This window comes from Rhinopithecus roxellana, chromosome 6 (genome assembly GCF_007565055.1).
Source record: "Rhinopithecus roxellana isolate Shanxi Qingling chromosome 6, ASM756505v1, whole genome shotgun sequence".
NCBI classification, from domain to species: domain Eukaryota; kingdom Metazoa; phylum Chordata; class Mammalia; order Primates; family Cercopithecidae; genus Rhinopithecus; species Rhinopithecus roxellana.
Window position 1 is genome coordinate 64,896,053 of NC_044554.1, and position 71,420 is coordinate 64,967,472.

Consider the following 71,420-nt stretch of genomic DNA (forward strand, 5'->3'; position numbering starts at 1 on the left):
GCTCTCGGGTGGGGTGGGTCAATTCCAGACCCCAGGGACCTTCATACGAGACCAACGAGTCTTGTCCTGTTTCTGGGATGAGTGAGGTTTCTGGGAGCAGCCCCTCGAAGACTCTTCTGAATCGTTGGGAAGTGGCTTTTCACAGAGATGGGACATGGCCCTGGGAGGTGAGGCAGAAACTCTACCGTCATTGGTGGAAATGCCTGCATTCCTAGGAGTCTGGTCCTGGTAGACTATTGACTGGGGACTAGTTAGGAGTCAAGTCTTTCATGGAAATATTGAGACGCATGTAAAAGGTCCTGGTCACCTTGAGCTGGGATCCCCAGCAACCTTCCTGCCATATTCCCACAGTTTGGAATCCACAAAGAGGAAACTACCTTTCTACCTTGTAACCCACCAACAGGGGCTCTTCAACCCCCTCCTCCTTCTCCTGAAGAGCTCTCATCTCTAATAGGTGCAGATCCTCCCTGTCCAGCCCAGCCAGCTCCTGTAGCAAAAATTCACAGTGCAGAGACCCACAAACACATCTGACCACCAGGCACTCTGTAATCCCTCCCTTGCCTGGAGCGTTTGGCTCTGCGCTCTGTGGTTTGTGTTTGTCACTTGGCTAAAATGCAGTGGTTCCGAGTAGCACAAAAACAGGGTTGTGGATTAGGTTTGAAAACAAAAATCTGACAGTGTTTTGGCAGCTGTCCTGCATATCACAGGGAGACCTGCAGGAGCATACACACTAGGCTTAAAGTGGAAACACAGGAACCTTGTGATTTTTCTTCCAACTTTGCCCATCAGCTCCTGGGGACTGGAGAAGGGAGGCTTGGGAGCCAAGAGGGAAGCAGGCAGGGAAGCCAAGAGAGGGTAGAGCCCTCAGCCAGACCGGGTCCAATGCAGGAGTGGAAGAATTCAAGCACTACTCTCCTTGTAGATGAACATCTGTCTTGGCTGAAAGGAGCATCCAGGACTTGGGACCTCAGATGGAGGAGGAGAATCAATTGTTTGGAGGAGAGGGAGAATCATAGTGGGGAAGAGAAATGGGAGGGAGGTGGTGCCGGTGCGGTGGAGGGATGGGACTAGAATGGTTTTGATTGCGTCTCCTCCATCACCTGGCTCAGCTTGGCTCAGAAATTCTTGCTGCATCCTCACTCTGGGCTGAGGCCCAGAGAACTGCCAACCTCCTAATTACAGACATTTCTCACTGGTGTCGTAGTGGCTGCAGTGGGCCCAGTTTCTGAGTTGCTTTGTGTCATGTAAGGAGTGTTGCTGCTCTAAGAAACTGCTCCCTTTCTTTCAAACTCACACTTCCATCTGCCACTCATCTGCCTCTGCTCACACTCAGCTCCTCAATGCCATCTCTTCGTCACACTTGTCCTTGCCAGCTCCTCTCTCTCTTGCTCACTTTCCCCATCAAGGGTCCTTGGGTTCATGCACACATTTTCCAAAAGAGCAGTCCAGGTCCTAAATACCCCAGCCAGTCTCTCTATTGGCCTGTCTATTGGTCTCTCTCTCTCCACACACACACACACACACACACACACACACACACACACACACACACTCGTGCACATATGGTCCTTTCCTGTGTGGCAGCTCTAAATGGAGTTGGGGGGAGGCAGGAGGGAGTTTAGGGAATACAGCTCGGTGTTCACTAGCTCCAACACTTCTTTGATTTTCCTCAGCAAAGATAACCTCAGCCCTTGTACTTCATAAAGAGGCCAATACTTCGTTTAGAGGACCCTTTCCTTTTGTCTCATGCCTCATCTCTTACCCAGAGTGGGTTTCCCAGGAGGAATCCAGGTAGAACCTAATGGCTACACCCTTCAGTTCTAAGTCTTGGTATTGTGGGGACTGAAAGGCAAACTCACCTTCATTCATTTATTCATTCATTCAATCTCTTAAAGAACATTTACTGAATGCCTACGATGTACTAGGTTCTGGCAATAGAGAGGTGAACGAGGTAGACACCAGCCATGAATTTATGAAATTGAAAGCCTTTTGAGGGAAGGCAGATGTTAAACAACTAATGACATAAATAATCACAATAGCACAAGTAATTAATTATAGTTATGACAAGTGCTAAGGCCAAGAACTATTTTGTATTATAAGAAGGTTTGGCTTGCCAGGCGGAGTGGAGCTAGAGGGATGGGATATGGAAGAGAACAGCCCAACCCTCTCTTACTACCTTTCCCAGCTCCTGCACAGTGATGGATGAGGAGGAGGCCAGCAGTTTATTTCCCCTGGAAGCCACATTTCTGGTGTGATGCATGGTACCACAGCTCCTGCTATTTCATAAAGAATGCTGCTTGTGTCTTGGGTAGATGGATGAGCAAATATTCCTGAGGAAAGAACCATTGCCTGCCCTGATAGAAATGGATTGGAGGGGATGGGGCTGAGAGACAGATCGGGGAACCAGGTCTGAACCATGGGGAGGGTAGAAAGGGTCAGCTGCACTGTTGTCCTCCCAGAAGAGCACAGAATCCTGCACTGTGGGTGGCTGCTGCCCCCTGATGGGCATAGAGACGCAGTTTGGTTTGTCCTAAATTAAGGAAGAGTTGGATCAGAACTATTTAAAACTTAGCATTTGTGGAGGGTCTCGCAAAGGAATATTGCAACAGTCTTCTCAGGATTGTTTCCCTTGTGCAGACTGCAGCCAGGACAGGGAAGGCTTCCCCCTAGCTAGGGTTCTAAAGCTCACAATTTAATCTTTGGGGGTAGAATTTTAATTCCTAAGCTGATAGGAGTGGGCAGGAGGGAAGGAGAAGGAAGAGGGAGGATGTGGAGTTCCAAACCAACTTTGTTAGATGACCCATCCCCTTGCCTTTGTCTATTTGTTTCTCTTTATCCTGGATAGGATTAACACAGCAGCCTTAAAAATCTGGTTTGTATTTCAAAGTTTCCTTTCCTGCGCAATTTTTTAAAATGTATTTTTAAACTTTTATTGTTGTTTTGAGATGGGGTCTCACTCTGTCATCCAGGCTGCAGTTCAGTGGCACGATAGCTCATTGCAACCTCCGCCTCCCCAGGGTCAAGCGATCCTCCCACCTCAGCCTCAGAGTAGCTGGGACCACAGGCGCATGCCACCACACCCAGCTAATATTTTGTATTTTTGATAGAGACAGAGTTTCATCATGTTTCCCAAGCTGATCTCGAACTCCTGACCTCAGGTGATCTGCCTGCCTTGGTCTCCCAAAGTGCTGGGTTACAGGCATGAGCCACCACACTGGACCTACAAGGCATTTTTTTTTTTTTCTGACTTTCTGGAGGGCCAAAGAATGAGAACATCTGCTTATTGTGAGAGTGTTCTGAGAAAGCCAAACCTTTAGCAGAAAAATGCCTGGGGGAAAGCTTCAACAGACAGGGCCCTTCTCCATCGCAGTGCTCTTGCTCACTCCTCTCATCAAACAAGGGCAATTTTTCAAGAGTGTTAATGGGAAACCACTAGGCATCCACCTTAAGGTCCTATTTTGGCTCCTTCTGGCTTGGTTTTGTTTCCTAATCTTAAAAAAACTTTAAAGGGTTCACATTTTTCTTCAATTACTAATATATATATGTATGTGTGTGTGTATATATGTATATATGTGTGTGTATATATATGTGTGTGTGTGTGTATATATATATATATATATATATATATATATATATTTTTTTTTTTTTTTTTTTTCCGAGATGGAGTCTTCCTCTGTTACCCAGGCTGGAGTGCAGTGGCGCGATCTCAGCTCACTGAAACCTCTGCCTCCCAGGTTCAAGCAATTCTCCTGCCTCAGCCTCCTGAGTAGCTGGGATTACAGGCATGTGCTACCACACTTGGCTAATTTTTGTAGTTTTAGTAGAGACAGAGTTTCACCGTGTTGGTCAGACTGGTCTCAAACCCTTGATCTGGTGATCCACCCACCTTGGCCTCCCCAAGTGCTGGGATTACAGGCGTGAGCCACTGCGCCTGACCGTGAGTTGTTTTTAAAAAAATAACTGTGAAGTTTTATTTTAAGCATAGATTACTTACTTTGAACTAGAGCTTCATAAATCTGATGTTTAGTGTCCCCCAATCTCCACTCCCATCACTATCAACCAGTCATCTAGCCATCCAAAATGTGTTGAAAATGAATGGGGGTTGAGGAGATCATGAAACTTAATTTTCACTATAGTGCCTTATAAAACATACTAAACCTATAAAGTTTTTGAGTTTTCTATCTGCCATGTTACTACCATTTCAAAGTAATGATTTGGCTGGGCTCAGTGGCTCACTCCTATAATCCCAACACTTTGGGAGGCCGCGGTGGGAGGATTGGTTGATAGCAGGAGTTCAGGACTAGCCTGGGCAACATGGAAGAACTGTCTGTACAAAAAAATAAATAAATTAGCCAGGCATGGTGGTGCACACTTGTGGTCCTAGCTTCTCAGGAGGCTGAGGTGGCAGTATTGCTTGAGCCCAGGAGATCAAGGCTGCAGTGAGCCGTGATGGCACCACTGCACTCCAAGCTGGGTGACAGCGCAAGAGTCTGCTTAAAAAAAAAAAAAAAATTAAAAAATGGCCTTGGGTACTTTTTTTTGAGCTAGTTGTTCTGCAAGGTGTAGCTCTCTTGTACCTATTCAGGTCCTGAGTCCAGTGGCATGGCAAATGTTCTCTGTATTCCAGAACCAGGAGCACCCAGATCTCCTGGCCAATTAAGATCTCTCAGGCTTGGGTCTGTCTGATAAGCTGACTTGAGGCAAAGATCTTCTGTTTCTAGGAGGACCTGGGTTCCAGGTCTCTGTGTTTAAGTTGGATGTTATGTTTGCTTTGAGTATGTTCGATGTGGTCCTGCAGTGTGTACGCTGTGATGTATTTGTAAGAATTTTTGGACTAATAGTCTTCCCAGCCAGGTGTGGTGGTTCATGCCTATAATCCCAGCACTTTAGGAGGCTAAGGGGGGCGGGTTACTTGAGCTTAGGAGTTTGAGACCAGCCTGGGCAACATAGTGAAACCCTGTCTCTACAAAAAATACAAAAATTAGCTGGGTGTGGTGGTGCACCTGTAGTTCCAGCTACTCAGGAGGCTGAGGCAGGAGGACTGTTTGAAGCTGGGAGGTCGAGGCTGCAGTAAGCCGAGATCGTGCCAGTGCACTCCAGCCTGGTTGACAAAGTGAGGCCCTGCAAAAAAAAAAAAAAAAAAAAAAAAAATCTGTTTCCCCCACTAGACTGAAATCTCTACGAGGGCAGGGACTCTGTCTTTTCTTTGCTCACCAATTTTATCCCTAATGCTTGGCTCATTGTTGGAGCTCAGTATATATTTATTGAAAGAATAATTGTGTAGGATCTGTGTATTTTAGTAGCTACAATTTGTTTGTTTGAGGCTGAGGTGACAAACAACTGATGTTCTCTGAAAATGAGAATCGTCCAAATGATGTATATGATATATCTATGTCTACGTCTTTGTGTTCCGGTTGTGTTTTACGCATGTAATCTGGGAGTTTGTGGAGGCACTTCAGAAAATATTAAACACTCACTATATATCAGATCCTGAGTTAGGCCCGGGGCAAAAACGACTTCTCCTGCCTGTCCTGCTAACTTTGGGGAGGATCTGGAGGTGGGATTTTTAAACAGGGTAGAAATTGTATATTTTTATTTTTTATATTAAGAAAAAAATTACCTTTTGGAGGCTTTCTGGCAAAAACCAGAAAGCCTGCTAGGCAAATTCTGAAAAAGCTGTAACACTAGGGTAGAAATTATTGATGCCAAGTTTACATAAAGGTGGCGAGGGCGAGGCTAGGGCAGGGGGCGGAGCCCCGCTCATTCCGGAACCTTTTATCACCTTCCCGACCATGTTTTCCTCCGATCTCTTTTGAGCAACGAGCACTTCCGGAATCTCTCGTCACGTGAGCTTGGTTGTCCTACGAAAGGCAGGCTCTCGGCTCGCGCGCGCCGGCCTGGTGTGCTCGCGTCCTCACGCACTTTGGGTTTCCCGGTCTCATGGCCGGCCTGACCTTATTTGTGGGTCGCCTCCCGCCTTCGGCCCGCAGTGAGCAGCTGGAGGAACTGTTCAGTCAGGTGGGGCCGGTGAAGCAGTGCTTCGTGGTGACTGAAAAAGGTAGGGGGCGGGGCGGTCGAGAATAAGGCTGGGGTTTCCCGGGAGCGAGGGCACCTTCCCCAATTTCAGGGAGCCGTATCATCCTTTACCCGCCCGGAAGAGAAGGGACTGGGAACTGAGTTTCTTTTCCAAACTGATTCTGCCTTAGATGCGTTCATAGGGGTCGGTTTATGAAGGGCAAATCATTCCCGTACGTTTCTATAGCGCTTTCTGTTGATAATGCGCGCTAAGAATGAAAATAGTTAACTAGAGCATCAGTAAGGCTTATTGAGAGTCACCTGATTGGCAGGTACAGTGATCAGTTTGATACAGGTTATCTCATTTAATTTTCTTAGCAATCTTACCGGATGGAGAGTCTTAATCTCATTTTACAGACAGGAATTTGGGATTTAGGGGAATTTAGTAACTTTAAGTTTGTACAGCTATTAAGTAGTGGACTCCCAATTTGATCCTTAGACCTGGACATCCTAGCCAGGATGCTATCCACTCGTTCATTCATTTATTCAGCATATACTTAATACCCACTGTGTGCCAGTAAGTGTTGTAGGTCCTGGGGACGCAGCAGTGCACAACACCAAACAAAAAAAATCTTTGATCTTATGTCTTCAAGGTGGGGAAGACAGCCAATAAACAAATAAGCCAAGTGTGTAGTGAAAATGATGTCAAATGCTAAGGAGAAAAGCTAGGGAAAAGGGTTAGGAAGTCTATGTGCATGTGTGTAGTGGGGAGAAGGGGTGAAGAGTGGCAGTATAGATAGGGTGGCCAGAGAAGGACGGACTGAGGTGAGAGAGTGAACACATGCCTCTCTGGAGGAAGAGCAATTCAGGAAGAGAAAACAGCAAGCTCAAAGGTACTGAAGCAGAGGTGTGCCTGGTATATTGGAGGAGTAGTTAGGAGGACAGGGTGACTGGAGTGAAGTGAGTGAAGGGAAGAGAATTAGGAGACGAGATCTAGAGTAGCAGATCATGTAATTTTGTTTGTTTGTTTGTTTTTGTTTTTTTTTTTGAGACAAACTCTCGCTCTGCTGCCCTTTGCCCAGGTTGATCACTGCAAGCTCCGCCTCCCAGGTTCACACCATTCTCCTGCCTCAGCCTCCCTAGTAGCTAGGACTACAGGCGCCCACCACCTCGCCCAGCTCTTTTTTTGTATTTTTTAGTAGAGACGGGGTTTCACCGTGTTAGCCAGGATGGTCTCGATCTCCTGACCTCATGATCCGCCCCCTCTCGGCCTCCCAAAGTGCTAGGATTACAGGCTTGAGCCACCGCGCCTGGCCCGTTTGAAGTTCTTTTGTCAGGGCCTCAGGCATTTATTGCTGATCTATTTTGAGGAGTGACTACATTATTTTGCTCCAATTTTTGAAGCTACCATACTGTCTTAATCCATTTTCTGTTGCTTATAAGAGAATACCTGAAACTGGGTACTTTGTAAAGAAAAATTTATTTCTTAAGTTCTGGAGGCTGAGAAGTCCAAAGTCTAGTGGCTGTATCTGGTGAGAACCTTCTTGTTGGTGGGGACTCTGCAAAATCCCCAGACAGTGCAGGGTGTCATGCGAGGGGGCTGAGCATGCTAATGCGCTTGCTCAGGTCTCTCTTCCTCTTCTTATAAAGCCCCCAGCTCCACTCTCATGATAGCCCATTAATCCATTAACCCATTAATCCATAAATTGATTAATCCATTCCTGAAGACCGAGCCCTCTGATCAGTCACCTCTTAAAGACTCCACCTTTCAATACTGGTACATTGGGGATTCAGTTTCCAACACATGAAATTTGGGGGACACATTCAAGCCATAGCATATACTTAACTTTCCTGCCTTCTTTGGTGATGTTTTGTTCTTTATGATGTTGAGTTCTTTGAGGGCCTAATATGTCATGGATTCTCTGTGTTCTTGGGATTATCAAGAGAGGGGGAAGAAGAGGAGCTAACAGCAAAGACACCAAAGTAAAAGAGGAGGAAGGCTAACAGTTTCTAAGCAAAGTGGGGAGCTTATACCCACTGATACCACCCTTGTTTCTCTCCCTCCTGAGACTTTTGGCAAACTGATAGCCAGATGGGTTGGCAGTATATCCTCTAGCTTAGGCTTTGAGGATTTACTCATTTAGTGGTCTTGGCTTATGATTCTGTCCTTTTCACACTGCCCCTCCCCTCCCTACCCGCTCCATTATTCCAGGGAGTAAGGCATGTCGAGGCTTTGGCTATGTCACTTTTTCTATGCTGGAAGATGTTCAGAGGGCCCTCAAGGAGATTACCACCTTTGAAGGTTGCAAGATCAACGTGACTGTTGCTAAGAAAAAACTGAGGAACAAGACAAAGGAAAAGGGGAAAAATGGTGAGTTTCTAGTAATCCAAGGAAGTTTTTCTCCCAGGGTGAGGAGGAGCACTATGAAAATGAAAGAGGGAGGCATGGAGGTAGTTTCTAGAACTTAAAGCTTTTTGGATTTCTTTTTGATCTCCAAAATCATCCAGTGTATTATGATACTCATTTTAGTTCTTTTGTTGCATCTCAATCTGAAAAATCTGGTATTCCTTGGTATTGCCACACTTAACCCTGTGGTAAATGCCATCTGTCACCAGTAGCTTTTTTTCTGTGATATTCTGGTGTAGAAGTGGGTGATTTTCGAGCCTTTATTCTATTACCTCTTATTTTTTAGAAAACTCAGAGTGCCCAAAGAAGGAGCCGAAGGCTAAAAAAGCCAAAGTGGCAGATAAGAAAGCCAGATTAATTATTCGGAACCTGAGCTTTAAGGTAAGTGAGAGAGAAAATGAACATTGCATGTTTTGAAGGCTTTTAGAACCAAGATGTGATCATTAGTAGAACTCCTCACCAAGATGGTATAATTGGGCTTAATTCCTTCTGGGAATGAACCTTACGCCTGTTGAATTCAGAAAGTGGGCCTATGTAATAAGGGCACTAAGTGTGAAGCTGCTTTCCTTTTTGGGGAAACTACTACTGAAAAAGAAAAGGTAGAAAAAGCTCTCAGACATCTGTCTTTTTGCCTCTTAGATACAAAGTAAAATGTCTTCTATTTAGAAACATTTGATGTCCTGGTCTCAAAAGTAAAAAAAGAAGTAAACATATTTGTGTTTTTCATAATTAATGAATTTAGTAGTTGATGTTTTATGTTAATTGCTGAGATTGTATTTCTCTTTTTCTTTCTTCACTTTTGGCTTCAGTGTTCGGAAGATGATTTGAAGACAGTATTTGCTCAATTTGGAGCTATCCTAGAAGTAAATATTCCTAGGAAACCAGGTACTAATGAACCTTCACTTGGTGTGGATTATATTAGTTAACATATTACCCTTGAACAAATATGTATGATATATATGAAATATCTGGCACAGTGCTTGACAACTAATGAAAACCCAAATAATGCTTTTATTCCCCTGATGATATTTTCCATTGGATCACAATTAGTTTTTTTTTTTTTTTTTTGAGACGGAGTCTCGCTCTGTAGCCCAGGCTGGAGTACAGTGGCGCAATCTCGGCTCACTGCAAGCTCCGCCTCCCGGGTTCCCGCCATTCTCCTGTCTCAGCCTCCCGAGTAGCTGGGACTACAGGCGCCCGCCATCTCGCCCGGCTAGTTTTTTGTATTTTTTAGTAGAGACGGGGTTTCACCGTGTAGACCAGGATGGTCTCGATCTCCTGACCTCGTGATCCACCCGTCTCGGCCTCCCAAAGTGCTGGGATTACAGGCTTGAGCCACCGCGCCCGGCCCACAATTAGTTTTAGAAGGCGAGTTAGTTCGAGAAAGTGCATTGCTCTCCCCAAGTCCAAGTCAGAGTATACTCAGGAAGAAGATGTAAGCAATTGCTTTGGGGAAGGGGCTGGCCTGCTGGCAAGATTTGGACCGTCTTTTGGGCCTGAATTGCAGTAAATTTCCTTCTTAGTATTCTGGCTACCTCCTGCCGCCTCTCACTTCTTTGTACATTTGCACACAGATGGGAAGATGCGTGGTTTTGCTTTTGTTCAGTTCAAAAACCTCCTAGAAGCAGGTAAAGCTCTCAGAGCCATGAACATGAAAGAGATAAAAGGTAAGCTTTCTATACCCATATCATTGACCCAGATATTTCTGGTGTTTTGGTGAATTAGTATAGTAACCCATTTTCTGCACTTTCAGAAGATGTTTGCGTTATTGAGAGTCTCATTGCTAATATGGTAGCTGTTTAGGTGAAATATTCCTAGAACTTGATCTTAGGGTTAAACTTGAAAGAACCCTTACCAGTGTTCTTTCTTTTATTTGGTGAGAGTGTCCTGGGATTTAAAAATCCCTAGTGAAAAATGTCCCTGAGATAATTGCTGATAGATGCAGGTTGGTATCTAAGTTCCTCCTTGGTTATGATCACTGTTCAGCATCTGTGGGCTATTTATTAAACTGACTGTGACTTATATATTGACTTATAAAGTACTGTGCCTAAAGAAGTTATTGCCAACCAGGCGCGGTGGCTCACACCTGTAATCCCAGCACTTTGGGAGGCCATAGCATGTGGATCACCTGAGGTCAGGAGTTCAAGACCAGCCTGGCCAACATGGCGAAACCCTGTCTCTACTGAAAATACAAAAATTAGCCAGGTGTGGTAGTGCACGCTTGTAATCCCAGCTACTCGAGAGGCTGAGGCGGGAGAATCACTTGAACCTGGAGGTAGAGGTTGCAGTGAGCCAGGATGGCACCACTGCATTCCAGCCTGGGCGACAGAGCAAGACTCTGTCTCAAAAAAAAAAAAAAAAAAAAAAAGAAGACGTTATTGCCTTAGAGATGTCCTAGTTTCCAAGTAGGGTGCAGATTATTCCAGAATGCCTATTTTGATTCCTAATAGTCTAAGTGGGAACATAGTTCTAATTCTTTATTTTTTAACTCTATCTTATCCCAGGTGTGGTGGCTATGTAGAAAGGCAAAATTTCTGTTCATTGATTGAAAGGTTAAGGGTTAAAAGGAGTAGGCAGCGACTAGGAGCTTTGTTTAAAGACCAGCATTCCCTGCATTGGCAGTTTCTTTGTCGCCACTGGTTCCATTATTGTCTGTGATGACTAGGGGTCATTTACAAAGGTAGGGATGTTAAAAGGACAGCCTTTCTGATGCCACTTTTCTGTTTGACAGGGCGGACGGTGGCTGTGGATTGGGCTGTAGCAAAGGATAAATATAAAGATACACAGTCTGTTTCTGCTGTAGGTAAGATGTGATAGTGTCGGGTGAGTAGGGGTGTTGTATAACCTGGGCGAGAGTATTGAAACAACTCCTGTGTTCGTGATAAAAGTGTAAGAAAAAGGTCGGGTGCAGTGACTCATGCCTGTAATTCCAGCACTTTGGGTGGATCACTGGTGGTCAGGAGCTCGAGACCAGCCTGGCCAACATGGCAAAACCCCATGTCTACCAAAAATACAAAAATTAGCTGGGCATGCTGGTGGGCACCTGTCATCCCAGCTACTTGGGAGGCTGAGGCAGGAGAATCACTTGAACCTGGGAGGTGGAAGTTGCAGTGAGCTGAGATCACCCTACTGCACTCCAGCCTGGGCGACAAAGCGAGACTCCATCTCAAAAAAAAAAAAAAAAAAAATGTCGGAATGCTGAGGCAGGAGAATTGCTTGAACCTGGGAGGCAGAGGTTGCAATGAGCTGAGATCACACGATTGCACTCCAACCTGGGCAACAAGAGTGAAACTCTTTTTCAAAAAAAAAAAAAAACAAATGTAAGAGAACCTGCTTGTCAGAGTAAGACTATTGTGGAAGATTAACCAAAGGAATGAGACTGGGCTTTCAGGGAAAACTCTGAATTCCTGCTGGTTCAGAAGTGAGTCCAGGTCTGTCAATTCATATTGTACCGTTTGGTCCTCTAGTCCCAAAACCTAGGCTCTTTTGAGTCTAAGCCCCCTCCTGGGAGTGGCTGTGAGTGAGCCTGAGTTCATTGTCCCCTTTACTTGCTGTTCTTTCCAGGCTGTGCATAATAGGAGTGATGGAACGTGAAGAATAGAGAAACTTAAAACTTGAGGTTTATTTAGAAAACCTCAAGGGTCTCAGAGAATAGAATGTACTGTTAAGCCACCAGGGTCTCAGAGAATAGAATGCACTGAGATTAAAGTTCATGGCTTGGCTTTGCCCCCTAGTGAACGTTTTGCTGGCTGTGATGTACAAATGGTAGACTGTTTGGAGAGACTCAGTTGCCGCTTCTTTCAGTCTGGGCCAGATGAACCTTCAGGCTGATGAATGGGACAAACTCTAAAGGAACCTGGGTGATGACAGTTTTGTTTATTTCTGTTTTTGCTTTTTCTTTTATTTATACTTTCTCCTGTTATATACAGTAAAAAAACATACGAAGTTCTGTAAAACAGATGAAACCAGGAACTTGGAATATTGGTTACTTTGGTTAAAATAACATCGTTTTGGATATTAAATGAATTCCTACTTTTTTTACCTCCTTGCATAGGTGAGGAAAAGAGCCATGAATCTAAACATCAGGAATCAGTTAAAAAGAAGGGCAGGGAGGAAGAGGATGTGGAAGAGGAAGAAAACGATGATGATGGTGATGATGATGATGATGAAGAAGATGAGGTTGATGATGATGAAGATGAAGATGAAGAGGAGGAGAATATAGAATCAAAGATGACCAAGCCTGTGCAGATTCAGAAGAGGTAAGCAGCTCAGCCTATTCTGAGACGGCAGAGGAAGATTCAAGATTGTCTCCGAGCGGAAAAATTCTCCTATTTTTTCTGCCTGCATCATTGCAGAATTGACATGTGTAATGAAATTGAATAGGCCCTCTGTCAGCCCACATCCTTAGTTCTGATCTGTGCCATTGCAGAGCATTCAAGAGAGCAGCCCCTGCAAAAAGCAGTGAAGATCATTCTGAGGAGGACGGTGACCTGGAGGAAAGTGATAGTATTGGTGATGGAGAGGAACTGGCTCAGAGTGATACTACCACTGAGGAGCAAGAGGATAAAGGTTTGTTTGGATTTTCATAAATCTCTGTAGACTTTACAGAAAGTTATTGAAGTTACAGAAATGAGCATCAGTTCTGCTTAGACCTCTTTTTAAATAGGACTCTAAGGTGTTCTAGCAAATTTATGTTAAAATGCTGAAAAGGAAACCTTTATACTCCTTTCTCGCAAAGGTTTTTTTGTTGTTTCGTTTTTGTTTGTTTTGTTTTTTAAGTGAGTTTTGGAGTGGTGTTTGAGGGTTAAGATTCTTAGGGAATTGAAAACCTAGCTTGATGCTGAGATTCTGCCTCTCTCTCTGGATCATGTAACTTGATTGAATAACCAGATAAACAGCATCTTATACAGATAATATAGATGAAATAGATGATATAACCATCTCAACACCAAGGTAGATTTTAAACAACTCCTTTGAGTTGAGATGGGGATAAAGAACTGTTTCGTCAGTTCAGACTGCCATAACAAAATACCATAGACTAGGTGGCTTAAACAGCAGAAACTTGTTTTCTCACAGCTCTGGAGACTAGAAGTTCCAGGTGCCAGCTGATTCCATTTTGGGTGAAGCTCTCTTCCCAGCTTGCAGACTGCTGCCTTCTTGCTATGTCCTTGCATCATGGCCTTTTCTTTTTATGCTTGATGAGGGGAGAGAGAGAACAAGAAACAGTGAACTCTTGTCTTTCTTTTCTTAATAAGCACAGCAATCCTATCAGATTAGGGCCCAACCTTAAGACCTCTTTTAGCTAGCCTCAGTTACTTCCCTAAAGTCTCTGTCTCCAAATATAATTACATTTGGGGTTAGGGCTTCAGTGTATAAATTTTGGTGGAACACAGTGCATTCCATAACAAGGACCTCTTTGAACATGTTGTAAAACTTCTGCCAATCCTTATTGCTACCTTTATTGAGAATAAATTCAACTTGTTTATTGAGGAAGGCAGGTTATTACAGAATGAGAAATGGCTAATAACTGGTTCTTTGATTTGTCTGGGTGGAGATTTTTATTTCAGCTGTTTTTATTCTGATTCCATTTCAGTAAGTCTGGCATGTTGTTTTGACCACATAAGAAATCTAAGGAAATAAGCTTTTTCTGTGAGGAGAGAATGGTATACACCTTAGAATCAAAGAAGCTTTTACGCTGAAGGGATTCTGAGATCCTGTATTCTACAACTCACAGTTAGCTGTCTCATGCTGTTCTTTCACCTGAAAAACTTATAGGACAGATAAATGATAATGATAAAAAGTTAATAAAAAACACACCAATACCCAGAATTCCCCAAAGTAATCACTGTTGTTTCTTGTGTATTCTTCCAGATATTTTCTTTGTATATATAAGCATATATGTCTGCTCTTGAAAACAAACAGTGCGTCTCCCTTATACGCTGATCCTGAGCTTCTTAGGGAGCTTCCCCAGAGACAACCAAGGTTATTTGTTTCTTGTGTATCTAGAGATATTTTAATACATTTATAAGCAAAATGCACACATATACACACACATATACATTCAAAATATAGTGTATTTTATAATTTGTGTGTGACTGTATGTGTATGTTTTTTCCTCAAAGTTTCCCATGTCCTATACAGTATTTCCAGAAAGTTTACACTGTTATAGTAGTATATGGGAATGTCTTTTTCCCATACCCTTACCACATTGGATTCCATCGGTCTTTTTGATTTTGCAATCTGTTGGTGAAACATAGTATCTCATTTCTTGTGCTGTGTTTTCTTTTTTGAACATCTTTTCATGTACTTAACATGTCCTTTGTCTATTTTTATTTTTATTTATTTTTTTTGAGACTGAGTTTTGCTCTTGTCACCGTGGCTGGAGTGCAATGGCTCAATCTCAGCCCACTGCAACCTCCACCTCCCGTGTTGAAGGGATTCTCCTGCCTCAGCCTCCTGAGTAGCTGGGATTATAGGCGCCTGCCACCATGCCTGGCTAATTTTTGTATTTTTAGTAGAGACGGGGTTTTGTCATGTTGGCCAGGCTGGTCTCGAACTTCTGACCTCAGGTGATCAGCCCGCCTCGGCCTTTCAAAGTGCTGGGATTACAGGCATGAGCCACTGCACCAGGCCGATCTTTATAACTTAAGAAGTTAGCTCTTTGTCATGTGGCTTACACTAATCTCTTTCAGTTTATTGTTTTTCTTCTTACCTTAGCTGTGCAAGTCTCAAACAAAAAGAAGAGGAAATTACCCTCTGATGTGAATGAAGGGAAAACTGTTTTTATCAGGTATGTCTTTCTGTCTCCAGAATTGCTTTTGCATGGTCTTCATAAATCTCTCCTCCTTCTCCTTTTCCTTCTCTTTTTGGCACTAGTTCTGTTACCTAGCCCAGAAAATTAGATCAAGCACATCTGGTCCCAGGAACATACCAAACAATGAGAAATGTAGGACAATCAGAACTATAACACAGAAGACAGATAGCATGGTCCTGACATCATGTCTTCATTTAGATTTCATGCTTTGTAATTGGGTTGACATCATTTGGAAGAAATCAGTTCAACTGTTAGAAACATCTTGCTTCCAGCCTTTATTTTAGGGGAGTGCTGGGGAGGAGTGACACTGCTTGTCTCGAATGATTTCTCTCTTTATGCCTAAATTATCTTCTGATGCAGTGTCCAGAATAAAGTAAGGCATCTCATCTGTTTCCAGGAAAACTGGGTGGGAGTGGGGGTGGAGATAGGCTTTATTTCATGTTGCTGTTGCTGTTTAGCTCTACTGACTGCAATAGATTGCTGCTTTATGAGGTCAGGATGTCTTCAGTATACCTCAGGCATGCCTTCTAGTCCTTGTTAAGTACCAGTGTACTAGGGTCATTTGCATCTGATTTTAGAGGTATATATTTTATCTTCTTGTACAATCTTTTAAAATTATTTTCTTGGGTGTGGTGGCTCAGGCCTGTAATCTCAGCACCTTGGGAGGCTGAGGCAGATGGATCACTCGGGGGCAATTCGAGACCAGCCTGGCCAACATGGTGAAACCCCGTTTCTACTAAAAATACAAAAATTCGCCGTGCATGGTGGCATGCACCTGTAATCCCAACTACTCGGGAGGCCTGAGGAACGAGAATCGCTTAAAACCCAGAGGTGGAGGCTGCAGTGAGCTGGGGTTATGCCTCGGCACTCCAGCCTGGGTGACAGAGCAAGACTCTGTCTAAAAAAAAAAATGTTTTCTTATACAATTTATGTTCATTCTAGGAAATTGATGAAATACATGAGCAAAAAGTCAAAAAAATTAACCTTAATTGCTACTCAGAGAACACCTACACTACATGCCCACATCATAAAGATTCACAGAGGTGAATTTATACATGCTATACTGAAGCCCATTTTCTCACCTAACTGCATGTCTTTTCATGTATTTTAAAATTTGTATTATTTGGAACTGCCATATAAATAATTTTGTATTTGTGGAAGATCTGTCTAACGGGAAGGAAGAAATGTCACAGTGAAGAAGAAGCCTGTGACCTCAGTACTAAGGATACCATTCCTTATACACCTTTTAATTAATAAAGAACTTAGGGAAATAAAGGGGTGGAAGAGAGAAAACCATGTCTATCATGAGGCAGATTAAAAGAAATAATGTAGCTAGGATATGTCTTATTGCAGAAAACCTTTTTTATCTGGGTTATCCATTAAATAGAATCATTCATGGGGCTGTTCAGTGCATTTAAGAGAAGTAAAATTGCAGATACTTATTAGGGACTGTTTTTCTTACCCCTGGGAGGATTTACATAGTTGGGGAAATGAGTAATCTTTATACTGTGTTGAAATTTTAGGACAACAAAATTTCCTTCCAACATTTTTTTTAATCCCATCGAGAGAAGTAAGTAGTTTTCTCTTTTTGGACTTCGTAAATTTTATTGTATTTGCTTTTGTGTTACTGTTTTGAAGGATTTTTCCGACTTCAGTAAGATTTTAACTGAAACCTGGATTTAATAGCAACACAGAGGGAAAAATGGCTAATTGAGAGACAGAATTTTACTTTTCTCACTAGTCTGCTGTGAGTCTTCTAGTTTATAGTAACAGAAATGAATTTTGGTCAATTTAAGTGAAAGAAGAGGGTTTCAGAATCAAAGTTGTCAAAGAGCAAGCCTCAGGAAGAGGCTGAAAATCTGGGCAGTTCTGGGGCCCTAGGTGATAGAGGCTGTGAGTCTTTTCTCTGGCGACACCCCTGTTTTTTTTTTTTTTTTTTTTAAAGGTATAGCATATATTCTGTAAAGTACATTAAGCATATAGCTCAGTTATAATTTTATGTGTATACATCCATGTGGCCACCACCCAGATCAAGAGGTAGAAATTTCCAGCACCTCAGAAGTTTCCCTGGCAGGGGCCACCGCTGTTTTGAAATGAATCTTTACCTGCAGTTTCTGGTCTTTGTATGTGTCTGTTTATGTTTTCAAATTCCTGAGAAAGAGAACCTCATTGACAAAGGAAAGTCAGTTGGGGCCAAGGGTCACTGGGGGCCATCCCTGTGTATTAGTGCTATTTCTGAACAAGGGAGAGTTGATATCTAACTCACTTACATTGTCCTAGAACATAGGATCTCACTTATGTAATTGACCTTTCTTGTGATCATCTGGTTATCTTCCATAGAAATCTGTCCTTTGACTCAGAAGAAGAAGAACTTGGGGAGCTTCTCCAACAGTTTGGAGAACTCAAATATGTCTGCATTGTCTTGCATCCAGACACAGAGCATTCTAAAGGTATGTGTTGTCAGCTGACCAGGCCCTAAAAGGGTTGAGACCACTGCGGTGGGCACTGACTAGGTTACGAGAGCATAATGTATGCCATTTCTAAGGTTTCACAGTCCATCCAGCCCAGGTTTCGGGGTTCTATAAAAGTACCAGGGATGCCAGGCACAGTGGCTCACGCCTGTAATCCCAGCACTTTGGGAGGCTGAGGCAGGTGGATTGCCTGAGCTCAGGAGTTCAAGACCAGCCTGGGCAACACGGTGAAACCCCATCTCTACTAAAATACAAAAAATTAGCTGGGCGTGGCAGCGTGCACCTGTAGTCCCAGCTACTCAGGAGGCTGAGACAGGAGGATTGCTTGAACCCGGGAGGTGGAGGTTGCAATGAGTCAAGATCACGCCACTGCACTCCAGTCTGGGCCACAGAGCAAGACTCTGTTTAAAAAAAAAAAAAATGTACCAGGGACATCCTGAGGTTGTCTTTAATGGTGTCAAACTCAGCCTCTTTAATGGTGCTACTAGCCATAATTTCATCTAAGCTTTTTAAGCCCTTGCTTATTTACTTTAGCGTAATGAATTCCATTTTTGCTCTTTGCATTTCAAATGTGATAGTATCTCCTGGGTACTAATCACTCCACATTGCTTGAAATTACCAGGATCTTTTTTTTCCTATTGCTTTTGTTAGAGGTAGAAGCTGATAGAGAAACTCTGTTGCAGTAGCAGTGGTTACAAGGAAAACTGTGTTGCAGGAGTGCTGCCTTAGGTTTTTTTTTCCTGAAAGCTATTTCTTTCGAGTTTTAAGGGTTGACCATTCTTCATTCTAGTATACTGTTGTTAGGTAAGCATCTTTCCAAGCCATTCATAATCTTTGATTTCACCTATTGCAGTCATTCTCCTAAAGCACTAAGTTCTTTTTTTTTTTTTTTTTTTTGAGACGGAGTCTCGCTCGCTCTGTCGCCCAGGCTGGAGTGCAGTGGCGCCATCTTGGCTCACTGCAAGCTCTGCCTCCCGGGTTCATGCCATTCTCCTGTCTCAGCCTCCTGAGTAGCTGGGACTACGGGCACCCGCCACTGTGCCCAGCTAATTTTATTTTTGTATTTTTAGTAGAGATGGGTTTTCACCATGTTAGCCAGGATGATCTCGATCTTCTGACCTTGGGATCCGCCCGCCTCAGCCTCCCAAAGTGCTAGGATTACAGGTGTGAGCCACTGTGCCTGGTCTAAGTTCTTAATTTATTGTGATTCATGATTCCTTTGAGATCTAGCAAAAGCTGTGAATCCTCTCCTTAGAAAAATGCTGCTTCAGAGGGCGTGTGGGCTCTGTTGAGCCTATCCACAGCTTAAGAACCTCCATTCTAAACCATTTTATTTTTCACATTGACAGGACCTAATCACTTTTGATTTTTACTCAGCTAAAAAAAAGTAAGACCTAGCCAGGCGCGGTGGCTCACGCCTGTAATCCCAGTACTTTGGGAGGCTGAGGCAGGTGGATCACCTGAGGTCAGGAGTTCAAGACCAGCCTGACCAACATGGAGAAACCCTGTCTCTACTAAAAATACAAAATTAGTCGGGCATGGTGGCACATGCCTGTAATCCCAGCTACTCAGGGTGCTGAGGCAGGAGAATCTCTTGAACCTGGGAGGTGGAGGTTGTGGTGAGCTGAGATCGTGCCACTGCACTCCAGTTTGGGCAACAAGAGCAAGACTCTATCTCAAAAAGAAAAAGAAAAAAAAGGAAGACTTGGTGTGGGCCGGGCGTGATGGCTCAAGCCTGTAATCTCAGCACTTTGGGAGGCAGAGACGGGCGGATCACGAGGTCAGGAGATCGAGACCATCCTGGCTAACCCGGTGAAACCCTGTCTCTACTAAAAAATACAAAAAAACTAGCCGGGCGAGGTGGCGGGCGCCTGTAGTCCCAGCTACTCTGGAGGCTGAGGCAGGAGAATAGCGTGAACCCGGGAGCCGGAGCTTGCAGTGAGCCGAGATCCGCACTGCACTCCAGTCTGGGCGGCAGAGCAAGACTCCGTCTCAAAAAAAAAAAAGACTTGGTGTGTACCTGAAATGTCAGCTACTCAGGAGGCTGTGGGGAGCCCAGGAGTTTGAGGCTTCAGTGAGCTGTGATTGCCACTGCACTCGAGACTGTGAGAAAAAGACCTCCTCCATCTCTTTAAAAAAAAAAAAAAAAAGATGTGAATAAGGCAGCACTGTGGAACAGAGTTAGGGATCTAATCCCAGCTATGCTACAGATCAACTGGGTGATTTTTGGCAAATCATTTAACTACTGTTACCTTCAGATTTTCATCTATAAAATGAGTGGGTTCGAGTAATCACTTAAGGTACCTGCAGCTCTCATGTTTAGTTATACTACTTGGATCTTTTCCATTTCTAAAATGCTTTTAGACAATTTGAATTGCATAGAATGTGCCAAGTTAGTGGTATGATATTGCTTTACTTTGACGGTAGTGTCTTTTGTCTCTTTTTTAGTGCAGTAGTATATTGGGTTAATAGTTTTAGAATTAAGTCTACAATTGACTGACTAGATATCCCTTGTGGTCTATTAATGTTAACAGAGTTCATGATCTTAATAAGCTTAGTTTTAATCATTTTTTTAAAAAATATATTGTCCTTCCCTAGCTCATTAAATTTTTCTGATACCTTTTCTGCCTACTCATGCAGCTTCGTGCTGCTCCTATAATTTATCCCTCTCAGTATGCCATTTCACTACCTGGAAGAGCTCAGTATTAACTGCAATCTTTTAGGGAAATGTTAAGACTGAACCCAGTACTGACTCTGGAAACTCCAGTAATAAAATTCTTACCCTTTCAGAGAGAAGCACCCATTTTCTTCATATTCAATCTAATTAGATTCATTTGAATCTGCCTGTTAGGAACATTTTCCCCATATTTCCTTATTTGTTTCTTTCTATTGAGTATCTATTAATGCTGTACACTATGGTAGGTGGTAGGGATATAGAAACAGACAAGAATTGTGGTCATTTTTCCTGTGGTATTCATTCTGTTTGGGAAGACGTCACCTGACTAGTGCTATAGTAAAGATGTGAGTGGAGGATAGGAGGCAGGAGGGGACACAGAAGCTCCTAGATGGTGACCTTTGTGTTGGCCTGGCACATGTGTCCTTTCAGTTAGTCTGTGCCATTCATTTTTATAGGAGGCAGAAGATCAATGCCCCAGTAGCTCTAGGAAATATGGCACTTTCTGAGAGAATATTTAAAATTTAAAGGAATACTAAACAAAATTATGAAACTTGTATTTCTTTTTTGGAATCTACTGAAAGGTAAACTTACTTTCTTTGCTTATAAAAGTTTTTTTTTTTTTTTTTTTTTTTGACTGGGTGCAGTGGCTCACACCTGTAATCCCAGCACTTTGGGAGGCCAAGACGGGCAGATCACCTGAGGTTGGGTGTTCGAGACCAGCCTGACCAACATGGAGAAACCCCATCTCTATTAAAAATGCAAAATTAGCTGGGCATGGTAGCACATGCCTATAGGCTACTCGGGAGGCTGAGGCAGGAGAATCACTTGAACCCAGGAGGCAGAGGTTGCAGCGAGCCAAGATTATGCCATTAGACACCAGCCTGGGCAACAAGAGCGAAACTCCGTCTCAAAAAAAAAATTGTTTTTTGTCAATAGCAGAAATAAGAGATGGGTTAATTGATCTGGCATCTAATTAAGGAAAGGCATGCCTTATGGAGATTCTAGAGTATGAGCCAAGAATTGAACTCCTGGCTTTCTGGTTCCCTGCTATATTCGTATAGTAGAGGACAGAGACTTTTACTCTGAGAGGCAGATCTGCCCATATCTGATGCCTCCCAAGTGACTAAGAAACCTATGAGACAGTGAGATCTGTAATTAAGTTCAGGGTTAAGTGGTTCTTGCTTTGCTTTTTAGTCCTCTAATAGGTACTTCATAAGTGATGCCGAATTAAGTGTTAGGCTGGAATTTCTCTACCATTTCAGGTGGATATTTCTTTCCTTTCTTTTTTTGTTTTTTTTTTGAGACAGAGTCTTGCTCTGTCACCCAGGCTGAAGTGCAGCAGTGTGATCTCAGCTTGCTGCAAGTTCCACCTCCCGAGTTCACACCATTCTCCTGCCTCAGCCTCCCAAGTAGCTGGGACTACAGGCGTCTGCCACCACGCCCGGCTGATTTTTTTATATTTTTAGTAGGGACGGGGTTTCACCGTGTTAGCCGGGATGGTCTCAATCTCCTGACCTTGTGATCCACCGGCCTCGGCCTCCCAGAGTACTGGGATTACAGGCATGAGCCACCGTGCCTGGCCTTTTTTTTTTTTTTTTTTGTTTTTTTTTTTTTTTGAGACAAGGTCTTGCTCTATCACCCAGGCTGGAGTGCAGTGATCATGACTTACTGCAGCCTTGACCTCCCAGGGTCAGGTCACCCTCCCACTTCAGCTTTCTGAGTAGCTGGGACTATAGGCATGCACCACCACACCCAGCCATTTTTTTTTTTTTTTCTTTCATAGAGACAGTCGTGTTGCTCAGGCTGGTCTTTAACTCTTGGGCTTAAGTGATCTTCCTGCCTTGGTCTCCCAAAGAGCTGGGATTATAGGTGTGAGCCACCACACCCAGCATTCACATGGATATTTCTTATTAAGAGAGATCATGAGACTAAAGTTCTAAGAAGAATTAGAACAGATGAAGGAAGTAATAATAAAATTTCATTAAGAGCAGTGGTATCTTCGTCTTGATTATTTGATACCTAACATAGTGCCTGTCTCAGAGTGCAGTGTGCGTCACTTACTGATGGAGATAAATTCTGCAAAGTTCATTATTTGGTGATTTTGTCATTGTGTGAATGTCATAGTGTACTTACACAAACCTAGATGGTATGGCCTACTACACACAGAGGTCATATGGTAGAGCCTGTCGCTCCCAGGCTACAAACCTGCACAACACAGCATGTTCTTATACTGAATGTTGTAGGCAGTTGTAACATAATGGTAAGTATTTGTGTATCTAAATGTTTCTAAACGTAGAAAAGGTATAGTAAAATGTGGTATAAAAGATAAAAAATGGTACAGGGCATTTTTGGTACAGTGTACCAAATGTACCTGTACCAAATGGTACAGGGATCTGCCCTGTATAGGGCAGATTCATTATAATCTTCTGGGACCACTGTTGTATATGCAGTCTGTCACTGACCAAAACATCCTTATGCAAGTACATGGCTGTACTTAATAAATGGATGCCACCTGCCCCTTCCACTCTGTGTCAGGCTGCTGCCATTTGTAGTGTTGTCTTTGGTTTATCTGTGGGGGTTTGGGATCTCACTGAATTGTGTCTCCTTGTGCAGGTTGTGCATTTGCCCAGTTCATGACTCAAGAAGCAGCTCAGAAATGCCTTCTAGCTGCTTCTCCAGAGAATGAGGTAAGGAAGATATTTCCTTTACCTTATAACACAGGAGGCAGTTTGGCTCTTAGGGGCAACATCTGATATTTACACAAAGCTTTATTATTCTTGTCAGTAATAATAAAACTAACACTTATTTAGCACTTTGTTGTGTTAGGCACTGAACTTTACTTGCATTATCTTATTTAATCATTACATCAGCCCTTTGAGGTAGGCAGAATTATGATCTCTACTTCATAGGTGAGGAAATGGGGATAATAACGTATCTGATATTTGTTGCTTGCTGTCTGTGTCAGCCTCTATCCTAGACTGATAACATGAAAGACTAGGATAAGAAGGTATTAAGGTCGTCTGTGAAGTAGAGTAGATGTTTGAGAGAGAATGTGTGTGGGTGATGGAGAATTACTCCATTTGTTCTACAATCGAGTATAATGTTATTTAATATTGCTGTTATTTCTTAAGTCCTCTAGAGTAAGTATTCTACTATTTCATTAACTTTCTTTATAATACTAGACATTTGCCTGTTTACAGATAATTTTCCTCAGTTTGGGTCTACTTTGGGACTAATCAACTCCCAGAAAATAATTTATTTACTGCTGACTGCCTGAAATACACATGTGGCCTTTTGTACAGCTATACTAAATATTGTGAGGCCCAGTGATCCATTTGTAGCTGGCTGAGCTGAAACGTCATAGGGCTTGGCTTCCATAGCATAATTGATGCTTGCCGTATCCCTTTCTGTGGTGTTCTTGTCAGGTGCTTAGTTTCTAGTTTCTACTCATTATGTGTTGTTTTTGTTTTTTTGAAACGGAGTCTCGCTCTGTTGCCCACGCTGGAGTGTAGTGTCGTGATCTCCACTCACTGCAACTCCACCTCCCGGGTTCATGCCATTCTCCTGCCTCAGCCTCCCAAGTAGCTGGGATTACAGGCACACACCACCATGCCCGGCTAATTTTTGTATTTTCAGTAGAGACGAGGTTTCACCATGTTGGCCAGGCTGGCCTTGAACTCCTGACCTCAGGTGATGCACCCACCTCAGCCTCCCAAAGTGCTAGGGTTACAGGCGTGAGCCACCGTGCTCGGCCATTATGTGTTTTAAGAAGGGGTTGTGATCTGTTACAGACTGGTGGGCTTAAACTGGATGGCCGGCAGCTCAAGGTTGACTTGGCGGTGACCCGTGATGAGGCTGCAAAGCTTCAGACAAAGAAGGTGAAGAAGCCGACTGGCACCCGGAATCTCTATCTGGCCCGAGAAGGCTGTGAGTAGGGAGATGTAACCCAGGCTTCCAAGTAGCTGGCCCTGTGCCATATCATTGATCCAGCAGTAGTATGTTTGGGAGCATGTTTCAAATTAAAAACCCAAATGTTCTTTTTAACAATTTTATATGATCATTCCACTTTAATAAATGTGGCTTTCTGTTAGTAAACCTCCACTCATTTTTGTGGATTAACCATCCCATTATCTTTTATGCCTGGTTGCCTTTTGTCTTTTTCAATAGAGGATTGGCAAGGCAGAGAGGGAGAAAGAACTCAAAATACCTTTGCTTCTTGTCATCATTTCTGATAAGAGGTTTTCATTATGACTAAAATTACTCTTTTGGATTATTCATGGATTTAAAATGTGCACCCAGTACTTTCCTTTCGTGTAAGAAAGACAATCAGAAATTAGCTTTAAATTTAAAAAAAAAAATTCTTTCTTCTAGGTCACACAGTATTTATCAGCTCACCTCCTCCATAGCTTCACAGCCTGTGCTAGTAATGTCCATTAGCCTTTGACACCAGCCCTCTATGGCAACATAACTGTTTTCGACTGGCTTATCTCACTGGTTAGTAATGGACCTCAAGTACATAAGGAACAGCAAAGTTAAGTTCCAAGGGCAGATTATAGGTGGAACATTGTGCATTCTAAATGCCCAAAATGTATTTATGTTCCATACTTCTTCCAGGCCTTTCTTTCTGACTTTGAGCATGTACGTGAAGATTCTTTGAGGGGAGAGAAGAAGAGGAATAAAATCACAAAATGTTCAGAGTTTTAGTCCTTGAGAGGCAGCTCTGAGCCCAGAACTTAGCCCTGTATCCTATTTCTGGACCTAACCAAATGCCATCGTGTCCTGGCCAACATAGTCCTCTGGGCCCTGTACAAAGAGTTTGCATCATTCAAATCACATTCCTCTTGTTGCTCAGTGAAAATTCCCTTGTTGATGTCTTGGCCTTTTTCCCTCTTTCTGCAGTGATTCGTGCTGGGACGAAGGCTGCAGAGGGTGTGAGTGCTGCTGATATGGCCAAAAGAGAACGGGTGAGTAGATTAGGCATTGACCTTCAGGTTCTGCGTGGCCTATAAATCAATCAAAAATAGTTATCGAATGCTCGATGTGCTCATAAAAGAACCAAGTATGGTCACAGACCATACTTACTGCCCTGTTAGAGAGAAAAGCACATAGGTGAGACAGCAAGTAACCCAACATTATACATAGTATTCTATCTGCTTTATATGCCAGTATAAAAGAACTGTGTCTTATTCTTTGTTTCCCTAGTGCTTGGCAGTAAATGTTTGCGAACACATGCTGCTAGATCGTGCAGTAGACAGTCAGAGGCTAGGGCTACGTGTAATTAGGTGTCAGTATAAACACAGAATAATGTAGAAGGGCAAGATCAGAGTGGTCTGGAGTTATTAGGGAAGGAAGAAGATACGGCTCTTGAAAGGGGTAGCTGTCAGTTTGGAGGAGTTGGTGTCTCCAGATTATAAAATCATTTTAGAAAAACTCCCGTCTTATGGGCATTTCCGATGTTAACCAATACCGTTATATTCCTTGGCTGCTTGGTAACGTTCCCAGTCGTTTTTGCTTTTTCCCATAGAACTTGCTTTCAAAAAGCCAAGCCAGCCTGGAATGGTAAAGATGCATAATCATGAACAGAATTAGTTATGGAACCTTAACATGCAGATGAGGAACAGGGATGAGAGTATAATGACGGCAGGAGGCAGTGTATCTTTTTTTCAGTGTGCACAGGTTCTGCGCTAGTGTTTTCAACTTTAGTAGTGAACATCTGGAAATCATAGGCTCTGGAGACCCATCCCTAACTGGAGAAATTACATAAAATTTTAAAGCCTCAATTTTATAAGAGTATTATATACCTGTGTCTGACCACAATGCAATAATGACATGTTTAGTTTAAAACTAATTTTATTAGCAAAAAGCTCATTCAGTGATAGGTATGCATTATACATTCACAGCAGGCACAGCTTTTCCTGACAGAAAAATTGTCTGTTGAACTTAAACATGATAGCCTTTTCAGATGTTCCTTTAATAGTCATTTTCCAGGGGATTTGTTTATTTTGTGATTTGTTGGTACTTTTACCAAACAAGAAACAGCAGGACTGAGAAGGCTTGACAAAAGAAAAACTTTTAATTGAAAACTTTTTTCTACCAGCTTGGTTTTGAAAAAACTAATTGGAAGAATAATGTCATCTTTCATTTCATTTTAGACACAGATCACGCAGGTACTGGGGTTTTGTGGCAGCATAATTGAGGGTATTGTTCTAAGAGCAAAGTATGTTTCTGTGGTCATGGATATTCCTTTGCCTCAGGGTGGCAGAGTTGAGACAAGACAGCATTCTGTCAAGTATTCTTTGAATAAGTTCCATTTCCTTTTGGAAGGATTAGATAATCAGTTGAGTTGGTGGGTAGATGAGGACTGGGCATAGATGTTAACCACAGTATTATCTGTTGTTTGCTCTGGGCTACATTTTGAGCTAGGGATTTTTTTCTTTTTTTTTTTTTTGAGATGGAGTTTCACTCTTGTTGCCCAGGCTGGAGTGCAATAGCGTGATCTTGGCTTACCACAACCTCCTCCTCCCAGGTTCAAGCGATTCTCCTGCCTCAGCATCCCGAGTAGCTGGGATTACAGGCATGCACTACTATGCCTGACTAATTGTTGTATTTTTAGTAGAGACAGGGCATCACCATTTTGGCCAGGCTGATCTTGAACTCCTGACCTCAGGTGATCTGCCTGCCTTGGCTTCCCAAAGTGCTCAGATTACAGGCATGAGCCACCCTGCGCAGCCTTATGTTATCTCATTTTGGCCTCACATCAGTGCTCAGAGACTGTGTTCTACTGTTCCATTTTATAGATGAAAAATTGAGGCTTTAAAATTTTATGTAATTTCTCCAGTTAGGGATGGGTCTCCAGAGCCTATGATTTTACTGTTACCCACCCACCATCTTATCCCTTTGAACTTTTCTTTCCCTATGCTGGGCATTGTAAAGCTGCAGTGTGGGCAGTTTCCATCCATTTTCTATATGTGTGGTTATGGGATGGAGATCATAATTCTTTCCTTTTGGAGAATTTTGAGCCTTGTCTTAAAAAGAGTGAGTTGTACTGTTAACCATTGGTTGTTCTTTCAGTTTGAGCTGCTGAAGCATCAGAAACTCAAGGACCAGAATATCTTTGTCTCCCAAACCAGGCTCTGCCTGCACAATCTCCCAAAGGCTGTAGATGACAAACAGCTCAGAAAGCTGCTGCTGAGTGCTACTAGTGGAGAGAAAGGGGTGCGCATCAAGGAGGTGAGGCATGGCCCTGTCCATCTGGAACTTTCATTCTGATCTGGGGTCATATCAAGCATTTCCCTCAGGCTGCGGTGCCAAATTTTGTTTGTTTTGAGACGAAGTCTCACTCTGTCGCCCAGGCTGGAGTACAGTGGTACAGTCTTGACTCACTGCAGCCTCCTCCGCCTGGGCTCAAGCAGTTCTCCTGCCTCAGCCCCTGAGTAGCTGGGACTATAGGTGTGTGCCACCGCGCCTGGCTAATTTTTGTATTTTTAGTAGAGAAGGGATTTCACCATGTTGGCCAGACTGGTCTGGAACTCCTGACCTCAAGTTATCTGCTCACCTCAGCCTCCCAAAGTGCTGGGATTACAGGCGTGAGCCACCGTGCTAGGCCATCAACAGACTTTCTTCTGGACATGTTGTCAGAGTGCATGGCTGAGTTTAGCAGTTTCTTGGTTTTGTTCTTTTTCTTCTAAAAATTGTCTTTTACATCTGAATTACAGTAGAATGCAAGGAAGTCTCTGCATGAATTAATTTAGCAAGCATTTATTAAATGCCTTTTGTGTGCTTAGCATTATACTTTGTGCTATCATGTGAATTTTCTTGCAGAGAAAATAATCTGCTTTGCTTTTTGGAGAGTATTTTACTCCTAGTTAGATTCTTACCCTATAGTCAGAGTCACCTATGCCTGTCGTCAACACAGGAAGCCATGTAGATGTTCAGCAGTTGAATTAGAAAAACACTGGGTTCATACCAACTTGGTTAGGCTCTGTGAGTACAGAACTTCTCTGCCTTCACACTCCCCTTTGCATATTTCTCTTTTCTTTTCTTTTTTTTTTTTTTTTAGGATGTGGTCTTGCTCTGTCACAGGCTGGAGGGAGTGCAGTGGCGACATCTCAGCTCACTGCAGCCTCCCCCTCCCAAGCTCAAGCAATCCCCCCACCTCAGCCTCCCAAGTAGTTGGGACTATAGTTACACACCACCATGCCTGGCTAATTTCTTTTTTCTTATTTTTATTTTTCATTTTTGAGATGGAGTCTCACTCTGTCGTTAAGCTGGAGTACAGTCACGCGATCTCAGCTCACTGCAACCTCCGCCTCCCCAGTTCAAGCGATTCTCCTGCCTCAGCCTCCGAGTAGCTGGGACTACAGGCACACACCACCATGCGCAGCTAATTTTTGTATTTTTAGTAGAGACAGGGTTTCACCATGTTTGTTAAGATGGTCTCGATCTCTTGACCTCAAGTGATCCACCCGCCTCGGCCTCCCAAAGTGCTAGGATTACAGGCATGAGCCACTGCGCCTGGCCCATGCCTGACTATTTCTTATGTTTTTGGTAGAGACAGGGTTTTGCCATGTTGCCCAGGCTGGTCTCAAATTCCTGAGCTCAGACGATCCCCCTGCTTCGGCCTCCCACAGTGCTGGGATTATAAGTGTGAACCACTGGGCCTGGCTTTGCATATCTCTGTCATACTGCTTACTATTGCCCTGGCCTCAAACTGTCAGTCAGTCACTTCTCCCCACTAGACTGAGTTTTTGAGGCAAGCGTTATCTCATTATCCCCAATCCTTGGTGTAGTACCTGCTACATAGTCATCTCTTGGTCAATACTTATTTTTAAAGTACCATTGCCAATATTTTGGGTCTGCTTTACTCTGTTTCACCACTATAAACTGTTTTCCTAATCCCTGAAAACCTCTTCAAAATGTATGGATTGGTATTTGGGACATTACATGAGAAAATGTGAATATATCAGCACATATCTGACACCACTCTTAGTAAAACTGCTCAGTGTTACTGGTTATAGGGGAGGGACAGTTGCGTAATTTCTCATATCATCTGAATACTTAGTGCCTGTACATTTAACACCTGTCATAATTTAGAGAAATTTATGTTTATTCTAAAATATTTGCCTTATGTTGAATTTTCCTCCTAATTCCTTCTTATGTGTACGTATAGTGTCTCAGTAAGATGGTAAGTATCTTGAGAACAGGATCTTCATTATATGCTTCTCTTGATTCCCTTACAGTATATGACAGTTCTAGACACAGAGTGGACACTGGACGTAAACTAAATGTGGCATCCATGTGTCCCCAATACTTAGCCGTCTCCATTACATGAGAACGACAGTTTCGGTAGTAATGGCATGTAAATGATCAATTTTCTCAAAACATCCTACTGTACTTTGGTGCCCCAGATGTTTGCTACATCTGGCTTAAGGATTTAAGGGAAAACCACACTAGAGAGGATCTGAGCTGCAGGCAAAGAGAGCTGAAACTTCTGCCTGTATTTCTGAGCCTGTATGTTGGAGAGACTTTTTCCTATGCTTGAAATGTCTTTCTTATCTAAAGCCATCAGTCCTTCCTCCTTCCCTTCTTTAATAATTTCCTTCCTGAGGGCTTTTTTCAGTGGTAAGATCTATGGACAGTATTCCATCCTCGGCAATAACTTGTTACACTCTGAAAATACCATGTACCTCTCAATTTGTATGTATCATGAACAGTTGTGTTTGTATTGTGTTTGTTTTCTAACATCCAAACCTCTTTATAAATTTTCTTTAGGAAGTTTTGTTTATGTGCTTATTTTAGGTCTCTGTTGATGTCTATAAACTAGTAGAAAGCAAGAAAATATTATTTTAATCTGTTTTATGGTGTTAGGAGGTGAATTCTAATAAGATGGACACACATAAGTGTTATTCCAGTGTGATTTTTGTGATGGTGGTATAAATGAAGATTATGTTTCAATAACCTGATTTTTTTTTTTTTTTTTTTTTTTTTTTTTGAGACAGAGTCTCACTCTGTTGCCCAGGCTGGAGTGTAGTGGTTTCATCATGGCTCACTGCAACTTCAACCTCCCCAGGCTCAGGTGATCCTCCTGCCTCAGCCTCTCGAGTAGCTGAGTGCCACCACACCAGCTAATTTTTTGTATTTTTTGCAGAGACAAGGTTTTGCCATGTTGCCCAGGCTGGTCTCAAACTCTTGGCCTCAAGCAATCCTCCTGTCTCAGCCTCCCAAAGTGCTAGGATTACAGGCATGAGCCACCATGCTCACCCAATAACCTTATTTTTTATTGACTCTATTAAAGCAGTTCATGTCAGGCAAGGCTTCTCATTCTGTAATTACTGATTTTTTTTCTTGCTCTACTCATAGTGTAGAGTGATGCGAGACCTCAAAGGAGTTCATGGGAACATGAAGGGTCAGTCCCTGGGCTACGCCTTTGCAGAGTTCCAAGAGCACGAGCATGCCTTGAAAGCCCTCCGCCTGATCAACAACAATCCAGAAATCTTTGGGCCTCTGAAGGTAAGCCTCGTCCTCTGGGGAGACTTGTTTCCCTTAGGACCACTTGCAGGAAACCAGTCTTCTCCTTTATGCCTAGTGTCCTCTGACATTTGAGGGGTGGGAAAGAGTGGCAAGTGGACAAAAAAAAAGGTGGGTTGGGGGAAGATGTGTGAAGGGGAAAAACTCAACTCATTGCCTGCACAGATTTAGAAGTCTAATGAATGACATTCTATCTCCTTCTGACAGAGACCAATAGTGGAGTTCTCTTTAGAAGATCGAAGAAAACTTAAAATGAAGGAATTAAGGATCCAGCGCAGCTTGGTACAGAAATTAAATGGTCCATATTTTTAAGGACATAATTAAACTCTTCTATTTTGTTCAGTTTGTGCTTCTGCTCTCTTAGAGTAGTTCTCCCCTCAATTAGGTTTTTTTGCTCCCAGTTCCCTTTAGTCCCTGTTCCCTAAGCCTCTCCAGGCCATCTTCTTTTCTGCTGGCCCATGTCTGATAGCTCTACAGCAGAAGGGAAAGGAAGGAGAAAGGAAGCAGACCAATGTTATTTCCAGTCAGCCGTTCTTTACAATGTTTGGTGATAGTACGTGCCAAAATTAATGGTTGAGGTTAAGGTTTCCCGTTACTTGTAGATTTCAGTTATCTCTTCCATATTTTCTTTTATTAGTTGGCTCCAGAAGTGTTAAGCCTGTTAGTTTTATACAGTTTTTAATCTGGTGTGCTATAGAGGGTGGAGCAGGGACTTCAGGAATAGGTGTACTCATGCTCATACTCTGGCTCTGCCCTTTTTGCTGCATGTTCTTTGGCAGTTATTACTGCTCTGAACTTCAGTTTGTAAAATGGGTGGACAACATCTGCCTTACATGATTGCTGAGGACTAAATGAGATAATACATGTCCATCATCTAGCATACTGCGTGGTCAACACACAGTCAGTACTCATTCTCTTACCCATCTTCCTCCAGGACATGCAGGGCCAGATTATTCTTGACTCTTATTCTTAGAGCTGTCATTGATATTGCACAGCAAAATTCACTTGCATATACAGCAAACATTTGTAGTCTTTGTGGTGTATACCAAGAGCATTACCAACAGATGAGCCATTCTGGTGGTTAATGCAATGGCCCTCAGTTGGAAAATCTGGGATCTGGTTATTGTTCAAGGCAACTTTGTTACCCTAGATAATAGAATTGCTTATTACTGTTAGCCATTGTTTCAGAGGTGATTCTGAAGCTACCAGTTTTGTTTGTTTGTGTGTTTGAGATGGAGTCTTGCTGTGTTGCTCAGGTTGGAGTGCAGTGGTGCAATCTCAGTTTGCTGCAACCTCCACCTTCTGGATTCAAGTGATTCTCCTCCCTCAGCCTCCCGAGTAGCTGGGACTACAGGTGCACCCCACCATGCCTGGCTAATTTTTGTATTTGTTTGGAAGAGACAGGGTTTCACCCTGTTGGCCAGGCTGGTCTTGAACTCCTGACTTCAAGTGATCCACCTGCCTCAGCCTCCCAAAGCGCTGGGATTACAGGTGTGAGTCACTGAGCCCAGCCTTGTTTGTTTTTTAACATCCAAATTACTTTATTTGTTGCCTGGATTTATATTCATACTGTTCTTTTGTGTAAAAATGCCTCTACTCACTTTGCATATGCAGATCAAATGATCCCTTTCAAGTAGCATTCCTTCACCTCTCTCAAAAGATAAAGGCCGTCTTTACTTGATTTTCGTGAACTTCCTTAAGCTGTGTAGTTTTTTTTATTTTGGTTTATTTGTGTATGTATCTCTTGTCTCCACCTGGCTGTGAGTCCTGAAGGGTAGACACTTTTTTTTTGTATCCTAGAAACAGACTGGCATACAATAGACATATAATAAATGTTCATTGTATCTGGATTTCTAAGGTGAAAGGGAAGAACAACACACACTTATCATTACATTAATTTCACTTGAATCTTCTGTTTCTTCCACTTCAGTGCGAATACTTCTGTAACATCCTTGATGCCTTCCTTTCCACAGCGTCTTTTCCTTGTCGTCTTCGCTTCATTTATTCCATTCCTAATGTTCTTCCTTTCTTGAAAACGATCCGAGTTTCTGACCTATGTCATTTTTCTTCTCTCTGAAGAGATTTATTTCGTATTTCTTGCAGACAGGGTTACTGGCAACAAATTCCCTCCATTTTCTTTTGTCTGAGTAGGTCTTGTCCTTAACTTTTGAAGGATAAGTTTATCAGATACAGTGTTGCAGGTTGGTGATTTTTTTTCTTTTAAAACTTTAAATATTAAATATCTCACTTCACTCCCTTCTTGCTTACATGATTTCTGAAGAGAAGTCTTGGAAATCTCTCTGAACTTACTCTGGTTTGGGAGGGTGCCTATTAAAAACAAAAGAGAGAGAAATTTGATGTAATCTCATCCTTGTTCCTCTATAGGTAAAATTTTTCCTGTGTCTGGCTTCTTTCAAGATTTTATCTTTGATTTTCTGCAGTTCGTCTATGATATGACTAGTTGTACATTGTTTAGTATTTATCTTATTTGGTCTTAGAGCTCTGAGTTCCTTGATCTGTGGTTTAGTGACTGTCATTAGTTTTGAAAAATTCTCAGCGCTTATTACTTCATTATCTTTTCTGTTGCTTGCTTTCTTCTTGTATTCTTTCTACATAGGTTACACCTTTGATAATTGTCCCACCTACTGGCTTTTGAATCTTGGGCATGCACTCTCCCTTATTTCTGTGTTATGGGAAGGGGAATGGTTATTTTGTGCCCCCCACCCAGTAACCATCTGTTACTATGGCAGGGCTTGTGAACTACATGTATTCACTTTCCTCTAGTCTCCAACTGTGTGGGGGAAGAATTCCTCTTCTTTCATCTAGCTCACATAAAGCTCATCTTCTGTTGAGTATTTGCAGCAAACAAAGCTCATCCAGAAACCAGATGGCATTTTCTTGTTTCATGCAGCAAAAAGTGAGATCCAAGCCTGCAACTGGTGAGCCTCAGAAGGGGAAACCAGAGCCTGCAAAAGACCAGCAACAGAAGGCAGCTCAACACCACACAGAGGAACAAAGCAAGGCGCCCCCAGAGCAGAAGGGGAAGGCGGGCTCTACCTTATGGACCGGGTTCCAGACCAAGGCTGAAGTGGAGCAGGTGGAGCTGCCTGATGGAAAGAAGAGAAGAAAGGTCCTGGCGCTCCCCTCACACCGAGGCCCCAAAATCAGGTGAGATGCAGGAAAGCAACAGCATAGAACAGTGGGTGGGTTCTAAGCGGGTTTGTTTTTGCTGAGTTCTTTTCTCTTTGTGGCATTTGTTTGGTTGAAAAGGATGCTTGGTGCTATGTATTCCCACACACGGGGTTAACACGTGAGTCTTCAACACCGTCAGAGATGTCACTCTTAGATCAATGGCAGAGAGACCTCCTAGGGCAGGCTTTTGTGCCCCTTTTCTCCTCTTTTAAAGAGCTTCCTGTTGTCCAGATGGCCATCTCTGCCAGCTGAGGCCACATACTTGAGGTTCAGTGGTAGTTTCTGTTTGGGGCAGCAAATTAGTGCTCTACAAAAATAAATCTTTATAAAATATTTGTTAAATAAACGAAAGTTTTTGAGATATCCATGGGATTTTATATATTTATTTATTTTATTTTATTTTTAGAGACAGTGTATTATTCATTTCTTCCACTGCTATAAAGAAGTACCTGAGACTGGGTAATTTATAAGGAAAAGAGACTTAATTGGCTCATGGTTCCACAGGCTGTATAGGAAGCATGACAGCAGCTGCTTATCTTCTAGGGAGGCCTCAGGAAACTTAACCATAGTGGAAGGTGAAGTGGGAGCCTGCACTTCACATGGCCAGGAGCAGGGGGAAGGCGCATTTTGAACAACCAGATCTTGCAGTAACTCATTCACCGTCATGAGAACAGCACTGAGGGGATGGTGCTAAACCATTCATGAAGGAGTCATCCCCATGATCCAGTCACCTCCCACCAGGCCCAGCCTCCAACATTGGGGATTACAATTCAACATGAGATTTGGGCAAGGACACAGATCCAAACCATGTCACAGGGTCTTACTCTGTTGCCCAGGCTAGAGTGCAATGGCATGATCATAGCACACTGTAACCTCGAACTCCTGGACTCAATCCACCTGCCTCAGCCTTCTGAGTAGCTGGGACTTTTAAATTTTATTTTAGTAGAGACAGGGGGTTGCTATGTTGCCTAGGCTGGTCTCAAGCTCCTGACATCAAGCAGTTCTAAGTATACAAATACTGAGCTTTCAGAGGGCTGTTGCAGTATCCCTTTTTAGAATGACTTAACATATCATGGGCTTGGGAAGGACCAGTGTACAAAGAGGAATTTTATCCCTTGAGCTAAGAGAACCTAGGGGTGTCAAATTAGAAGAAGGACTCAAGGTGACACTCAGCCATTTTATTTCAGGTTGCGGGACAAAGGCAAAGTGAAGCCCATCCATCCCAAAAAGCCAAAGCCCCAGATAAGCCAGTGGAAGCAGGAGAAACAGCAATTATCTTCTGAGCAGGTGAGTTCTGCAGGACATTCAGCTTTGGTATGGCATGGTTCTGTCAGATTGTAGCCATGTTTGTACCTTGATTAGCTGCCCCAAAAAGAAAGACTTCTGTATAGGACAGTAGCTTTTTAGAGAATGTTGAGGTATACAATATAAAAGTGGAGAGAAAAAAGTAAAATGAACCTCCATGTATCTGTTCCTCTGTTTCAGCAGTCTCCTTGTTTTACGTATTCCCCATAACATGCTTTCCCCACTAGAGTATGTTAAAGCAAAGCCCATTTCATATGTAAATATGTCTCATATGAAAATGAAACATTGCTCAGAAAAACCTCAGATTGCATCTCTAACTGATGAGGCCTTAAACACACACACCTTATGCCATTATAATATCTAATGAAACTAATAAGCCCTTTATCATCTACTACACAAATGATATATTAAAGCCATATTAAAATTTCCCCAATTGCCTGAAAAATATGTTTTTATACTTGGTTAGTATGAGTCGGGATCCGAAGTCCACACATTATACTTGGGTTTTTAATTTCTTAAATCATTTTTTTCTTCTCTAATATCCATTTTCCCTTACCACCCTTTTTTCCATGCTATTCATTTACTGGAGAAACCAGGTCATTTGTGTTATATTTTTAGCCATTTGCTTCCTTGTGGTGTCATTTAACTTGTCTCTGTGACACCCCATCTTGCCTGTCACCTGGTAGTTAGTTCGGTCTGGTAGCTTGATCAAATTCAGTTTTCTTTTTTTAAATTTTTTTTGAGATGGAGTTTTGCTCTTATTGCCTAGGCTGGAGTGCAATGGCACAATCTCGGCTCACTGCAACCTCCGCCTCCCGGAGTAGCCTCCCAAGTAGCTGAGATTACAGGCATGCACCACCATGCCCAGCTAATTTTGTATTTTTAGTAGAGATGGGGTTTCACCATGTTGACCAGGCTGGCCTCGAACTCTTGACCTCAGGTGATTCGCCTGCCTTGGCCTCCCAAAGTGCTGGGATTACAGATGTGAGCCACCATGCCTAGCCTCAAGTTCAGTTTTCTTGACTAGAGTATTTCATGGATGGTGTGTGTGTTTCTTTACATCACCTGAGGCACATACTACCTGGTTGCCCATTTTTAGTGATTCTGAGATTGATCAGTAGATTTGAGGATTGTCTGCCTTGTCCCTCCATTGATGAAGTCCCCAGTTAGCCTTTCATGTAATGGCCTTAGCAATTATTGATGAGTGTTACCAGATCCATTATTTCATTATGGGTTACAGAATGCCGATTATTTAAACTTCTATCCTTTTGCATTTTTAAATAGAACTCTTGAAAGAAAAATCTTCCTTTGTCAATTATTTGGTTACCACAAAATATCATTTGTATAGGAAAGACAGGATAAATGCTTGATTTTTTTTTTCTCTCTCTCTCTCTCTGTATTAGTTTTCAGAGTAATGAGCTGTTGCCATACCGGCTCATTTTTTAGTCTTATGAAATCCTGACTTTTCATATACTTGATGTGTTTCAAATACTGTCATTATTCTTACTCTGTCTAAGGCTGGCGGAAGCCCCTGCAGGTTGGCTTCTGAGTCTTTCTAATGTGGCCTGTTTGTCTGGTAATATCCTTGCTTTCTAGTGCAGGATGTCCAGGCTGAGCTCAGGTACCTCTTCCCCAGTCCTGACATTAGCCATTTTTCCCAAGGAGCCCTAGTTCCTTTTAGTAGTAAACGGTGGTCCTACATTCTTGAATACTTGAAGTCAAGCTTTCTTCTCCCCTTTCCTAGTCTCTTTCATTTAAGGGTAAAAGCAGCATTAGCTTCCCATCCTACTCAAGAAATCTGTGTCTGGGAAGTTTCTGACCTATACCATACTATGTTATAGATCTCTGAAATCCTGTGAGCAGTGTTCTTGGGGAGGGAATGGACAAGCAAGAATGGCCAGATTCTGTGCTGGCTTATCTGCTTGGAGGCTAAAGTGAGGCTTTGGGAGCTAGAGTGAGAGAGGCCCTTGAGCCCCCAACACAGTGTGTTAGACAGGGGAGTTAGTCAGGCCCTGCTCCCTGTGCACTGTTGGTCTAATTTCTTACCAGTGGATGATTCTGTTTGAGCCTTTCTCTCTAAGGGTCTCTCTCTAGAAACCTACCCCTTTCTGGTAGACATGATCTCTGTACACACTTTCTCTCCTGGGTGGCCTGAGGGTAAGGTGATATATAGTCTTTGAAATCAATTATATTATGTTTCTAATCCTTTCACTTGTAGGTATCTAGGAAAAAAGCGAAGGGAAATAAGACGGAAACCCGCTTCAACCAACTGGTCGAACAATATAAGCAGAAATTATTGGGACCTTCTAAAGGAGCACCTCTTGCAAAGAGGAGCAAATGGTTTGATAATTGATGATGCCAGCGGGCTGGGTAAGAAGCTGGGTTGTATACTTTCTAGTGACACTCCTGGGTTCCTCCCCATCTCCCATGTCTCTCACTGAGGGAAAGAAAATCCCCGAGGGCACTGCCACTGTGCTGGGAGGCACCCTGGACTGTGTACATCTGAACTTTGGTCCATCCTTTGATGAGTGGTTCGTTAGCCACAAAGAAATATCTGAAAGACATCATGATGCTTCTTGCATATTATCCAGATTATTGTATGAAGTTGTGTCTATAATTATTACCAATTTTTGTTCTTTATTTCTCAAATGGAAACAATTGAAAAAGCATTCTGGAGTGCTGAATTTTTAAGATGTATATTTTGTTAAGCGTATTCTCTAAATGAGATACTGTGTGGCTTTTTAGTAACAATGTCATTTCTAATATGTGTGACTCCTTTATTATGTATGAACATCCTTTGACAGTCCTAATTCAGCTCTATAGTCTTACACACTGCAGGAACTAAGTGACAGCAGAGAAAAATGCTTTCTAACCTAATCACTGCAGGCGGAGACACTTGGAAAAGAATGGGGGGAGGTGGGACCTGGCAGAGAGCAGCACTTACGTGTTTGTCAAATGAGGGGATTTCCAGTTGAATTGGTCTGCAGTGGCCTAAAGACACTAGCCTGGTTAGTGATGACCTGCATTTCTCTCATAGAGCACCTCCTTTTTCATCATACCCACTAGCTCTCTAAGGCCTCCTTAGTGAGGACACCTGATCCTCATTAAGTCTGCCCCTTAAGATGGCTTCACACCTACTAAAAAACTCCAAGGGTTTGACATCTCACTTTGATTGAAATCTTGTCTTCCTATAACATTTGATTCCCTGGGCTCTCCAGCCCTATCACCTCTGCTTGTCTTTATCCACTCTCTTCTTCATTCACTTTTGGCTACACAGTCCTTCCTTCCATCTCTTGACTCTTGACCACCTCAGAGCCTTTGTATCTGTTCCCTTTGCCTGGAGAGTTTTTCCTTTGCATCTTTTACTTGTGACTCAGATCTTCACTAGTTGTCGCCTCCTCCTGGAGCTCTTCCCAGACTATCTAAAGTGGGGCTTTTCTTCCCCTCCCCTCTATCTTGCCCCCTTACTGAATTCTGCTTCCCTGTTTCTTCTTTTTTTTTGAGTCAGTCTTGCTCTGTCACCCAGGCTGGAATGCAGTGGCACTGTCTCAGCTCATTGCAACCTCCACCTCCTGGGTTCAAGCGATTCTCCCGCCTCACCCTCCCAAGTAGCTGGGACTATAGGCGCACGCCACCATTCTTGGCTAAATTTTCTATTTTTAGTAGAGATGGGGTTTCATCTTGTTGACTAGGCTGGTCTTGAACTCCTGACCTCAGGCGATCTGCCCTCCTCGGCCTCCCAAAGTCTTGGTATTACAGGCGTGAGCCATCACATGTGGTGGCCTGCTTCCCTGTTTCTTTCTAGCACTAATCTCTATCTGAAATCATTTGTTTCTTTCTAGCACTAATCTCTATCTGAAATCATTTGTCTCTCCAGTTAGAATGTATGCTTTGTGAGAGGGACTTTATCCCTCTTATTCACTCCTGTAGACACAGTGCCTAGTACTGACCCAGGCATATAGTAAATATTGAATAAATATTTGTTGAATGAAAAAAATAAGGTAGGAAAGGAAGAAACAGTACTCGGTAGGCAAGAGACAAAGTTGGGAGTGTAACCCAAAATTCTTGATTCCTTAGTCTAGTCGAGTGTTACAAATAATGCTTTGACAGAACCACTGCTGAGCTAGAAACATGGTTATTTCTTTCTTTCTTTTTCTTTTTTTTTTTATTGAGACAGAGTGTCCCTCTGTCGCCCAGGCTGGAGTGCAATGGTGTGATCTTGGCTCACTGCGACCTCTGCCTCCTGGGTTCAAGCGATTCTCCTGCCTCAGCCTCCCAAGTAGCTGGGATTACAGGTGCTGCCACCACGTCCAGCTAATTTTTGTATTTTTAGTAGAGATGGAGTTTCACCATGTTGGCCAGGCTGGTCTCAAACTCCTAACCTTGTGATCTGCCCACCTCGGCCTCCCAAAGTGCTGGGATTATAGGCGTGAGCCACCGCACCTGGTAGAGACATGGTTATTTCATTGCAATATCTTGGGGAACCCATGAATGCTCTGAAATGCCTTTGATTGGTGTAGACATGGATGAAGGAGAGGCCATGGAAATATTTAAACCTTTTGGAGAGATCGAAAGGACAGGTGATTTATCTCCAAGTTCACCTCAAGACATGACTTGGGCTGTCAAACATTCTTACAATAGCCTGGCAACATGTCTTTCCCAGCCTGGTCTGTACAGCACGGAGGAAGTAAGGGACTTTATTAAGGGTGTCAGAATAGTTATAACCTGCCAGTCAGTTGATCCGTTTTTCCTTGGCCAGCTCTCCATCTGCTCACCACCCTTTTTTTCCTAGTACAGAAATATCTTTAACATTCAAAAATATATCTTAACTCTTAGGATAGATCAAAATTGATGTTCATTCAGATAACATTGCCAGATTCTCTTAGATCCAAATATTTCTGATAACAACTTGAGTAACTCAGTATGTTAAAACCTCATTCACTTGCTTGGAGAGCTGTTGCACAGTTCTTTAAAGAGTTCTTTATATGAGTTCTTTATATATCTTCCCTTTCTTAATAGTCAAATTCCATATATGGTGTCTTCCTTTGGAACACCTTACCATGGGTTATTTGGTCAGCTCCATTGACCCCTTGCCTTTGGAATTTTAGTGCAGTGAGAGTGGTACTCACTTCTCCTTCACTTCAGGGCCTGATGTGTCAGGAAATGGAGTTTTTTGAATTAACACAAAAGCTGAGTTACAGGCTATTTGGTTAAAAAACAACAGGTGGACACAGAGTCTCACACTTGTGATTGCAGTACTTTGGGAGGTAGGAGGATTGCTTGAGGTCAGGAGTCCGAGACCGACCTGGTCAACACAGTGAGACCCCCATCTCTATTATTTTGAAAAACAACAGCAAATTTTTTGTTAACATCCAAGACAAGGCCACCAGTCAAAACTACCAAGTTTTAGTAGTACTTTCCTGCTTGATTACATAATAGCCTGGCTTAGAGATACAACCTTTAAATAAGGAATCTTAAGATAATGTACAGCTGTTCTTTGCCTCATTTGTTTGTTGGTTGGTTTGTAGTTTCTAAGAATCTGCTCTGTTCAGCTGTATAATTCCTTCTTCTGGAGTTAACCTGTGGCAAGGATTATGTTTCACCTGTCACAAAAATGAGATCTGTGCCTTCCTCTCTTATAAAGTTAGGGCATGTGATTCATTCTTCGAAATACTTTGAAATGTACTTTGGCATGTTTTTGTCTTGAAAAGAAGTTTTCCAACTAGAAATTCGGAGCCCAGAAGGTCAAGGCTCTAGAGATCCCCTTCTCATCATCCTTCAGTTGTCTGAGGAGACAGAGGATCACATGTGTCACAGTGAGTGCTGATTCCCCAGAATCTGCAATCTTAAGCCCTCCGGCTGACCCACACAGCCAGTTCTCTGCTTCATATTTGTGTGACCCACTGTGAAGTGACAGGCAGCTACCAATTCTGTCATACAAGAAGCAGCTCTGCCCGTGCAGCTTTGAAAGTTCCTGCACTTCTCCATAGACTGCTCCTTCATGGAAATAACCACATCATCACACTGTGGGTGCCTAAGCTAAGTTTGTTTGCAGTTTGTCTCTGGTGATGCCCAACTCCTTTTCAACTCAGCCTTAATTGGCACTTTAAGGGCTAGGATGAGGTTTCTCTCAGGCCAAGTCGAGATTTCCAGATTTCCTTTTGTCCAAGGCTGACCAGTTTCGAAGTTATTTACTTCCTTGTGTTGGTTCTTTCGTTCTTGTCCTGGTACCTCTTCCTTTCCAGAATTATTTGCAGAGTCTGTGACGTCTTACTCAGTGACCAGATGTGGGGTGAGCTACTGGTATAGTCTGATTACTTTGGCATCTGATTCTGGACTGGTCATTGGCTGTACATGAGTTTTTGTGCTGATAAAGGAATATACTGGGAAGATTGGAAGGCACAGACTGGGAACCACTTCTGAGAAGAGGACTGCTGAGTCACTGAAAGACCTTTTGGACCACCCCCAAATGGAGCATCTTGATAGATGGCAAATCCAGTATTTCTTAAACTTGTCCACGCTGCCCAGAGCCCACTGCCTTTTATCAGATGTGAGACTTCACTGCCACAGTGTCTTCTCACAGTCTCCTTCCCTGGACATTTGATAAAGGGAAAATCGTTTCTTGTCCTTGAAGGCAGGGACTATTTTTTTTTCACCTTTCCACATACCCCACAATACCCAACATTGATTTACTCATAGTAGGAGTTTCATACTGCTGAACTCGCTGAAGGCCATTTGTTCCAGGGCCTAGCTGGGCTTGTGAAGGACAACAGAGTCATTTCCTAAGGACCCCAGAAGACAGGATGAAGGAAAAAATAATAATAAACTGCTGTTCACAGTGCCTTGAGTAGACCATCTATGTACTTTCTGCTATGCCTTGTCCGTTCCAATCTGGACAGTCTCTCTGCCCCTCCTTTCCACTCAAGTGCCATCCAGCACTCAAGTTCTGGCTCAAGGCCCAACATCTCCCTGGGTACGTCAGCCATCCCAGGGCTTGTGACCCCTTCCTCTAAGTCCCTGGCACACTTACTGATTGGTGTCCTCTCATTCGACAAAGCATATGCCATTGTGGCTTGTCATTTCTTTAGGTCTTGCCTTCCCAGGTAGATCATCAGCCTCCTATAAGAACTAGCTCCCATAGTCCCAGTTCCCAGGCCTGGTACATGGCTGTGCTTAGTGATTGGTGATTGAGGATAATGGTGGTAAAGGAAGTACCAGACAGTCATCTCCTGAAGAGATGCTGAACAACCTGTCCTTGTTTTATGTATTTTCTCTTTCTTGCCCAGTTTTATTCCTCATAGTAACTGCTCAAAAAATGTCAGTTCCTGTCACTCTTCTACCCCTTTTCTTCCTCTCCCCTGCACTGTGGTCTGGGCCTTGGTCCACTAGCAAGTCCCCTCAGATGTTGCTTAATCTGCCCCATGGCCAAAGCCAATCCCATTCCTGTCCTCCTGCTACCCAAAGGACTCCCAGTCTGTATGCACAGGAAGGGATCATGAAGTCTGGATGTGCAAGAAACCCAGCTGTGAGAAACAGGTTCCCTGGACTTGGCATGGTGGCTCATGCCTGTAATCCCGGCACTTTGAGAGGTCAAAGTGGGAGAATCACTTGAGCCCAGGAGTTCAGGACTAGCCTGGGCAACATAGCAAGATCCCATCTCTACCAAAAAAAAAAAAGAAAAAATTCAGATTCTCAAATGTCCCTTCATCTCCTTACTCTCGACCTATCTCCCCAGTTCTCCTCCGCCTTTTCCTCTCTCCTGGATCTGACACTCAATTGTCTGCACGCACTTTTCAACTGAAGGAGACTCCAATGCCATCCTTCTGATGAAGTTTTTGCTTTGGATACTACTGCAGAAAAAATGCTATCTTGTATTCTGGTCCATGGTGGGGAAGACCCTGTCATAGAACCTGGCACCTCAAATGGAGGGAGGGGCCAGAACATTGTTCTTATGCTATTTACAGTGAGATGACAGGATTGATGCACAACTTTCTGTCTGTCTTTTTTTTTTGAGACAGAGTTTCATTCTGTTTCCCAGGGCTAGAGTACAGTGGCACCATCTCAGCTCACTGCAGCCTCTACCCGGTAGGTTCAAGCGATTCTCCTTCATCAGCCTCCGGAGTAGCTGGGATTACAGGCATGCGCCACCACGCCCAGCTAATTTTTGTATTTTTAGTAGAGATGGGATTTCAACAGTGTTGGCCAGGCTGGTCTCGAACGCCTGACCTCAGGTGATCCACCCGCCCCAGCCTCCCAAAGTGCTGGGATTACAGGTGTGAGCCACCGCACCCGGCCATGATGCACAACTTTCTAATAACATACTTTTGAAAGTGCCCTGACATACATCCCTCCTCCAGTACTACAGTGGCCATCAGTTGCCAGAGAACATGAAGTTATCCAGCCCTCAGCTCTGCAGCAGGATTCTGTGGAGCAAAGCAGGCCTGCTGTACTTCAGAAAGGTAATGCCACAAAGTGAAGAACACCTCTCAGGGGCAGAGCCCCTCAGCCCCATCCAGGCCAGCAGTGTCCACTGGAAATCTGAAAGTAGCCTCCCTCACCAAACCATAGAGAACCTCCCCGGCTTGGCAAGTGGCCCTGGGAAGCACATGCCCCACAACCGTCAGGATAGCAGTGGAGAGGTGTCGTGCCAGTGCCGGCTCCACCCACCCAGATGGTACTCAAGACTCCAAGCCTGTCAATGGGATGGAAACTTTCTGGCATTTTCTGTCAGAAGGGTGAGTTAGCACTGAACCATCTCGTGTCTTTCCACTGACTAACAGCCCATATCCATTCCATGAAATGAGTGACTGCTTTGCTGAATCATATAGTAACAAACATTTATTTGTAGTGTGATTGTGTCATATCATGGTTGAATTGCAAACAAGTTGGATACAAGAGTCAGCAAAAATCAACAAAAACATTCTGTGAAAAGCTTTTCTAGAATTACAATAAATGGCATTGTATATTTTATTATTTATAAATTATGTGCTGTGCATCCTTTTTATCAATGAAATTTATAATAAATTTCTGTACATATGTACATTTTTATCCCAGAGAGCCAGTTGTTAAGCATTTACCAGCCATAAATGCTTTTTGTTTCCTGCTCATACAGGTTCTGGGAGTGGCCAGCCCACTCTTTGGGATGTCCCCACTTCCTTTTTCAGTTGTCCAAGTAGTGTTCTGCCCAGCCTTCCAGGCTCTCTTACCCTTCCCTCGAAACTATTCTGTTCCTTATGCTTAAATACTTTCCAGTCATGAGAGCTTTGCTGTAGGCTTTTGGCCTTTCATGGGTAGCTTCTGATATGTGCATGGGTGTTAATAGAGGAAGTTGACCCTGCCTGGTAAAAATTATGACCTATGGAGACCTGGCACTTTCTCTTATGGCTTCTCAAAGTGACAGCTGTTATGGGAAGTTCAGGCATCTTGACGTGGAAAATACATTGTTTATTTTCTTTTAATTTTTTTTCCCCTAACCACTATACCAACAGGGATGGAAAGATACTTTTAGTTGGAAGGAATTTTGAGCCCTCAAACCACACCTGGAGCAGCTGCCTGTGGGTGGGGCTTTGCACAATCTTATCCTGGCAAGAGAGGACCAGCCAAGGATCAGTTTTGCAGAATTGTCATCACGAGGCCCTGGTTGTGTGCTGGGCTGGGGCATTGCCCCTTTCCATGAGGCGAGGCCAAGGAGGACTGCCTGGCTTAGGCTTTTGCATCTTCAGCACCCTTTCCCGTCTCTTAGATGACCTTCCCAGCAAGCCTGGTGAAGGTCATTGAGAAGCAGGTGTCACCACCTAGTCTTACAGCTGATGAAAGCAGGATGTGGGGAAGTCCAGACCCTCTCCTGAAATCCCTTGGCCACCTGAGCTAGTACCAGAGCAAGGTCTCACTTGGCCCTGAATGCTGTCTCTAGGGCCTATTTCAGGAACTGTCTCATGTATAAGAACAGAACACTTTTTGCCAGCTATACCAAATGTTTTTGGGATTAAAAAAATAGTTTCTCTTTTCCAAATTAGGTAGTAAGAAAAGGAAGGGCATTTTCATTCTCACATTCTTCGAATGTTGAAATGTTTTTAAAACTTCCAGCTGGGCTTGATGGCTCATACCTGTAACCCCAACACTATGGGAGGCTGAGATGGGAGGATCCCTTGAGGCCAGGAGTTCAGGACCAGCCTGGGCAACATAGTGAAACTGCCAAAAATTTAAAAATTAGCTTTGTATGGTGGTGTACACTGTAGTCCTAGCTGCTGGGGAGGCTGGGGCAGGAGGATTGCTTGAGCCCACGAGTTTGAGGCTGCAGTGAGCTATGGTTATACCACTGCACTCCAACTCCGGCAACAGAGTGATACCCTGTCTAAAATAATAATAATAATAATAATAATAATAATAATAAATAATAATAATAAAAAGATTAAACCCTTTACTTGATCAGCTTCTTTCCCCATTACCCCAGGACAAATTAAACTAATCATTACATATTTTTGTAGTTGTTTTTTCTCTCTCCTGATCTACCACAAGCCAAATGTACTTATATACATACTAATAGGTGAAAAGAGAGTTTGAGGAGTGAATACATTTATTTTGTGATTTCCTAGGCAGTAGCTAGGACTCCCTTAGAAGTTCCTAATAGGGAAAGGGTGGGCTGGCTCTATTCAGTTTTATAACTGCTTTTCCCCGAATTCTGAAGACATCCTCATTCCCCTGGAGGTCAGATAATGGCTATTTATTTTCCATAGCCATGAAAATCTCTGGGGAGAGCCATGGCAATTTGACGAGAGCTATTAAAGGGACATTAGGATTGAAGTGGCTGCTCAGCAGTCACATACACTTGATCCTCATCTGCAGGGACAGCTGCCAGCACGAATGAGCCCAGCTCTCCTGCCCGCAGCCAGCCACCTGTGGGTGCAACTGGCGACCAGCCACTGGAGTGCGTCCCAGGGAAGGGGACAGGTTCTTAGAATCACCATTTGTCTCTGCTCTCTCCCTCTCTGCAATAGGATGGGGACTCTAAACTCACTGTAATGGTTCATAACAACAGCTAACAATTACCAAGCACCTACTATGTGTCAGGCATGTGCTGAGGATGATCTTATCAGGTAAAATGCCTGTCTCAGGCCCAGAGGCCCAGAAGAAGAGACAGAAGGGAAATCTGTGGGAGGCAAGCAGTCCCTCACCCCTCTGCTTGCAGACCTTCAGTGACAGGACACTCACTATTTGCCCCAAACCTCTTGCATTTTCAGAGCTTGGGACACAGATTCAGGGACTTGCACTTCGATAGAGTACCCAGGACCCCTCTCAGGACCCCTCATCAGAGCCATGGAAAGTCTGTTTCTGGGCCCATCCTCCCTGTGGGGGTGTCTTTCCTTTTCTTGGCCACCCCCAAGGAATCCCTAGTAGCGAGCAGGCACTTAATAGCCAGTGCAGTGAAAGTAGTCTGTGATGTCTGGGCCAGGGCAAGGCCTGCCAAGTGGGCTTCCAGGTACCTGCCACAGAACCTCTGGGTTTTGAGGCCCTCAGTGACCCTTAGGCAATAGCTGGGTCTTAATGAGGGATCATGTCCTTTCCTGGGTAGTCTGGGGTAGAGGAGTGTGAACTGATCTGAGCTACTCTAGGAAGGTGAGGGACAAAAGCAGGAACCGAGAGAAAGACTGAGTCTCCTCCCAAGAGACTGCAAGTCCTGAGGGCAAGAAGCAGAGAGCCTTGTGTCAGGCCAGGTGCTGCCCCTGTCAGTGCTTACGGACAGGCAAGAGAGGCTGCTGATGCTGCAGCCCCGTGAAGCTGAAACTCACCCTTTGCCCACTTTCACAGCCATCTCCCCAGAGGCTGCAGTGACACAGGTAAAAGCCAAAGGACAGAGGATGACCCTGGACAAATCACTCAGAACCTCCAGTCCTCTTTGCTCATTTATAAAATAGAGGCAAAAAGGCCCCTAGTACTAAATGAAATAGCCATTGTAAAAGAGCACGGGAGATAGGGTCTGTGATGCCTTTTGTCCCCAGTGTCCTGAGTGAATTCACAGGAAAGGGGAGAAAGACTGGTTGCCCACTTCCAGGGTGATTGGCTAATTTCCACATCTCTTCTGCTAGGGGTGGGAACACACACCAGAATCCTGGGAAGGCTGCATGTCCTCATGTGGCACTGGCCCCACCTCCAGCCTCTGCAGGGATACCAGGATATGAGCCAGTCTCTGCTCCTGGGGTGACCCACCCTCCTTGGTGCCCCTTCTTCCCTCACAACTGCAGGCAGAAAGAGAATGTGTCTTTTCTCTCTTGAGGAGCTGGCTGTGTCATTTAAGCAGGCCCTAGGGGTGGAGCGCTGTGAGGAGATGGCACCCGGGCCCCTGTTCCTCCTTTTCCAGAGCAAACACTGCTAAGGGATCATGACAGCCCCTGCATCTGGCCCACTGGGCCTCGGGAGGCTTTTGACATCAATCCATGCAACCGCACCCAACAATTGGAGTCAGTGTGGGAGGTGAGACCCACTTGCCAATTTTGTTCTAAGGGAACAGCCTTCTTTACTAAAGCATGGCGCAGTATTGATAGCAGTTGCTTCCAGGCATCATAAAAAGCGTATAGTGGGCATTAATATCTTTGATCCTCACCACAAGGTCAGAGGTTGGATGATGTTAGCATGCTCATTGAAGGATCAGAAAAGTCAGGCTCAAGATAGGTTGCCCTTCATTCAGCCAACTGGTATTAACCGAGTATTAACTGTGCACTCCTCTGTGCCTGTGCTCCCCCAGGAGCTGCAGAGGGTCCTGAGCAGAGTGAGCTTCTGCCACTTGGGAGCTCACATTCCAGCTATCAGTGCTGACTTGTCTCAAATATTTGATCCATGCTGGGTTCTAAACCTCCCCTGCTCAGAGCCCTCAGAGTCCAGGCCAGGTAGAACCCAGAACAGAGCCTCTGGCAGGAAGGAGCTTGCATGGTCCTCAGGCTTCATGTCCAAAGATCATTCCTCCACTTTGAGCTTCTTTGTGAAAACCAATCACAGAGAGTGGGGGTGAAATGTGCCGAAGCCTCTGCCAGGGTTGTAGCAAGGAAACCTGGGCTTCTAGGGCAAGTCGAGAAAGGGCCTATATTAGTCAGCTAGCGCTACTGTAAGTACCACAGGCTGGGTGGCTTAAACAACAGAAATTTATCCCCTTACGGTTCTGGAGGCTAGAAGTCCAAAATCAAAGTGTTGGCAAGGTTGGTTCCTTCTGAGGAAATTCTTGGTGTTGCCTGGCATATAGATGCATCACTCCAGTCTCTGCCTCATTGTCACATGGCCATCTTCTCCTTGTGTCTATAGGTCTATGTCCAAATTTCCCTCTTCTTATAAATACACCAGTCATATTGGTTTAGGCCCAGCCCCATGACTTCATCTTAATTTGATTACATCTCTGCTATGGTTTGAATGTGTCCCTTCCAAAATTCAAGTTATTGCCAATGTGATAGTATTGAGATGGGGGCCTTAAAGAAGTGATTAGGCCATGAGGATGCCTCCCTCTGAAGGGAGGCTCATTAGATTTTATCAGTGTACCATAATTTACGTAACCAGTTCTTTATGTGATGGAAATCCCATTCAAATGTTTCTGACCTTTGCTATTACCAACTGCTGTGAAGAGAAACATATGTCATTATACTAATCAGGTGCTGTTGTTGTTTTTATGATGCATTATCCTGGAGAGACTGCCCCTCCCAGGGCTAGCTACTTTGGGGAGATAGTAAACAACTTGACTGAGCCTGTCTTTCGTATGTAAACTAGTCAATCCAGAGCCCATACCCCCAATCACCTCCTTTATCAAACTCTGACACACCAAGCCAGTATTCCCCTTGCCCTAAATCACTCCAGGGCCAGGCATGGGACAACTAGGGACCATCCCTATAGCCAGGGCCTGCCAAAGTTATATAGACTAGCCAATGCTAAGCCTGCTTCCCTGCCTTGCCTTGCCTTTCTGCTGGAAAGTACATTAAAGGTGCTGGGCCATGCTTTTCCCTCACCCCCTCTGCTTCCTGGCTGACCTGAGTTCTCCTGTGTGGCCCTGCAAAGCATGACATACCCCTCCTCCTGGGAACGGTGTAACAAACTCTTCTTGCAAAGAGAGTTTTCTCTGTGTCTGTCATCTTACCATACCTGATGAAAACAAATCTGGGTAAATTTTTTTTTTTGAGAGAGGGTCTCACTCTGTCTCCCAAGCTGGAGTGCAGTGGTGTGATCACAGCTCACTGCAGCCTCGACTTCCTGGGCTCTGGTGATCCTCCCACTTCAGCCTTCCAAATAGCTGAGACTACAGACACACACCACCATGCCCAGCTAATTTTTGGTGTATTTGTTATAGAGACAGAGTTTCGCTGTGTTGCCCAGGCTGGTGTCGAACTCCTGAGCTCAAGTGATCCACCCACCTTGGCCTCCCAAAGTGCTGGGATTACAAGTGTGAGCCACAGTGCCCAGCCATGGGTTCATTTTAAAGCAGGCATTTTGTTCATGCTCAGCCCTTGCTCTCAGTTAAGGGGAAAATGAGTGATCCTTTGCTTGGCTCTGAAGGAGCTGTGCTTTATATGTGAAGAATATATTCTGTATATTTAAAGAAAAGCAATAGGAGGCATTTGAAAATAAATATGTTCTTTTTTTTCTGATTATAAAAACAATACGTGCTCAGTAAAGAGAATCTGAAAAACACAGAAGTATTGGGGGAACCTGCCCCCAATATTTCAACATAGATTCTATTTTTCGTAAGTGTTGGCCAGCTGAGAAATAAAGAGAAAGAGTACAAAGAGAGGAATTTTACAACTGGGCAGCTGAGGATGACATCACATATCAGTAGGACCATGATGCCCACCTGAGGCTCAAACCAGCAAGTTTTTTATTAAGGGTTTCAAAAGGGGAGAGGGTGTAAAACAGGGAGTAGGTACAAAGATCACATGCTTCAAAGGGCAAAAAGCAGAACAAAGATCACATGCTTCTGAGGGAACAGGACAAAAGGCAAAACAGAACTTCTGATAAGGGTCTATGGTCAGCTGTGTATGTACTGTCTTGATAAACATCTTAAACAACAGAAAACAGGGTTCCAGAGCAGAGAACCAGTCTGACCACAGATTTACCAGGGCAGAGTCCCCCACCCTAATAAGCCTGAGGGTACTGCAGGAGACCAGGGTGTATCTCAGTCCTTATCTCAACCGCATAAGACAGACACTCCCAGAGTGGCCGTTTATAGCCCTCCCCCCAGGAATCCATTCCTTTCCTGGGGTATTAATATTAATATTCCTTGCTAGGAAGAGAATTTAGTGATATCTCTCCTACTTGCACGTCTACTTACAGGCTCTCTGCAAGAAGAAAAATATGACTCTTTTTGCCCGACCCCGCAGACAGTCAGACCTTATGGTTGTCTTCTCTTGTTCCCTAAAAATTGCTGTTATTCTGTTCTGTTTCAAGGTGCACTGATTTCATATTGTTCAAACACATGTTTTACAATCAATTTGTACAGAAAACACAATTATCACAATGGTCCTGAGGTGATGTACATTCTTAGCTTATGAAGATAACAGGATTAAGAGATTAAAGTAAAGACAGGCATAAGAAATTATAGAAGTATTATTTGGGAACTGATAAATGTCCATGAAATTTTCACAATTCATGTTCCTCTGCCATGGCTCCAGCTGGGTCCCTCCATTTGGGGTCCCTGACTTCCCGCAACACAGAAGAAAATTTTGAAAACTTAAAACCAACTATTCCTCAAAAAATGAAAAATAGAAATATCATATGATCCAGGAATTTCACTCTTCTAAGTATATACCCAAAAGAACTGGAAGCAGGGATGTGAACATAAACTTGTACATTACTGTTCCTGGCATTATTCACAGTAGTTAAAAAGTGGAAACAGCCCAAATGTCCATCAACAGATGAATGGATGAACAAAATGGGGTATTTAAGTTATGTAAAATGGAACATTATTCAGCCATAGAAAGGAATGAAATTCTGATACATGCTGCAACATGGATGAACCTTAAAAACACTGTGCTAAGTGAAATAAGCCAGACAAAGGTAAAATATAATATGATTCCACTTGTATGAAATACCTACACTAGGCTGATTTGTGAGAGACAGAAAGTACCATAGAGGTTACCAGAGGCTGAGGGTAAAGGGCAATGGGGAGGGAGGTATTGTTTAATGAGTACAGAGTTTCAGTGTGGGAAGATGAAAAAGTCCTGGAAGATGAAAGAAAAAATTCTGGAAAATTATAGTAGTGATGGGTTACCTAATATTGTGAATGTACTTAATGCCACTGAATTATATATTAAAAAATGGTTAAAGTGGTAAATTTTGTTATATATATTTTACTGGAATGAAAACAAAACCATCTATAAATCATGGTATCCAGAGGAAACAATAAGTATTTTGGCTATTTTAACACTTTTTTTTCCCCTGTAGATATGTGTTTTATAACATTTGGTTAATAATACTATGCATATAATACTGAGCTCTTTAATTTTACATTTTAATTGTATTTTCCATGTCATTAAATACAATGAAATCACCACCTTTAATGGTTGCATAATTTAACATTACATCGATGTTCCATGTAATATTAAATATGTGTAATGTTCCATGTCATTTAATTGTATTTTCCGTGTCATTAAATACAATGAAATCACCACCTTTAATGGTTGCATAATTTAATATCACATGGATGTGCCATGATTCCCTTTAGACATTGAGGCAGTTTCTAATTTTTCATTACTATAAATAATGAAGGGATGAACATCTTTTTGTTGTTGTTTTTTGAGATAGAGTCTTGCTCTGTCACCCAGGCTGGAGTGCAGTCATGCAATCATAGTTCATTGCCAGCCTCAAACTCTCCCACCTCAGCCTCTCGAGAAGCTAGGACCACAAGTGTGTGCTACCACGCCCAGCTAATTTTTTCATTTTTTGTAGAGATAGGGGTCTCCCTTTGTTGTCCAGGCTGGACTCAAACTCCTGGGCTCAAGTGATCCTCCTGCCTTAGCCTCCCAAAGTGCTGGGATTACAGGCATGAGTCACTGTCCAGCGATGAATATCTTTGTAGATAAACATTGGCCTAACTTTCTAATTAATTCCTTAAGATAGATTTTTAGAAGGAGAATTACTGAGTCAAAGGGTATGAATTTTAAAAAGCCTCTTTATACATAGCACCAGATTATATTCTAAATATTGTAGAAATTTATACCATGTACGGTATCATGGAGGTGGATACAAGGATATAAGTTTTACTGTACCCTATCATGATTAAGTTAATTTGAAAGGCAAAAAATTATTTATATGGATTTGATTACTAGCAAGGTTGGATCTTTTTTATGTTTATAGTCATGTATATTCTGTGTGAATTGTCTATTTTCTTCACCCAATTTTCTTTCTTTTGTTTTTTTGAGACAGAGTTTTGTTCCTGTTGTCCAGGCTGGAGTGCAATGGCATGATTTCGGCTCACTGCGACCTCTGCCTCCTAGGTCCAAGCAGTTCTCCTGCTTCAGCCTCCTGAGTAGCTGGGATTACAGGCATGTGCCACCACGCCCAGCTAATTTTGTATTTTTAGTAGAGACAGAGTTTCTCCATGTTGGTCAGGCTGGTCTCAAATTCCTGACCTCAGGTGATCCGCCCACCTCGGACTCCCAGAGTGCTGGGATTACAGGCATGAGCCACCTTGCCTAGTCTTCTTCACCCAATTTTCCAGTGGGGTTTTAAGGTTCTCCTTACTCATTAAGAATAGTGGCCATGTTGTCGGGGCCAGGTGCGGTGGCTCACGCCTGTAATCCCAGCACTTTGGGAGGCCGAGGCAGGTGGATCATGAGGTCAGGAGATCGAGACCATCCTGGCTAACATGGTGAAACCCCGTCTCTACTAAAAATACAAAAAATTAGCCAGGCGTGGTGGCGGGTGTCTGTAGTCCCAGCTACTCGGGAGGCTGAGGCAGGAGAATGGTGTGAACCCAGGAGGCGGAGCTTGCAGTGAGCCAAGATCACACCACTGCACTCCAGCCTGGGGGACAGAGCAAGACTCCGTCTCAAAGAAAAAAAAAAAAAAAGAATAGTGGCAATGTTGTCATTTTCCAAGTTTGCTGTTTACCTTTTAGTTTTGGTAAACCTATTTTTCATATAAAGTTTGATTTTCCTTTTGGATTTTTTCCATTGCCTTTATGCTTATAAAGTTCTTACTGCTTTTAAAAAATGTTTTATTTTTTAAATTTTTTAGACTCCTCTTGCTATCATTCCCAAAGTTTCTTACTGCTTTTGCAAGTACAGTATATACTTTTTTTTTTTTTTTTTTTTTTTACCTATATTTCCTCTGAATTTTTTTTTTTTTTTTTTTTTTTTGAGACGGAGTCTCGCTCTGTCGCCCGGGCTGGAGTGCAGTGGCCGGATCTCAGCTCACTGCAAGCTCCGCCTCCCGGGTTTACGCCATTCTCCTGCCTCAGCCTCCAGAGTAGCTGGGACTACAAGCGCCCGCCACCTCGCCCGGCTAGTTTTTGTATATTTAGTAGAGACGGGGTTTCACCGTGTTAGCCAGGATGGTCTCGATCTCCTGAGCTCGTGATCCGCCCGTCTCGGCCTCCCAAAGTGCTGGGATTACAGGCTTGAGCTACCGCGCCCGGCCTCCTCTGAATTTTTAACATGGTTCTATAATTAGACATTTGTATTAGTGTCCTAGGGCTGCTGTAGCAAAGTGCCACAAATTGGGTGGCTTAGAACAACAGAAATGTTGGTCTCACAGCTCTGGAGGCTGGAAGTCTGAGATCAAGGGTCAGCAGGGCCTCGACCTCTGAAACTCATAAAGGAAAGATCGCTCCTTGCCACTTCCAGCTTCTGGTAGCCCCAGACTTCCTTGGCTGGTAGCAGAGTGGAGCTCCAGTCCCTGCCTCTGTCTCCACATGCCATCTTCTTATAAGCATGTAAGTCATATTGGATTAGGGGCCCACCCTACTCTCCTATGACCGCAACTTAGCATAATTAATTGCATCTGGAATGAAACTATTTCCAAATAAGGTCACATTCTGAGGTGCTGGGGGTGAGGACTTCAACTTATCTTTTTTTTATGGGCACAGTTCAACCCATAACAGCGTTTAACTCTTTCATCCACGTGGAATGTACTTATTTGAATGTGAGATGTGAGAGTATTTCCCCCCAAATCGTTAACCAATTTTCTCTATACCACTTACCAAATAATGTCACCTCGCCTCAGAGCAGCGTGATTCCATCTTCATTAGACGCTAGCCTCTTGTACACGAACTCCTGCTTGTAGATATGACCTCACTGATGTGTCTGCTAATTCTTGCATCACGGCTACACTATTTTCATTATTTTAGCTTTATTGTATATTTAATATCTGATAAGGCAAAATTCCTCCTCATTCATCTTCACATTGTTTTTTCAGCTATTCTTGCCTATGTATTTCTTCTGAGTAAACTTTAGAATAACTGTGGCATGCTTAACAACAACAGAGCAGCAAATCTCCTTGGACTTTTAATTGGATTGTGTTCAACCTGCAGGTCAACTCTAGAGCACATGCAGCCTTTCCTTTGGGAACATGGCATGATTTCCCATCTAATTAATTGTTTCATGGGTTTTCAAAAAGTCTACAAAGTTATAAGAGATAGTTTCCATTTCTAACACTGGTGCAGTGGATCTGAGGTGTTTTTGTTATTGTTGCTGCTATCTCTGCTCGCCCGTCCACCCACCGCCATTATATCTTCTAATTGGTTATTGCTAGTTGATGAGGAAGCTATTGAATTTTGCATCCAGCCACTTTATTAAATTTGCCTGTTAGTTCTAATAGCTTTTCAATTTATTCTTGTGGGCTCTCTGGAGCTTTTTGCACAAACCAATTCAAATGAATAATTAACTCTCCAGCTCAATCAGTGAACTTCCCTAAATCAGGCCTCTTGTGAATTTAGGGAATTTGACTGCAGGAGAATGCCGTGTAAATGTGGTGTGCAAAGGGGCCTTGGAAAATCCTGGTAGCCTCAAGAATGCTCATATTCTTTAATTCATCATTTCACTCAAGCGATGAATCATTTCACTCAAAATATTTCACTAAAAAAGGAATCACAGTCAGGTGCAGTGGTGCACACCTGTAATTCCAGCTACTCAGGAGGCTGAGGCAGGAGGATTGCTTGAGTCTAGGAGCTCAAGACCAGCCTAGCAAGACCTAGTGAGACCTTGTCTCTAAAAATATGAGGGAAAAAAAGTGATCAGAGCTGTGAATGAAAGAATTTAGGTATCAGGCCATGTATTATATTTATAATAATGAAAATTGGAAACAACCGGATAATTAACATTAGCAGATTTCAGCTGGGCGCATGGCTCACACCTGTATTCCCAGCACTTTGGGAGGCCGAAGTGCGAGGATCACTTGAGGTCAGGAGTTTAAGACCAACCTGGCCAACATGGTGAAACCCCATCTCTACTAAAAATACAAAAATTAGCTGGGTGTGGTGGCGGGCACCTGTAACCCCAGCTACTCAGGAGGCTGAGGCAGGAGAATCGCTTGAACCCAGGTGGCTGAGGTTGCAGTGAGCTGAGATCATGCCATTGCACTCCAGCCTGGGCAACAAAGTGAGGCTGTGTCTCAAAAAACAAACACACAAAAAAACAAACAAACAAAAACATTAGCAGATTGTTTGAGTAAATGTTCACGTGGTTTTCACCTCAGCCTCCCGATCCCCTTACTCTACTGACTCCATCACAGGCCCAGATGTCTCCCTCAGACTCCAGCCTCCAGCCTCCCAAACCCTGCCCACTGCAGAGGCTCTGCCTATTCCAGAAGCTGTCCAACCACTACACACCCAGTCAGAGCTCAGCCCCTTGGTGGAGGTCAGATTCCTTAGCCTTGGGCAGGTTCTTGGCAAATGCTGGGAGGTGCATTTAAGTGCAGGAGATGACTGGGGAGGACTCGGGAGCAGCATCTGAAGGGAGTGAGGAAAGCAGACCAGGCAGAGGGAGAAATTGAACTTTGACACACAGAGCCATCAGCCGGTCCCACAGCCCTAGAGCTGAGATGATCCTTCAGAATGGTCCCAAAGAGACTCTGGGAGCTGGGCTCTGGTACACCCGCACCCACCGGTCACTGGATGGTGGCTCTCCTTGGAGAGGGGGTGTGACTTTAGGGGAGGACAGTTCCTGGAGAGGGACCCAGGTAACAGCAGCCAATACGCCCTCAGGGAACCAAATGCCTCCATTCTGAAGGGGCACCTAGGTGGCGCCTCACAGTGTTCACAGCACCCACTGTGGTGGGTTAAAATGACCACACGTTCTTTACTACTCCTTCCACTCAGAGATGGAGGCTGTTTCTCCTTTTCTTAAATATGGGCTGGATCAATGACTTCTTGTACCCAATAGAATGTGGCAGAATCACTTTGTGTCATTTCTGAGATTAGGACTTGGAAGATATAGAGCATCTGCTTTTGACTCTTAGAATACACCCTCTGGGAGGCCACCCCATTGAAGAAGTTCAGCTATCCTAAGACCACCATGCTGTGAGGAAGCCCAAGCTAGCCACTTGGAGAGAGAGGGGCCATGTGGAGGAGCACCAAGGTGCTGGGCATGTGAGGGACACATGGACCTTCCAGCCCAGCCATCAGCTGGGCACAGCCAAGTGAATGGCCCCAAGTAAAGTTGTGTGGAGCAAAACTGCCCCGCTGAGCCCTGCCCATTTCTTGGCCCACACAATCATGAGAAACAATAAACTGTTATTTAAGGCCACATTTTAGGGAGATTTTTAATGCAGGAATACAGGGAAATGAAACACTTTCCAGCTCACTGGAGTTTTTTCCTACATCATCTGTTCCAGTTTGTGGCACCACGATCCACAGTCATCCACAGTAGACGCTTCAGGTTGTCGGAGACTTCTCCACTCTCACCTCTATGCCATGTCACTGGCCAAGCTCTGCCGATTCTTGGGGAGGGTATAAAATGTTACTCCTAAATAATTCCTGAGACCGCCCCACCTCGACCTGCCTGTTGCCAGCGCATTTGTCCAGATTCTCAATCTCCTTGCCCTGGACAGGTGCCCTGGTTTCCACATCAGCCATCTCAAACTCCAGCCTTGGCCAGGGTCACCTCCCTAACAGGCATGTCGCCCTCTCCCTGACCTAAAGCCTCACGGTGGCTGGCCATCAACTGCGGAACAAAGGCTCAACTTTAGCCTGATGCACTAAGAGCTCTGCCCATTGGGTCCATGCTTGCTTGACCAAATTTCCCTGTTCTTCTAACTTAAAACTTCAGGCTCCAGCAACATAGAACTCTGCTAGGTTTTGCCACTCATATGCGATTTCTCCTTTCTGTGCTTCTCTCCAGAATGCCACCTTTTCTCTCCTCCTTCCAGCTGATTCTCAGCTCAGCAATCACTCTTTCTGGAAACCTTTCTCCTTTCCTCCCCCAGCATCTACCACTCTTGCTGGACTGGGGGGCCCTTTCTGGGAGTTCATTGCTATCAGATTTGTGTGTCAAAGAAACAGCCACATTGGAAAGCAGTTTTACACCCCTTCCCAAGCTAGACTCGGGCAGGGACTGGGGGACTGTGAGACGACTGCAAGGCCAAGACAAAGGCTCTCACGCAGTGGAGGCTCTAGGAAGGAGAGAGAGGCTTCTGACCTTGCATGGAATTGAATTGAATTCATCGTACATTTCTCCTTTCCTTCTCCCTCCAGCCCCAACTGACTGCAGGGCCAACAGGTGAATTCAGGGACCAAAGCTGTTATTTATTTATTTATTTATTTATTGAGATGGAGTCTGGCTCTGTCACCCAGGCTGGAGTGCAGTGGTGTGTTCTCAGCTCATGGCAACCTCCATCTCCCGGGTTCAAGTGATTCTCTTGCCTCAGCCTCCCAAGTAGCTGGGATTACAGGCATGCACCACCACGCTGGGCTAATTTTTGTATTTTTAGTAGAGACAGGGTTTTAACATGTTGGCCAAACTGGTCTCAAACTCCCGACCTCAGGTGATCCGCCTTCCTAGGCCTCCCAGGCTCCTTTACAGGCATGAGCCACCACATCCAACCAAGGCTGTTACTCTTTTAACAAAGCTACTCATTTTCCTTCAGCCCAGTGTACTGGAGTCATAACAATTAGTATTTTATGTCTGAGATGTACGTTCAGTTGCTACAGTATTCTTGGATGTAGAATTAAGTGACTGTAGTATTTAGGACAGGTAGTATTTCATGTCTGTAGTATTTAGTTATTCTAGTATTTAGTTTCAGGTATCAGCACCATAGGACTCAGTGGCTATCATATTTGGAATTGATCATATTTTGTGGTCATGTTATTTAGTGGTTGTAGAATTCAGTGGCCTCCTGAAATCCAGTGACTAAGAAAGAGTGTGCTCGAGTTTCCTTTGCTGCTGCTGAACAAACTGTCATCCCAGCAGTTCTGCCCTGTCAGTTCAGCAGCTCCCTGAGCCAGTGTCCTCTGCTCATAAGCAATTTTTCAGTCCCTTGGCATGGCTTCATTTAAAACTGCACTTCTCCACCAACACCTGAGAGATTTTTCTTCTGGTTTTCAAAGTTCAGCTATTTCTGAATCATTTTCTATACTTCTCTCCTCCCTCCAACCTTCCCTTTGCTGCAAAATGAAGTTCTTTTCGAAGTGGAATTTGTGGGTTTTTCCATGCCCTGCCTCTACCTACAGGACAAAAGAGTGATTTGGCTTTGTGACCAGAGGGGCAGGTGTTAGTCCAAAGGGATCGGTGGGCACCAGCTCCAAGCAGATGAGAAAAGGGCAACTGCTGTGACTATAGTCCATCATTTGTGGCCGGCAAGGGTGGGTGGTGGGCCCAGGCTCTCAGGATAGAAAGAAGGTTGGTGGCTCAGGCCCACCCTGGCCAGTGGTGTCACCCTGCAGCCTCTCTGTCCTGAAGGTGCTGATTTACATACGACATGGTAATAACCTCCTCTCTGAGTGCTGTGTGAGGCTGAAGCAAGTCAGCTACTTGGAAAGTGCTCAGCACGGTGCCCAGCACTCAGAGCTGTCGCAGTAGTTGAGTGAGGGCTACATGTGTGGCCAGCTGCACTTGCTGCACAGCAGGGTCAGGGGTCATTTAAGAAGCAAAGGAAGGCTCTTCCCACCTATTCTCCATGAAGATAATAGAATGCTATCCACTGGGCCAGGTGCGGTGGCTCACACCTGTAATCCCGGTACTTTGGGAGGCCAAAGCAGGGGGATCACTTGAGCCAGGAGTTTGAGACCACCCTGGGCAACACAGTAAGACACCATCTCTACAAAAAATAATAAAAATTAGCCAGTGTGGTGGCGCACGTCTGTAGACCCAGCTACTCAGGAGGCTGAGGTGGGAGGCTTGTGTGAGCCTGGGAGGTGGAGGCTGCAGTGAGCTGTGATCATGACTGCTCAAAAGTCATGGCTCTCTGTCTCAACCCCCACTCCTTAAACAAAAAACAAAACAAAACAAAACAAAACAAACAAAAAGAAGAAGAAGAAAACCATCAACTGAGAGCTGGGGGTCCTCTATTAGAGAGTTAACTGTACTGGTACCTTCTTCCTTCTCCATTTTAAGTTTTTTTTTTTTTTTTCTTTTAAGTTTTTTTTTCTATGACACAGCCCCAGGAGATCCTGAGAACATATGCCCCTTAAATTTAAAATCTGTCTGGAAGGGGAACATATCAGGTCCCCAACTGATAGGTTGAAACACACACACACTCTCCCTATTTCTTTAAAATCAATTTTGCTTAATTATACAAATATTCATTGAGGACCTGCTCTATATGAGACACTGGGCTGGGTATAGCAAATCCACATTTGAGTAAGGAAAACATGATTTCTGCCACTTGAAAGAACCTTCATCATTCTTGCACTCTCTGGGCCGACTGAGAGAATTTCTTGGGTCCCCATTTGGGTCCTTGGAGGGATCAGACTTTTTTAGTTGAGATCTGGTCCCACCCCCTGCCTTCTGGTCGACAACCCCTTTCCTCTGAAGCCTCCTCTCTCAGATTAGCCCCGTGAGCAGCCACTCAGGCCAGGAGCTGTGTGCGGCTGCCAGCTGGGTTGGGTCCTGTGAACTGTCCCAGCCACTCTTCATTTTCTTGGGTGTCCTTTGTCCTGCGATCTGGGACACCTCTGAAGAGTCTGATCATTTCAGACTCCTATGACAATTTAAGAATTGCAAATGGAGACATTTAGCCTGGTCCCTGGGGTGGTTGAGATTCTCAATCAAGTTCTTTAGCCTTATTGATTAAAATAGAGACATTTAGTATCACTAAATGATGCCCCCAAACAGCCTCAAGCCTTGACACATCCCATCCAGCTCCTGACCACTCATCTCCTTCATTCCTTTTTTTTTTTTTTGAGACGGAGTCTCGCTCTGTCGCCCAGGCTGGAGTGCAGTGGCCGGATCTCAGCTCACTGCAAGCTCCGCCTCCCGGGTTCACGCCATTCTCCTGCCTCAGCCTCCCAAGTGGCTGGGATTACAGGAGCCCGCCACCTCGCCCGGCTAGTTTTTTTGTATTTTTTAGTAGAGACGGGGTTTCACCGTGTTCACCAGGATGGTTTCGATCTCCTGACCTCGTGATCCGCCCGTCTCGGCCTCCCAAAGTGCTGGGATTACAGGCTTGAGCCACCGCGCCCGGCCATCTCCTTCATTCCTTATCCTCAGGGCCCTCTCCTCCTTCTGCCTCAGCCCATACCAGTGGCGACCATGCTGTGCACCTGGAGGGGCCACCTGCCTGCCAGGAAACAACACATTCAGCCGTGCACCTGACTGCAGCCTCCACTCTAGCAGATCAGCTCTATTACCTGTGACACACTGTTCCTCTGGCTCTTTGGGACTTTCAGCCCCTGGACACCTCCATGCTGTCCCCATCCCTCAATCCCTGTTTCTTCATATCTCTCCCTTTCCATCTCAAATCCATGCTCCAGTGCCAAGCACTAACTCTTTCCATTCTAAACTCCCTCTCCCCATTGTTCTTCCCTTACAGGCACCTGGCAAAACTCCAGTCCTCAACAAATGCAGCCAATGGCATTTGCTAATGCCAGCAGGCCTGGCCCTGTCCATCTGTGGTCTCCTTCCTCAGCTCAGCCTGCAGCAGCATCCGGCAACCCTGCTGCTCCTAGTTCAGCTCTTGCTTCCGTCCTCCTTAAAGACCACACTCCACATCCTCAGACTCTGACAAGCAGGCCAGCCCCATGGTGTGCTGGCAGATGCTTAACAACAGGCTCTAGAGGAGGTGGGGAAAGCCCTGATTTGTAGTGTTTGCCCATTCTTGTGGTATAAGTATTCCCACAAGAATATGAATATGAGGCCAGACTCAGTGGCTCACACCTGTAATCCCAGCATTTTGGGAGGCCAAGGTGAGTGGATCACTTGAGGCCAGGAGTTCAAGATTAGCCTGGCTAACATGGCAAAACTCCGTCTCTACTAAAAATACAAAAATTAGCTGGGTGTGATGGCACGTGCCTGTAATCCCAGCTACTCGGGAGGCTAAGATGGGAGGATCACTTGAACTTGGGAGGTGGAGGTTTCAGTGAGCAGAGATCGTGCCACTACACCCCAGCCTGGGTGACAGAGTGAGAACCTGTCTTAAAAAAAAAAAAAAAAGTAATTAATAGCCTGTCAACCAAAGAAAGCCCAGGACCAGACGATTCACAGCCAAATTCTACCAGAGGTACAAATAGGAGCTGAAACGATTCATTCTGTGTTGCGGGAAGTCAGGGACCCAAAATGGAGGGCCCGACTGGAGCTGCAGCAGAGGAACAGAGGAACATGAATTGTGAAGATTTCATGGACATTTATCAGTTCCCAGATAATACTTTGATAATTTCTTATGCCTGTCTTTATTTTAACTCTTAATAAGCTGAGAATGTACGTCACCTCAGGATCACTGTGATGATTGCGTTAACTGTATAAATTGATTGTAAAACATGTGTGTTTGAATAATATGAAATTGGTGCACCTTGAAAAAGAACAGAATAACAGCGATTTTAGGGAACAAGGGAAGATAGCCGTAAGGTCTGACTACGTGTGGGGTCGGGCAAAAAGAGCTATATTTTTCTTCTTGCAGAGATCCTGTGATTGGACATGCAAGTAGGAGAGACATCACTAAATTCTTTTCCTACCAAGGAATATTAATATTAAGACCCTAGGAAAAGAATTGCATTTGGGGGGCTGTCTATAAATGGCCACTCTGGGAGTGTCTGTCTCAGGTGGTTGAGGTAAGGATTGAAATACGCCCTGGTCTCCTGCAGTACCCTCAGGCTTACTAGGATTGGGAAACCCCAGCCCTGATAAATTTGAGGTTAGACTGGCTCTCTGCTGTCAAACCCTGTTTTCTGTTAAGATGTTTATCAAGACAATCTGTGCACTGCTGAACATAGACCCTTATCAGGAGTTCTGATTTTGTCCTTGCCCTGTTTCCTCAGAAGCATGTGATCTTTGCTCTGCTTTTTGCCCCTTAAAGCATGTGACCTACTCCCTGTTTGTACACACCCTCCCCTTTAGAAATCCCTAATAAAAACTTGCTGGTTTTGCAGCTCAGATGGGCATCATGGTCCTACCACTATGTGATGTCACCCCCAGCAGCCCAGCTGTAAAATTCCTCTCTTTGCACTCTTTCTCTTTATTTCTCAGACCAGCCAACACTTACGGAAAATAGAAAGAACCTACATTGAAATATTGGGGGTGGGTTTCCCCGATACTTCTGAAACTATTCCAAGCAATTGAAAAGGAGGGACACCTCCCCAACTCATTTTATGAGGCCAGCATCATCCTGATGCCAAAACCTGGCAGAGACACAACAAAAAAAAGAAAACTTCAGGCCAATATTCCTGAAGAACATCAATGTGAAAATCCTCAATAAAATACTGGCAAACTGAATCCAGCAGCACATCAAAAAGCTTATCCACCACAATGAAGTTGGCTTTATCCATGGGATGCAAGGCTGGTTCAACATATGCAGATCAATAAGTGTAATCCATCACAAAAACAGAACCAATGACAACAACACAAAAATATCAACGTGACATCAGTCAGCAACCAGATAGATACAATAGATGTAAATAATCTCGAGGACACAGACAGGAGGGAAATGTAGTGAAATAATTAAGAAGTGATGAGTTTTTAGTTTGCTTACCAAATGACCCACCAATTGCACTCTCCAACATTCATTCCAGAGAATGAAAACTTAATGTTCATTCAAAGCCTACATATGAATGTTCATAGCAGTTTTATTTGTAATAGCCAAAAATTGGAAACAACCCAGACATCCTTCAATATTTTAAATTTATTTTAATATATATGTTTAATATATTTTAAACTTACTTTAAAATACAATTTATTTATTGTAATTGTATCTAACTTTTGTGATAATTGTATGTGTACATGCCATTGTAAGAAATGACGCAGAGATCTCTTATGCCTTTTGTCCAGTGATAACATCTTGTGGTGCCATATCACAACCTGGAAATTGACATTGATACAATCCATTAGCCTTACTCAGATTTCATCAGTGTGACAGTGTGACATGTATTCATTTGTGTATGTCTCTGTGTATTTAATTCTTTGAAGCCTTATTACATGTGGGGATTCATGGTGACCACCACAGTCAAGATACAGAAGAGCTCCATCACAAGGAGGCCCCACTACATTTTTATAGCTACAGCCACGTCCCTCTACCCACTATCTAACCCCTGGGAAACTAATCTGTTCATCTCTATAATTTTGTCATTTCAAGTATGCTATATCAATGGAAACATACAGTATGAAACCTCTTTTGAATGTATTTTTAATTAAACTTTTAATTCTGGGATAATTGTAGATTTATATGGAGTTGTAAGAAATAATAGATCCCTTGTACCTCTACCCAGTTTCTCCCAATGGTAATATTTTATGCAACTCTAATACAATGTTGCAACTAGGATATTGATGTTGATACAGCCAAGATGCAGAACATTGCCATCACCACAGGGATCCCTCCTGTCACCCTTTCAAAGCTGTACCTGCCTTCTTCCCTCCTTCCGTTCCTAACACCTGGCAACCACTGATCTGTCCTCCACCTCTATAATTGTGTCTTCTCAAGAATGTTATATAAGTGAAATCAAACAGTATGTAATATTTGAGGAACTGGCTTTTTTCACTCAGCAGCATGCCCTGGAGATTCATCCAAGCTGTTGCATGTATCAACAGTTCATTTCCTTTTCTTGTTGATTAACATTCCATGGTATGGATGTACCACAGTTTGTTTAACCATTCACCCATTGAAAAACATTGGGGTTGTTTCCAGTTTTTGGCTATGACAAATAAAACTGTTGTGAATATTCATAAGCAAGGTTTCATGTGAACATTATGTTTTCGTCCTCTCAGATAAATGTCTAGTTGTACAGTTGCTGGGTCATATGGTTCGCACATGTTTAACTTTGTAAGAAACAGCCATACTCTTTTCCAGAATGGTTGTTCCATTTTGCATCCTCAGCAGCAATACACGAGTGATCCAGTTTTCCACATCCTTTTTTTGAAACAGCCTCTCACTCTTGTTGTGCAGTGGTGTCATCTCAGCTCACTGAGTGCAGTGGTGTCATCTCAGCTCACTGCAACCTCCGCCTCCCCAGTTCAAGTGATTCTCTCACCTCAGCCTCCCAAGTAGCTGGGATTACAGGTGCCTGCTACCATGCTTGGCTAATTTTTGTATTTTTAGTAGAGATGGGGTTTCACATATTGGCCAGGCTGATCTCAAACTCCTCACCTCAGGTGATCTGCCTGCCTTTGACTCCCAAAGTGCTGGGGTTACAGGAGTGAACCACCACGCCTGGCCATTTCTGGTAGAGACGGGGTTTTGCCATGCTGGCCAGGCTGGTCTTGAACACCTGACCTCAAATGATCCACCCACCTCGGCCTCCCAAAGTGCTGGAATTACAGAAGTGAGCCACCATGCTCAGCCTCAGTTTTCCACATCTTTGACAGCATTTGGTGTTATCATTATGTTTTATTTTAGTCATTCTGGTAGGTGTGCAGTGATATCTCGCTGTGAATTTCCCTAATGTCTAACAATGTTGAACATCTTTTCATGTGCATGCTATTTGCCATCTGCATATCCTCTTCAGTGAAAAGTCTGTTCATGTCTTTTGCTTATTTTAAAATTGTATTGTTTTTTCACTGTTGCGTTTGGAGAGTTCTTTATATAGTCTAGATACTGTCCTTTGTCAGAAATGTAGGTTTGCATATATTTTCTCCCAGTCTGTAGCTTGTTTTCTCATCTTCTCAACTAGATTTTTCACAGAGCAAAGTTTTTTAATTTTTATGAGGTCCAGTTGCTCCAACATTTGTTGAAAAAGCTCTCCCAGGGCCAGGTGGGTTGCTATTGATCTAAGCTGTTCTCCTGCTGGACTGTAAACTCCCTATGTTCTGTTCACTCCTGAACCCTAGGGCCTCACCCAGGCCTGGCACATGAAAGGCTAACAAATGTGCTGCATAAAAAAGTAAACCAAGATCTGCTGGAGCTTGGGCAGAGTCCACTGGGAATCCAGCACAGGCACCTCGAAGCCTCACTGTGGAGCCTCTCATGCTTCCTCTGTCTTTTTCCTCTCTGACATCGGGATGGGATTATAGGGGAATGTAGGGAAGGGCTTTGGACAAGACCCTGTGTCTCAGAGACTCTGGGATAGTGTGGGGCAGTGGGGAGTGGGAAGCTGCCAGTCCATAGCCCTGTGGAGTTTTTGTTTAGGAGAGGCAAAGCTTGAGAGACCTGAAGCCCTTGAAAGTCCTTCTGAGCTCCTGAAGGTCACCCAGGCTGCTTTTGTTCTTGTCTTCCCATCCCCAGTGCTGGAGGAGAACTGTCCAATATGTGTCTCAGAAAAGAGTCACTGGAGGCAGGCTGTAGCTTTGGGGTTTTCAATAAGAGCACCCTGACTCCACCTGTGCTTCTGCAGTACCAGGGAGGTTCACTAGTAGTGCAGAGTTTCCCTTCCCTTCCCTTCCCTTCCCTTCCCTTCCCTTCCCTTCCCTTCCCTTCCCTTCCCTTCCCTTCCCTTCCCTTCCCTTCCCTTCCCTTCCCTTCCCTTCCCTCCCCTCCCCTCCCCTCCCCTCCCCTCCCCTCCACTCCCCTCCCCTCCCCTCCCCTCCCCTCCCCTCCCCTCCCCTCCCCTCCTTCCTTCCTTTCTTTTTTGACACAGTCTCTATATTGCCCAGGCTGGAGTACAGTGGTGTGATCTCAGCTCACTGCAACCTCCACCTCCTGGGTTCAAGCGATTTTCATGCCTCAGCCCCCCATGTGGCAGGAATTACAGGTGCATGCCACCACATCCGGCTAATTTTTGTATTTTTGTAGAGATGGGGTTTCACCATGTTGGCCAGGCCAGTCTCAAACTCCTGACCTCAAGTGATCCATCCACCTCGGCCTCCCAAAGTGCTGGGATTACAGGTGTAAGCCACCGTGCCTGGCCTTACAGTGCAGAGTTTCGGTCTTTCCCACCCATGCTGGCACTGCTGGGGCTTCGTGGCGGTGTCCCAGGAGGAAGTGTGCTCCAAGGGAGACACATGCTGGGGCCCAAAGAGGAGAGTATGGAATCCTAGAGTCTGGGCTGAGGACTTCCTGAGTCCCACGAGGCAGAAGACTCAGGGGAGGTTTGCAGGATGCAGTCAATGCCAATACCTCCTGTAGAGGGGGAGGCATCTGCTCTCTGAGTCAGCAGTGGGTCAGAAAGGAAAGCTGGGGGCTTTATTTCCAGAAGGCTCAGTCTGTGGCCTGTTTGGATCTTGACCATTGTCATTCAAGACGCTATCAAATGCTCACTGGGGGGTGTTTCTACTAAGGTGTAAATGCTGTCCTACTGGAGCCTGAAGCAGACAGTGCAGGTGAGGGAGCAGAAATGTTGAGAATCTGCAGTTTTGTCCCTAATTCACTCTTGAGGCATTTGCCTGCTCTAGTCTCTCACTATAACAGTGTGAGCTGGGTGTGATGAGCCCTATGTTACAGATGAGGAAATGGAGGCTCCACATGTCTGGCGTTGCCTGAGATCCCTGGAGCCTATTCAGCTCCGGGCAGAATAAAGGTCTCTAGACTCAAGTCCTTTTCACTGCAGAATGGGGTAGAAATGAGGGCCCCCTGGGGCTCCTCCATAGCTAGGTGCTCTGTAGTTGTTCTGGAGAGGGTATTTCTAGGGAGGTGAGGCCCTGGGAATCCAACTTCATTGCTTAGGTCAATCTAGATCCAAGTTGGATGAGACCTAGTGCAGGGCCAACAGGGCTAAGATGACCATATTTAGCAAATAAAAAGAGGACACCGAGTTAAATCTGAATTTTAGATTATCCACAGATCGTTTTTCAGTGTGAATATGCCCCTGATAAACAACAGATGCATTTTTAGTATAAATATTATTGCATGGCACATACTTTCAGGCACACGCATGTAAAGTCCAGACAGCTAGACTTGTCTTCCCAAGCCTGACAAAGAACAGCTATTAATTCAAATGAAGAAATCACCACTGGTAGATTTTTAGAGCTGAGTGTAGGGTGATATTTTTGTGGGCAGGAACCTTCCAAATATTCTCTTCAAATCTTAATGCTCAGATGAAAAATTACTGGTTTGCTGGGCTTTCATCGTTATGTTATTGTTATTGCTTGACTTGGTGGCTGACGATAACAGTGTGGGATAATAACAGGACCCACTCACAGAATTGTGATGACGCAATGCTTGTTAATCGGGCAGAAATCATCCAGGTACAGTTAGCTGAGACCTGCGGGCAGCAGGAGCGCTCACGGGACCACTGGCGCCGCCATCCAGGGCCCCGCCTCCCACCCCGACCCCCTCCAATCCCCTTCGACTGGGCCCTCGAGGATGGACATTCAGTGGTCTTGGCAGAAAAGAGTCCCAGAAGCGCAGCTTGAGGCTGGCTGGGGGATTCGGAGGCCCCTGAGGCTGGGGGACCCCGGGGCGCTCCGTGTGTCTCTGCCCTTTGCCCCCTGTGCTTCACTGGGCTCAGCATTGCTGGCTCAGGGGAAGAAGGAAAAGGAAAGGGGGTAAAAGCCAACAGACAAAACCAACAATAATAAAGGGAAATTTGCTGGGCGGGTGGAATCGTCCCGCCCTAGCCGGGGGAGTCAGGGCGCAGCTCTGCGCCTGCGGACACCGACCGCCGGCGCTCGTGGCTCCCCGGCAGGAGGTGCGCGCTCAACTCCCCCGCGCCCGCGCCTCCCGCGGCCCTGGGCGGGAATCTAGGGGGAGATGGCACCTGGGGAGAGGCCCCAGACCTCCCAGACCGGGTCAGAAAGGGGCACAGGGTGGGCTTGTGAAGAGTCAGGGGCGGGGATCGTGAAGACATTTCCTGTACTGATAGATTCCTTACAGGACAAAAAGAAAAGGCACCCGAGCATCTCAGCGGTTTCCAGAGGACTGGACTGGAGTCTCCTCTCACTCGACTCCTTGTGAGAGAGATTCCAACTCCCCTTTTCTGGGAGACACTGGGCGGACAGCCAGGATGATCTTGGTGTTCCCAGCCCTCCCACGCCCACCCAGGTAGTCCTCTTGCGTGGGGATCGTGGACTCCGCCACGCTCGCGCGCGGACCTGGTGCGCATCGCTTCATTCCACTCCCACCACCCGTCCCGCGGGGCCAGCACGGTACCATGCCCCGCGCAGGGAGGGATTGAGTAACTTGCCCACGGTCACAGGGCGCTGGCACTAGAATCCAGGCGTCGGCCTCCCGGCCTCCCGGCCCAGCTGTTAACCCTGTGCTCTCCTGTCTCCCGCTGGACCCAGCTGTGGCCTCAGAGCTCGGCTGTCACCGCAAATAGAATGTGTGTTCCAAACGTGTTATGTTGACTCAGGGGCAAAAGATTGTGGCTGCTGGGGGCTCTGTCTGACTGGGTGTCATCCTACCGGACGGATACACCTACCTACGGAATCGTGGAATTGTACATGCAGAATCGACCTAAGCAAATGGGTCTAGGATGTGATTTTTCAGCTGAGGAAACAGGCCCAGAAAGGGCAAAATGCGTGCCCAGGCCACACAGCATGAGGATTAGACTTCTGGTGGCCGGCATCCCAGTGAGGGGCCCTTGTTAACTCTCCCACGTGGCTGCGCTCTTCGCCCCAGCCCGGCGTGGAAAGCCTTGACCAAGACGGCATCCCTGCCCCGGACCTTGTTTTTTGCAACCCCCATCCCTTTCGGCCGCATGAAGAGCCGGGAGGCAGAGCGGGAACACACTGCCTCTGCCCATCCTCAGCGGTTTCCCGGCTACGCAGAGAGGTCCGCGGAGAAGGTGGAGGGCGCTTTCCACATCTAGGCTTGGAGGACTAGGCTGGGCCTCTTGGCCGAGCGCCGCCTGGCGGTGGAAGCCGACGAAGGGCTTGAGGCACCGCGGCCCAGACCCGTGTGGTGGCTGAGTTTGGCGAGAGGAGCAGGGGCCAACGTTTATTGGGTAGCCACCGGGCTCTGGGCACAAACCGTGGTTCAATCAGCTCAAAGGACCGGCAAGCGCGCATTGGAGACCCACGGCCTCCCCTGCCCAGGTCCCGGGGGGCCTGGTTCCATCAAGCCTATTTTAAATGGTCCTGAGGCTGCCTTTTCAGATACTTGGCCCCTTTGGCCACAGAATGTGTGGGTCACAGAGACTCCCTCCCCACACCTCACAAGGGTCTCTTGTCTTCTTTTTTTCTTTTTTCTTTTCTTTTCTTTTCTTTTCTTTTTTTTTTTGAGACGGAGTCTCTGTCGTTCAGGCTGGAGTGTAGTGGGCACGATCTCAGCTCACTGCAACCTCTTCCTGCTGGGTTCAAGCGGTTCTCCTGCCTCAGCTTCCCGAGTAGCTGGGATTACAGGCGCATGCCACCACACCCAGTTTTTTTTTAATATTTTTGGTAGAGACAGGGTTTCACCATGTTGGCCAAGCTGGTCTCGAACTCCTGACCTCAAGTGATCCACCCACCTCGGCCTCCCAAAGTGCTGGGATTACAGGTGTGAGCCACCGTGCCTGGCCTTAAATTTTTTTTTAATTTTTAATTTTTGTGGGTACACAGTAGATGTACATATTTACGGGTTACATGAGATATTTTAATACAGGCATGCAAATGTGTACTAATCACATCAAGGTAAATAAGGTATTAATTCCCTCAAGCATTAGTTATTTTAAAATGTACAATTAAATTAGTTTTTACTATAATCTCTCTTTTATGCTAGCAAATACTAGATCTTATTTATTCTTTCAATTTTTTTTGTACCTATTAACCATCACCCCTCCCCTCACTCCCACTACCCTTCCCAGCCTCTGGTAACCATCCTTCTACTCTCTATCTCTTTGAGTTCAACTGTTTTAATTTTTAGCGCCCACAGATAGGTGCAAACATATGAAGTTTGTCTTTCTGTGCCTGGCTTATTTCACTTAACATAATGATCTCCAGTTCCATCCACGATGTTGCAAATTACAGGATCTCGTCTTTTTAAAGACTGAATAGTACTCCATTGCGTTGTGTACCACATTTTCTTTATCCATTCGTTTTTTTTTTTTTTTTTTTTTTTTTTTTTTTTTTTTGAGACAGGGTCTCACTCTGTTGCCTAGGCTGGAGTACAGTGGAGCAGTCATGGCTCACTGCAGCCTCAACCTCCTGGGCTCAATTGATCCTCCTACCTCAGCCTCCCAAGGAGCTGAGACTATAGATGCATGCCATGACATCTGGCTAGTTTTTGTATTTCTTTATAGAGACAGGGTTTCACCATGTTGCCCAGGATGATCTCAAACTCTTGGGTTAAAGTCATCCACCTGCCTTGGTCTCCCAAAGTGCTAGGATTATGGGTGTGAGCCACCATATCCAGCCCCATTTATCTATTGATGGACACTTAGGTTGCTTCCAAATCTTGGCTATTGTGAGCAGTGCTGCAGTAAACATGGGAGTGCAGATCTCATAGGGTAGCTCTATTTTTAGCTTTTTGAAAAACCTCCAAACTGTTCTCCATAGTGATTGTACTAATTTACATTTCCACCAACAGTGTATGAGGATTCCCTTTTCTCCACATCATCGCCAGCATTTGTTATTGCCTGTCTTTTGGATCATATACCTGTTTGCCATTTGT

The 71,420-nt window shown here is 44.3% G+C and overlaps 1 protein-coding gene and 1 non-coding gene across 3 annotated transcripts; one reads left to right on the plus strand and one right to left on the minus strand.

The window, feature by feature from the left end:
- Positions 1–5,625: 5,625 nt before the first annotated feature.
- LOC115898451 lies at positions 5,626–5,687 on the minus strand. Its single transcript, XR_004058185.1, has one exon. It is a non-coding gene; the product is annotated as a U7 small nuclear RNA (small nuclear RNA).
- Positions 5,688–5,823: 136 nt separating this feature from the next.
- On the plus strand, positions 5,824–38,188 carry RBM28 (RNA binding motif protein 28). 2 transcript variants are annotated; one of them, XR_004058020.1, is made up of 19 exons: positions 5,824–6,058; positions 8,228–8,386; positions 8,709–8,803; positions 9,232–9,307; positions 9,997–10,089; positions 11,154–11,225; positions 12,477–12,681; positions 12,852–12,991; positions 15,140–15,212; positions 17,577–17,686; positions 22,998–23,071; positions 24,176–24,311; positions 25,284–25,348; positions 27,456–27,614; positions 30,744–30,893; positions 31,119–31,209; positions 33,823–34,079; positions 35,291–35,390; positions 37,627–38,188. XR_004058020.1 is itself a non-coding variant. In XM_010378728.2 (19 exons), exons 1-19 carry the CDS (start codon positions 5,941–5,943, stop codon positions 37,759–37,761), a joined length of 2,292 nt encoding a protein of 763 aa, XP_010377030.2. In that variant the 5' UTR covers positions 5,824–5,940; the 3' UTR covers positions 37,762–38,180. The 2 variants fall into 2 exon arrangements, 1 of the variants encoding a protein (XP_010377030.2); XM_010378728.2 differs by having other exon boundaries at positions 31,119–31,193; positions 37,627–38,180.
- Positions 38,189–71,420: the final 33,232 nt, after the last annotated feature.

Coding starts and splice junctions, on each gene's coding strand:
- RBM28 (XM_010378728.2), top strand. CDS start 5,941: ATGGCCGGCCTGACCTTATTTGTGGGTCGCCTCCCGCCTTCGGCCCGC. Junction 8,804..9,231: donor TTCGGAACCTGAGCTTTAAG/GTAAGTGAGAGA, acceptor TTTTGGCTTCAG/TGTTCGGAAGATGATTTGAA. Junction 9,308..9,996: donor AAATATTCCTAGGAAACCAG/GTACTAATGAAC, acceptor ATTTGCACACAG/ATGGGAAGATGCGTGGTTTT.